The following is a 72,089-nucleotide window of genomic DNA, read 5'->3' as shown; positions in this document are numbered from 1 at the left end:
AAAATGAGACAACAGCTTGCTAAAGGAGACCCACAAAATACTGAAGAAAATAACAACTTAAAAATAGACTAACCCAAAGGGCAAAAGAGTTCCAAAAAGCCAATGAGGAGAAGAATGCCTTAAAAAACCAAACTGGCCAAAAGTGAAAAGGAGGTCCAAAGTCTTACTGAAGAAAATAATTCCTTGCAAATTAGAATGGAGCAAATGGAAGCTAATTAGACTTTATGAGAAATCAAGAAATCATAAAACAGAACCAAAAGAATGAAAAAATAGAAGACTGTGAAATACCTCATTGGAAAAAAAAAAAAAACATTGACCTGGAAAATAGTTCCAGAAGAGATAATTTAAAAATTATTGGACTACCTGAAAGCCGTGATGAAAAAAAAGAGCCTAGACATCATCTTCCAAGAAATTATCAAGGAAAACTGCCTTGATATTCTAGAACCAGAGGGTAAAGTAGAAATGGAAAGAATCCACAGATTGCTTCTTGAAAAAGATCCCCAAAGGAAAACTCCTGGGAATATTATAGCCAAATTTCAGATTTCCCAGGTCAAGGAGAAAATATTGCAAGCAACGAGAAAGAAACAATTCGAGTATTGTGGAAACACAATTAGGATAACACAAGATCTAGCAGCTTTTACATTAAGGGTTCAGAGGGCTTAGAATATGATATTCCAGAGGCCAAGGGAGCTGAGATTAAAACCAAGAATCACCTACTCAGAAAACTGAGTATAATACTTCAGGGCAAAAAAAAAAAAGGGTTTTCAATGAAATAAAGGACTTTCAAGTATTCTTGATGAAAAGACCAGAGCTAAATAGAAAATTTGACTTTCAAATACAATATTCAAGAAAAGGAAGAAAAGGTAAACAGATAAAAGAAATCATAAGAGACTTACTAAAGTTGAACTGTTTACATTTCCACATGGAAAGATGATACTTGTAACTCATAGGACCTTTCTCAGTATCAAGGTAGTTGAAGGGAATATATATATATATATATATATATATATGTATGTATGTATATGTATATATATATGCATACATACATATGTGTATACATATATACATATATATATACACATACACATATATATACAGACAGAGGGCACAGAGTGAGTTGAATGTGAAGTGATGATATCTAAAAAATAAAATTAAGGGGAGAGGAATATATTGGGAGGAGAAAGGGAGAGAGAGAATGGGGTAAATTTTCTCACATAAAAGAAACAAGAAAAAGCTGTTATAATGGAATGGAATGGGGCAAAGTGAAAGGGATAGAGTCAACCTTACTCTCACTGGATTTGGGTTGAGCAAAGAATAACATGCATTCATTAGGTATCTTACCCTACAGGTAAGTTGGGGGGAGAAGGGGATAGAGGGGGAAATGATAGAAGGGAAGACAGATTGGGTGAGGGGTTAGTCAGAAGTAAATACTTTTGAAAAGGGACAGGGTCAAAGGAGAAAATTGAATAAGTGGGGGATGGGATATGATGGAGGGAAATAGTCAGTCTTTCATAACATCACTATTGTGGAATTGTTTTGAATAATGATACATGTATAACCTATATTGAATTGCTTGCATTCTCAAGGAGGGAAGGTGGGGAGGGAAGAAGGGAGAAATTTGGAAGTCCAAGTTCTAAAAACAAATGTTAAAAACTCTTTTTACATGCAACTGGGAAATAAGATATATAGGCAATGGGCTATAGAAATCTATCTTGCCCTACAAGAAAGTAAGGGGAAAGGGGATGGGGGCAGTGGGGTGATAGAAGAGAGGAAATACTGGGGAAAGAGGAATCAGAATACATGGCATGTTGGGGTAGGAAGGAGGGTAGAGATGGGGAGAAAATTTGTAACTCAAAATCTTGTGGAAATGAATGTTGTAAACTAAAAATTTTCTTTGAGATATTTGGCTTTTTGTTCCTCCAGATGAATTTTTATTACTTTATTTAGTTTTATAAAATAACCCCTTAGTAATTTGATTGCTATAACACTATCAACTTGACAATTTTTCCCTTTTATTGCTATAGATTTTTTGTAGATTTATTTACGTACCTCTTGAGTATAATTAGGTAGGTGGCATCCATGATATTTTATATATTTTTAGTTAATTTTATAACAGCCATATAATTGTCTAAAAGATGTAAAACATACAAGATCTTTTTGAGTTTAATTTTTGTGGATTATGGAAACAAAAACATTTTGACTTGGAGGAAAGACTCTACTCCAACAACATTACTCATACATATGAATATATATATGTATATAATTTCTCAATGAATGCAAGCACAAACATAACTATGTTTCAAGATCCTATGTTTAAGGTATAAAACAAGGAGACTGTCATCAAAGATATTTTTTCTGTATTTTATAAAGGGTCTTTCACAGAGTCCGAACAGAATAGGGGTTCTTAGCAGATGGAATGATAGTCCAGATGTTCTAGTTTGCAGATGACCTAGTCCTGATTTCCCTAAATACTGAGTTCAGCCTAGACATTTACACAAGAAATAGCAAGTGGATGAATATTGTAAACTGCACAAAGTGTAACATGCATTTGGATGGACAGCACATTGAGTTAGTTTCTCATTTCATACCTCTAGAAGACACTTTACTAATGGACAGTAAGCTGGACCTAGAATTACATAAAGGGAAGAGAGTATACAAGATTACAACTGGAAAGCTACGTCTCATTTTTTAATAATCACAAGATGTTGCTTGACGCACGAACACACACACATGTATACACATGTACATACAAAAGCCTTTCAACATCAATATTAGAATCTGAGCTCATAGTGAATGTAGAAAGAATCTAATGTTTAACTTCTGAAACCACATATTGAAAACGCCCAGGAAGGACATAGCCAAATTTAAAAGATTCCAAGTGTTGCAGGGTTTGGACTGGAATATAATTCCCAGAATGATGAGCTTGTATCCTGGCCACTTCTAGGGAAATAATTCAGTGCTGATGGAATTGGGCTCTTTGGAATAATGAAGGATTCACTTTATTGATAGTTTAGCAAGAAGGAGCACTGAGTCATTGGATTTTTACAAGGAGGTGATCTGATTTTATTTACCATGCATAGTAGGAGTTTTGAGCTTTCTAAATGGTTTGGAGTAGGACTGATTCCCTTCTTTCATACCCTGGGAAGAATGGCAACTTTAGGCACATCCAGCTACAGCACAAATATAGGCCTACGGAAGTATGAGTCTGAGTCTTGGGCCCTGCCTGCTACTTCTGTTTTATTTCTCTCTTAAGTATAAATGACTAAATATGGATCTCAAGACCTATTAGTCTGAGAGGTATGGATTCTGAGTCCCTCAGTTGGAACTTACTGATGGCCAGAGGACTTTCTGTGTCAGCGACAATGACTACTAGTGAGAGACATCCCGATTTTTAAAAAGACATGGACCGGGAGGGAATTATTTGGACTTTACCAAGCGAAAGTGAAGTATCAAGTGCCTTCAAACTGCATCACAGTTTAATATCTGAGATATCAAAGTCCAGAACAGTATGTATCTTGTTCCTTCTCTAAATGTCTGTCACTGTATACTTGTTAATAGGTTTCATTTTTAGAATTTCGTTTATATGCAGAAAATAAATAGCTCTGCTAAACTAAATTTAAAGTATCCATGGAGTCTCTTTAGACTCCCTTCTTTAGGAATATTCTAGAGATGAGCCAAACCTAAGTTTTAAGTAACATTTCACTTTGAGGCTTTGGACTGGGAATGACAAAAACCAAAGAGTGTGAGGAAATGATCCTAGCTCCTCTCATTACAGTGTTGGAGGTTCCTCCAGTACTGAACTCAATATACAACTGTTTAGGTTCATAGCAGAAAGTCTGATTAATGAAGTGGGAGAGGGCACAGCATCCCAGCTCCCTTGAGCTCAGCAGTAGTTCAAATTGTTAGACAAGTCAAAGAAGAAATATACTTAGTAGCCTGAAAGAAATGGTTTATGTACTAAAGACTCACAATGGTTATGATACAAAATTAGCAATCAGGAGAAAAAATCTTGGAATATAATGGTCTAAAAGGCAAGAGGTACAGACTTACAATCAGCATTAATTTATGCAAAAATGAGTATAATCCTACACTGGAAAAAATACAATTTTAATAGAATAGAGGGTTTTCAAGCATTCCTCATGAAAAAAAACAAAGTTGGGTGCTAACTTTGAAATACAAACATGGAAGTCTCTTTACTAAAGATATCTAGAAAGGTAAATACACAAGCAATTGGAAGGGACTAAATAATGATAAAGTGCTTATATACTAATAGGAAGAGAAATGTCCATTCAAGTTATTTAAGGATCACAGAGAAAGTTAAGTACAGTAACATACAGAAACAGGGCCTGGATGTCATTTCATTTGGTTTTATTGACTTTAACAGAGAGAGAGAGACAGAGAGGCAGAGGCAGAATAGGGAAGAAATGTGGGGCGTGGACAACTTGTGATGGTTTCTCTTAGCAGAACTGGAAAAAAGAGGTTTGAACACATGTATAAAGTTGGACATAGAATTACATTAAACTTAAAAAAAAGAAAAGAAAAAGAAGAAGAAAAGTAGTATCAGGGAAAGGTAAGAGGAGGGGTATGAGAGATTAACATCAAGAGACTGTAGCATCATAAAGATGGAGTTAACAAGGTTCAAAATTGAACTTTTTAAAATAAAGAGGGAAGGCTTTTTGGATGTAAAGGAAACATTTTACATCTTAGGAAGTTTCATGAAGTTATTCAAAGCTCAAGGATGTATGAAGAGTCCAGTGAGATAACAATTTAGGCCCAAGGCATGGACTGCTTTCTTCTCATTTATTCTTTTGCATAAGAAACAAAAGGGGTTGAAGAACTATAATTGGCCTTTGTACCATAAGCAAAGCTAGAGTTTCCTCACTGAGAGAAGCAAACTTTGAACCAGGAAATATTTATAAATAAGAAGGTAGAAAATTTCAGAACTAAGACAGTCAAAGATGTGGGGCTTCTGTCATTCCTAAATTAAGGTCATTGCCTTTACTAAAAGAGCACTATAACACTTTATCTGAAAAGACCTTACTAATACCTAGATGAGTAAGAGGCTGAAGGTGGTAAAGACTGTAGTTGTTCAATAAAAAGTGAGCTCAGGGAATCTAATGGATTGCCCTTTCCCAGTACTGATGTCATGTCCTGTGAAGAGACCAGAAGCTTAGGCATGTTTGACCCAGAACAAATAGCTGCATCCTAATAGCAGAGCAAATATCCTAGCTTTGTTTGGCAATGGCTGCCCTAGAGCAGAGTAATCTGTTTGGATTAGCCTAGTACCAGTCAAGTCCATGAGGGTGCAGCTTGCTAGCCAAGTGACCTGTCTGACCCACACTGGTAAAGAATTGATTCATACAGATCAGCTATACCCTTTAAAGAGTTAGCCCAACTGAGCAATGAGATGACTTATTCACAACCAATGCTAGTCAGTCAGATTTCTTGAGGTCCCTTCAGAGAAAGAAAGTTCACTGAGAACTTAAAGTTCTGAAATTGTGAATTGTCTTGGCCATATATGTTTCCTACCTCACTGTACTTGAAACTCATGCCTATTCTCTACCCCCTCCATGTGTTTATTTTGGAAAGTGTGCCCTAGGATTTTAGGGAAATGCTTTGTAACTAGTGCTACAAACGATTGTTATAAACTATTGGTAACTTTGCGACTATGGCACATGAAGATACTCCTTTGTTAATGAAATGAATCTACTGACCATGAAGGAGAAGGAAGTATGAGGGGTATTAAGAGAGTAGCCACCCACAGAGTGGACCCTAGAACCTTGAGAACATTAGCTATGATTCCTCTGGGGATCCAACTTGCTCATGCCAGCACAGGTTGGGAGAGTGAACTCAGATGGAATTTTACAAGTAGAAATTATAAAAATCAGAGAAGAAATATACAATATTGAAAAACAAAATGCAATAAAATTATTGCATTGATAAATTAAAAGTAGGAGTTTTAAAAAATCTAATAAAACTGTATAAACATTTAAATAGTCTAATAAAAAGGAAAGGAAAACTAAATTGCCAATATAAAAAAAATTGAAAAGAGGAGAATTCCCAACAAATAAAGAGAAAATGAAAAAAAAAACATATATTAGAACAATTTTTTCCCAATTCAAGGCCAACAAAACTGAGGATAATTTATATCAAATAAATAAATACAAATAAAATAAAATGCCCATGTTAACAGATCAAGAAAAAAAAATGTGAATAGCAATCTCAGGAAAAGACACTGAACAAGTTATAAAGTAATTTCCACAGTGGCAAATGGATTTATAAGTAAATCCTATCAAACTCTCAAAAAAGAATTATTATTTTTACATTTTTACATAAAATGTTTGCAAAAAACATGGAATCTTATCAAACTTCTTTTATGAGACAAACACTATCTTGATACCTAAACCAGGGAGAGGCAAGACTAGGAAAGAAATGTGTACTTAATATCTCTTATTAATATTAATGCAAAATATTTTTAAAATAATAGAAAAAAAAAACCTATATACTTAAAAAAAGATTACACACTGTGACCAGCTTGGATGTATGCCTGCAATGTTGTGTTAGTTCAATAATAGGATGACTTTCAACAGAGGAAACCATATTAAAAGCAAAAATACAAAATCACATTGTTATATCAACAAATGAAAAATAAATTAGAGGCCTTTCCAATAAGATCTGAATATCTGAAAGAATGAAAAAGTCTTAAATGCTTACTAGATACAAAAAACTGTGCTAAGCACTTAAGATACCAATAGACAGTCCCTGTTCTCAAGTATCTCACATTCTAATGGGGAGAGACAAAACAGAGAAGAGGTTTCTGCTGCAGGTCAATTTGAAAGATCTAGTCGCCTTTAAGATACCCTGACATTGCAGATATTAATGCCTCTTCTTTAATGCCACTTCCATTGATAAAATCCTATCTGTTCCTGATGTTGAGCTGTTTGCCAGTAGCAAAGACCTTCCTTGGTGATGAGAAATATCATTTTTGGTTCTTTCATAGCTGTGACTGCAAAGGAGATGGCGGCCTGCAAAGCTGCAAAAATATTGGTTGTCTGGTCACATTTCCACAAGTAAAACCTCCCACTCATCTGGTATCAATGTAATAAAAACAATACAGCACTTTAAGGTTTGCAATGTGGCAAATCACATTTGATCCTAACTACAACCCCAGGAGGTAGGTACAAATGTGTATAAATTCCTAAAGGCCAGTCTAGAAGCGGTTAGAGTTGGTAGTATGGGAAATATAAGGGCCTAATGAAGATCTAAGAAACTCTGATATCCAAAGAGAAGGCAAGGGGACTAATAACTTGTTTTATTTCTAAATAAGGACCTGTGTTTTCATTGGTATAGGGAACATTCAGTGTGAGAGCTCCCCACCCTAAAGCAGATTGTCAGATTTATGACTTAAGGTCTTCGAGAAGAAGTCTGAGTCATGTGACTTGTCCATGTTCACACAACTATTTGTGTCAGGGGGTAGGACTCACACTCGGGTTTTCTCTCTATCCACTACTACATTGTGTCCTACCCATTGATTAGGATCCAGGATAAGGGATGGACCTGTGATTTCACTGGTATAAGGGAATTTCTGTATGAGGAAAGTCCCTCTACTAATTCAGGTCAGTATCTTTTTTGCAACTGATAGTCTAAGAAAAGTTGCTTAGAACACTAAGTGACCAGGGACACTCAGCTCACATCTGTCGAAGGCAAGACTTGAACCAAGATTCCGCTGGCATTAAGACTCTCTCTATTCATTGTGCAACATTTTCTCTCATCTACTAATTACTAATTATTTAAACGGCAAGTGGCAAAAATGATTATACAGAAAACCTCAGCACACTTGTAAAATCCACTACAGGACAGCTTGTAGGATTCCCTCCATGTCCTCCTAGTTAATGGCTCTTTCTGAGCACTCCTTCTTTGGGCACATTGATCAGTCCAAAAGCTTCTACCCTGGTGCCCAAGCTCACACCTATAACTGTCCTGCACTGGGCAAGGAAACACCCTTGATAATACGTGGGATGGAAAATGGTGGCTTTGATCCTTTGACATTTCAAGGAGTCTGTCTGGTGGGTGATCCCCACCCCCCACCGTCCTCACTCTGGATGTAGAGGTAAAGTGGAAATTAGTCTTCATGAAAAGGATTTCTGAATCCGAGACAAATCAGGGGAGTTAAAAAACCCTCAGGGAGTGGGCAGAGAAATCACTAGCAGGATGTAGCAAAATGTTTATCTTTCAAGCCACCAAGTGTACAAATCAGCCAGTCCTAGTAGGGGCTGGCGCTATGCATTTCCCCCCTTGTGCTTCTGCCAAGCCACCTTAATCCTGACCTGCAGCATGCTTACTCCTTTTGAATGGGGCCCCTCTGGGGCTTGGGTTGTTAGTCAGTTATGCTTTCTTTCCAAGCCAGGCTGTTCAGGCAATGTCCATCTGGGCCCCTGTCAAGTCTGTCAGGCTCCTTCCCACTCTAAGTCAACAGGGTTCGGAGTAACATATGAAAATACATCAGTAGCTGCTTGGTTTTCCTGCAAATAGGAGTTTAGGGGAGGGGGTAAAGGAGAGTGGAGGAAGAAGGCCTTAGGCTAAATTATTTTTAGCTTGAGAAGCAATGTGGCCTAATGGAAAGAACACAGTGCTAGGGATCAGAAGATTTAGTTTCTATTTCTAGCTCTCTTGAATCTGGGGTCTTGGATAAGTAGGTGAAACTAATAATATAATGAAATGTTTTAAAAATTAAATATTGTGTGCCTTTCATATTTATATTACAGTCATTTATGGACCTCCACCCCTACCATGAATGCTACTTTGTATCAAAGAAATAAATTAAGCACATTCAATAAAGTAAGGGTATCTCTAATGCATTCTGCTCTTGCAGTTACCCCCATTATGTTTCATTATTTGTTCTCCATTGCTTCATTCTTCATTGCTCCTTCTGAACACAGAATTCGACTTCCTTTTAATGATATTTTCATTAACATTGTTGTCATTTTACATGTTATTCTTGTGGTTCTTTATATTTCACTCTATCAGTTCATAAAAACCTTCCCATGTTTCTCTGGATTCCTCATTATCCATAATTTCTTATCTTAAAATCATATTCCATTGTATTCATACTGTAGTCTTATTCTCCAACCATACCGTAATCCATGAGTGTACTCTTTGTTTCCACTTCTTTAATACTACAAAGAGTGTCACTATTAATGTTTCAATGTCAGGAACACTGGCTCAAAGAGTATGGACAATTTATTCAGTTTTCTTGTATAATTCAAAGTTGATAGGCAGAAACATTGGATTGCTCCATGGCTTTATCAATTGTGTGTTAGTGTAGCTGTCTTCTCACAACTTCTCCAGTATTGACTGTTCCCATTTTGTGTCTCTGAAAATTTTCAAGTTGTGATTTACAACTTGAGTTGTTGAACTCAGATCATTTATATATGTATATATCTTCCTTTTTTGTCTTTTTTCTATTTTGTTAATGATCTGACTTTTCAGTTTTGGATTTCTTTCCCCTCTTGAGTGTGGGGAGGATAGGGAGCTGATAGACTCTGGCTAATTTATGTTTCTGTATTTCTTAGTAGCCCCTTGGGAATCCTTGTCATTTTAGGAATTTTCTGTGAGGATAAAATAAAGGCTGTCACATATCCAATACTTTTCCTGATGAGATTTGGGAACCCTAAGCCATATATGCAGAAACCTCACTCTGAACTTTATTTTGAAGATTTTATTTTCTAGAGTAACTCCAGAACCAAAGAACAAAAGAGAGAAACTCTTTTAATTGAAAATTTGTCCCTCAGCATTGGGCTTAGTCTATGAGATCTCCAAGACTTAGAAGGTTCTGAGTCATGGTTTATATATGGAGAAGATAGTGTGGTATAGCTGCTAGAAATTACACTTGGAGGTTGAGTGTGTGTGGGTGTGGGTGTGTGTGCGCGCGCGCGCGCGCGCATGTGTGTGTATCTTGCAACCTTTTGGCAGTCTGGTAAAACATACAGACCCCTTCTAAGAACAATGTTTTTTAAATGAGTAAAACAAAATATATGAAAGGCATACAATTATTTTGAAATGTAGTTTTAAAAATATTCTCTAAGTTCTTGGACCCTAGGTTAAGAATCCCTGGTTTAAAGTAAAATAATCTTAAGCCAATTCATTGATACTTTTCAGACTATTTCCTTTAAGAGTCAAGATCTTCTATTTCTTAAAAAAAATGTTATTGCTTTATCTAGGTCTATAAAATATTCCCTTGGTGAGTTGTTTAGTATAGCACTAAATCTGTACATTACTTTATTAATACCATTTTTATTATGCTCTTAATACCATTCCATGAGCAGTCAAACAATCTTCATAGTGGCATGTTTTGCTATAGCCCTTCCAATTCATAAATCATCAAAAAAGGCAAGGAAGTTAAAAATAAAGAGCTAGCCAGTGTATGAATCCAGGCACCTCACATTCAGATAACGGAGTTTTCTTCATTATTTTTTCCACATTTTTTATTTAATATATTTAGTTTTCAGCATTGATTTTCACAAGAGTTTGAATTACAAATTTTCTCCCCATTTCTACCCTCCCCTCCCACTCCAAGATGGCATATATTCTGGTTGCGTTGTTCCCCAGTCAGCCCTCCCTTCTGTCACCCCACTCCCCTCCCACCCCCTTTTCCCTTTCTTGTAGGGCAAGATAAATTTCTATGCCCCACTGCCTGCGTATCTTATTTTCTAGTTGCATGCAAAAACTTTTTTGTTTGCTTTTGAACATCTGTTTTTAAAACTTTGAGTTCCAAATTCTCTCCCCTCTTCTGTTCCCACCCACCCTCCCTAAGAAGTCAAGTGATTCAACATAGGCCACATGTGTATCATTATGTATAACCCTTCCACAATACTCATGTTGTGAAAGACTCACTATATTTTGACCCTTCCTAACCTATCCCCCTTTATTGAATTTTCTCCCTTGACCCTGTCCCCTTTTGAAAGTGTTTGTTTTTGATTACCTCCACCCCCATCTGCCCTACCTTCTATCATCCCCCCTTTTTGTTATCTTCTTCTTCCTCCTTTTTTTCCTGTGGGGTAAGTTACCCAATTGAGTATGTATGGTATTCCCTCCTCAGGTCAAATCTGATGAGAGTAAGATACCCCTCACCTGACTTCTCTTCCCTTCCTACAGAACTGCTTTTTCTTACCACTTTTGTGCAAGATAATTTACCCCATTCTATCTCTCCCTTTCTCCCTCTCTCAATATATTCCTCTCTCATCCTTTAAATTTATTTTATTTCTTTTAGATATCTTCCCTTCATCTTCAACTCACCCTGTGCCTGCTCTCTTTCTCTCTCTCCATATATATATATATATATATATATATATATATATATATATATACACACACATACACACATATATATACCTACATATACACTTACATATACATATATACACATATATATACACAAACATATATATATATATATATATATATGAATATTCCCTTCAGCTGCCCTAATACTGAGGTCTCACAAATCATACACATCATCTTGCCATGTAGGAATGTAAACAAAACAGTTCAACTTTAGTAAGTCCCTTGCAATTTCTTTGTCTTGATTACCTTTTCATGCTTCTCTTGATTCTTGTGTTTGAAAGTCAAATTTTCTATTCAGCTCTGGTCTTTTCACTGAGAAAGCTTGAAAGTCCTCTATTTTATTGAAAACCCATATTTTGCCTTGGAGCATGATACTCAGTTTTGCTGGGTAGGTGATTCTTGGTTTTAATCCTAGCTCCATTGACCTCCGGAATATCGTATTCCAAGCCCTTCGATCTCTTAATGTAGAAGCTGCTAGATCTTTGATTATTCTGATTGTGTTTCCACAATATTCAAATTGTTTCTTTCTGGCTGCTTGCAGTATTTTCTCCTTGATCTGGGAGCTCTGGAATTTGGCGACAATATTCCTAGGAGTTTTCCTTTGGGGATCTATTTGAGGAGGTGACCAGTGGATTCTTTCAATTTCTATTTTGCCCTGTGGCTCTAGAATATCAGGGCAGTTCTCCTTGATAATTTCTTGAAAGATGATATCCAGGCTCCTTTTTTGATCATGGCTTTCAGGTAGTCCGATAATTTTTAAATTCTCTCTCCTGGATCTATTTTCCAGGTCAGTGGTTTTTCCAAGGAGATATTTCACATTGTCTTCCATTTTTTCATTCCTTTGGTTCTGTTTTCTAATATCTTGATTTCTCATCAAGTCACTAGCTTCCACTTGCTCCAGTCTAATTTTTAAAGTAGTATTTTCTTGAGTGGTCTTTTGGACCTCCTTTTCCATTTGGCTAATTCTGCCTTTCAAGGCATTCTTCTCCTCATTGGCTTTTTGGAGCTCTTTTGCCATTTGAGTTAGTCTCTTTTTTAAGGTGTTGTTTTCTTCAGTATATTTTTCAGTATTTTTCAGGGTCTCCTTTAGCAAGTCATTGACTTGTTTTTCATGGTTTTCTCACATCCTTCTCATTTCTCTTCCCAATTTTTCCTCTATTTCTCTAACTTGCTTTTCCAAATCTTTTTTGAGCTCTTCCATGGCCTGGGACCAGTTCATGTTTTTCTTGGAGGCTTTTGTTGTAGGCTCTTTGACTTTGTTGATTTCTTCTGTCTGTATGTTTTGGTCTTCTTTGTCACAAGAAAGATTCCAGAGTCTGAGACTGAATCTGGATGCATTTTCACTGCCTGGCCATATTCCCAACCAACTAACTTGACCCTTGAGTTTTTCAGGGGGGTATGACTACTTGTAGACTAAAGAGTTCTATGTTCCATGCTTGGGGGGGGGGGATGCGCCAGCTCTTCATTATTTCTTTTAGTCATTCCTTTTTTACTTTTGACTTGTCTTAGATCATGACTTTGAGTTTGCCTGAAGTATAAGAAGTTCTGATTTAGCTGTTAGTTTTAACTATGTTAACCTTTGCATTTCGAGTGTGTTCCTTGCAAGTACCATATTGTTAGATTTGGAGCTTCTTATTCATTCTGTTTATCCTAGTAAAAATTACAATTATGATACTTAAATATGTATTTCTTTCCATCTTATAGCTTTTCTTCACTTTGGCCTTACCCCCTTTTATGAAGAAAAAACGATGAGAGGAATATGACCAACAGCAGCGATTTACTGTTGATCTATTCTGCTACACATCGCTCTTCATCTTACTCAGTGCCTTCTCACTGGTTCTTTCTCACTTTTTTTCTTTTAATAGATACTCTATGACCCAATCTTCAAAGTTGAAGATTGTTTTGCTTCTGACTATTCCTCTCCCAACTCTTTGCTTTCTCTTAAAATTTTTCCTTGCCTCCTCCTATTTCAGTTAAGTTTAATGTATTTCCATTAAAAAAGAAAACCACCCATTTTTTCTGTGTGTTTTTATATGTTCAACATTCCTTTGTCTAGTTCTGATAAAAATGAGTCATGTTATTCCATCTTCCACCTCTTCTTGGATATTTGTTCACTCCTCTTGAACACCTCAATGATGAGGACACTCATTCTCTTCATTTCTTCCCAGTGCATTCTTTTTTTTTCTTTCCACTCATAAAACTACAAAGCAAAACAATTTTTAAAATTAAATTCTTCTGTAATTCTTGACATCATTCTGCAGTTCACAGCATTTATCTCCTTAAATTGCTCAAATATATTTACCTTTCTAGGTTTCTTTTGACTACTGTGTTTACATTTCAAAATGCCTACTCAGTTTTGCTCTTATTATCATGAGTACATGAAAGTCCGCTATTACATTAAAAGCTTATTTTTAACCCTGTATTATTACATATAACATATGGCAGGTAGGTGGGCAGGGGTTAAAGTTTTCGGTCTGATGTCAGGAAGATTCAGCTTCCTGATTTCAAATGTGGTCTCAGACTCTTGACCCTGGGCAAGTCACTTAACTGTGTTTGCCTCAGTTTTCTCATCTGTAAAAATGAGCTGGAGAAGGAAATGGCAAACCACTCAAATATCTTTGCCAAGAAAACCCCAAAGGGATCAAAAAGAGTCAGGAACAACTGAAAAAAACTAAATAATTATTATATTCAGTTTCATAAGCTGTTATTCTGTGAGCCTTTATTCTTTGTTGTTTTGAATATAATATTCCAAGTTTTTTTTCTCCTTCAAAGATTTAGCTGTTAAATCATGTATCAATATGATTGTTTCCTTCATACATGAAGTCTTTCATTCAGACTACTGGTTGTATTTTTTCTTTAACTTGGAAGCTCTCAATTTTGTCTACTTTGTTCCTAGGAATTTTCATTATGGAGTTTTGGAGTTGGTAACTGGCAGATTCTTGCTATTTTCATCTTGCCTTTTGGTTTGAGCAGTTTTCATACATGATTTCATGGTATATTATATTCAGGATCTTTCTTGGTCATGGTTTCTAAAAAACCTGATGATTCTAAAAATATTTCTCCATGGTCTGTTTTCCAGGTAAGTTCTTTTTGATAGCAGATACATTATATTTTCTTCTCTTTTTTAATTTTTAATATTGTTCAAATATTTCTTGTTGTCCTGGGCAGTCATTGAAATAAATGTCTAAGTTGGTTTCTTAATGGATTTATGGGTTATATTTTTATTTTCAGGCAATCTGTTACTGGAGTAAGTTTACTACCTTCTAAATTTCTTCATTCAATTTTTTATCCTCCAGAACACTTATTCCACTCATAATTTCATTTTAAAAAATCTAGCTAATTTCCTCCAAGTAGTCTTATAGACCCCATGCCCATGGCTAACACTTTTTTCCCATTGAAAATATATTTAGAGCTGTGGAGTTTCTCTCTTCTTCTAGGTTTATATTTGTTTGACTTGATTCATACTATTTATTTGTAATACTCAGAATCTTCTATTTACTCACATATCAATCCTCAGCTTATGATTTTGGACTTTGTTCCAGGTTCAGGTTCAGGTTCAACCACTTCCCACGTTCTTGAATGATATTGTTGGGTCATGTTTAGTCTTAACAAGGTTAGCATCTTCATTTTCTCAGCTTTAGACTGTGGCTGCCCATTAGTGTGCTATATCTGCACTTAGAGCTCTCAGAGGTTTTAGCAGGTCCCTGCCCCCACGCATCATCTGGATTTAGAGAACTGTGGTCTCCAGGATATTCTGGATAAGGTCTGGTAAGATTGCTATAGTGGGGGCAGGGAGGAAGGCAGGGAACAACACAGCATCCTGATCAGTGGGCTTCTGGTTCCCAGTTCTATGTCTATTGTCAGATTAGTAAGTGTACTGAGGTTTTTTGACTTTTGTGGAAATTCCCATTTTGAGCATCCCAGGCTTCCAGTCCCTTGGTTATAGAACACAAGATTCCTTGCCTTTTAGAACACCTCAGGTCAGAGTGATGAGGACTTTCAGCTTCTCTGGGACATTGCTGTCACAGTCCTGCTGGCTCCATCCCTACATATATGGACAGAGGGGTCGTAGGACTGTAGATTTTTAAGATCCCTGGAGCACCATGAACTCTGGGCTTCCTGACCTCTGTACCTCAGATACAGAGCTTTGAAGCTGATGGGCACCCCAGGGTATCTCTTGTCCAACAGCAGTTGGCTTCAGCTTATTTATCTGTGTTTGCTCTTACTTTCTTAGTGGGACTCCCCTTCCTGTGACTGATAGTTTCTGTTTTTGTGCAGCTCTGGGGTGGATGAAGGGTCTAATTGTAGCTGTTCTTTGAATTTTTTGAACATTATTTGGACAGGAATCATTTTTAGTTGTTTGTTAGGGTCCGTGTGGTAAACATAGCTTCTCTGTGTCCTTTTACCTCACCATGTTAATCAACAGTCTGAGACAGTTAACCTTGACATCAGCACAAGAAAACGTGCTGATATCATCCTGACTGTTTCAATTTGGTTTACCATTTCTCTTTGTCCTTAACACAAGCCTAACTAGCTACCAGGTGAGGGCTATGGAAATGAATGAAAGTGCTATAACGTTCATCCTGTATCCTGAAGTCTTTGTTGAATAAACTATAAATGTCATCATATAAGATAATTCTTTGCTTACCAAGAGTTAGCATATAGTCTGGGCCCTCCCCCATGTACCTCAGTTTTCATATAAGTCACATGGCCATGATAGCCTAGCAACATGCTACATCACTTGTCTTTGAACACACTGAAAGTATGACAACCTTAAAAACATGGTTATGACTTCTAGTCAGCCAACCAAGCCTTCCCCCAGCTTCCAAAGAAGATTTTGTATTTATAAATGTTTTCATGTTTAAAATTTACATTTGGAAGAAAAAGAAAGAAATGGATAACTTTTTGTCCCAAATGCCTACAGCATGTAAGTGAATGTCAACTTATAGGGTCACTTGAATGATGTTTTATAACTGCAGACAAATGATTCAGTTTGTTGCAGACTGAATGAGCACATGTCAGTCCCATTATTCTTTGCTCTTGGACATATGGCATTATGTCATTAACCAGGAGATCGACAGGGGTACAAAAGTGGAACCATATGTGTCGTAACAAGAGCAAATATATATATATATATATATATATATATATATATATATATATATATATATATTTAATCCTATCATATGGCAAATGTGGAGATGTTTGCTCTCTGCCAATGGCTATTTTATGTGTTGCACATTGCACTCCTCTGTTATCAAGTATATCCTTTGAATGCAGGAGTATTCAATGGTGTGCTCCTTGGATAGATGCCCAAAGATGAAACTTTTGGAGTAAAGGACAAAAAAGTCCTACATGAATCTTTATTTCATCATCATGTTAGATGAATACATAGTTGTGAAGGAAACGTACTTGGTTTTTCATTGTAGAGGTCATATGTACTAGAACCTTGACACAATTTGGAGTCAAATACTAATGAGTATGGACTGTTTCCTTGGCAGTATTTAGAGGTGCCAGTCATATTCAGAAGCTTCTTCTCTCTCTTCCTCCTAACCTAAATGAATTCACTTTTCCTGGTACTGGTGATATGGCAAAGATGACCTGAATGAAACTAAGAAAGTACTTTATAGACTTTAATGAAAAAGACATACTATTTAGGAAAATGCAGTGAGACCTCTTGAAAAGGCTGGCAATATATTACACTGAATGTCTAGCCTCCTTGTCCATAGAAATTATCCATGTTTTCTCCTTCTGATTTTCTAAGATTATATCAATTGAATCATTATAGCATAAAAAGAGAGATGTGAAGACACAAGTTATTTTTAACTATATTAGGAGACAAGAAGTTGTGCTTTATTACTATCAGATTTGGAGTCCCTGACAACATAAGTTTTCATGGGAAATTGTTTTCATGAACTCTTGAATATTGGGTTCAAATATCACCTGTGACACAAATTGAGTGATCTTAGGTAAGTTACCGAACATCTCTTAATCCTAGTTTTACTATCTTTAAGATGATAGATAGATGATAGATGCATAATATAAAGACAGTAGAGAAATATTTATTAAGTGAGAATAATAAATATTACTTATGCAATGTATGTATGTTTTTATTCAGTTTGCCCTACTGGTATTATGTGCCTCTTATTTGTTCCTGATGCCTCAAGAGAACCAAAAATTACAATGGGATTTGAAGAAGTCATGGTAAGGAAAAGAGTGAATAAATGTCATTTTATTCTACTCTGCTTATGTCACCTTCTGTAGGCCACTTGCCTCCCATCATAAAGCAATCATGGAGCTGGGCCTCCATCTCAATATTATTTGATTTGTTTGATTTATTTTTTAGTTGCATATCAAGTACCACCCAGTACAACAAATGCTGGGACCGAATCACATCTTTTTAACCATTTTTATTTACTTAGATAGTTCATTGTTTTGTAAATAGGCCAGGAGAAGACAAAATTGTTATTGGTCCAATGACCTTTAAAAGACATATCATCTCTCTTCTTTGAAGAAAGAAAAAACCATCTGCTTTATCCTTATGACCTTGCATTTCCTAGACTTAGAATTCATTGCAGTCTATGAAATCTCTGAAGACAAGTTTTAAAAATTTATTGATATATTTTGGTTTTATATGTCTTTTCCAAACATATCCTCCCAACACACACATCTCCTCAGTCTCAGTTTGAAATCAAACCCTGCTTTGTAACAAAGAAAAAGTTAAGGAAGATCATAAAAGCAATCGTGTCTGATAATATGCCTCTTTCTGTAGTAGTCCCCTCCCTCTCTACTGAAAGGAGAGATGTATGGATTCATTTTCTGTTCTGTAGGCCCATTGTTGTTATTGTTGCTGTTTTCTAGTTACTCATTGGCTATCTCCTTTTTAGTCACATTTTTTTTCTAGTTACACCAAGAGGTGTCAAATTTGTGGCCTATAGCCTTCCAGCTGTCAATAAAAGTCCCAAGTCTCACTCAAACCAGATTAAAATATTATTTTAGTTAATTATTAATTGAAATTAAATAATCAACTACTAATTAATTATCAATAATTAATGATGATTAATGTTAATTAATAATGTGTCATAGACAAGTTTAATTTGTGGTCTTCTAAGTCAACATGCAGCCCACACGGATCCATTTCTTTTTGAGGTCTATACAACAGATTTAACCTGCTGTAGTCATCTTGTATATTCTTTTCTTTCTGCTCATTTCACTTTGCATCAGTTCATATTATTCTTCCCATGTGTCTCTTTGACAAGCTCTCTTTGAAAGGCTTGGTTAGTAATAGTGGATATATCATGCCAATTATTTCCTTTCTATTCCTAATGCTATCATTTCAGTACAGGTCCTTACTCTTATACTGGACTTCTCCATAACCTCTTTATACTTTCCTGCCTATGTACTTTCACACCTCTAATCCATCCTTCATACAACCATCTAACCAACCTCCAGTGTCATTAATCTTCAAATCAGTGTCTGGGGTAGTTGGTAGAGGACTGAACTTGGAATGAGCAACAGCTGGCTAAAGATTCTACCTCTGGCATTTGCAAGTTGCATGATCTTGGCCAAATCAATTGACTTCTCTCATTCTCAGTTTGTCCAAATGCATGGCTATACTATTTATAGAACTACGATGAGGTTCAAATGAGACTAAGCACTTTATAAACCTTAAATTTTCATATACATGTAAGTTAGGAACATTATTCCTTATGTATAGTCCTAGTCATGTCACTACCATGCTCAAAGTCTTCAGAAGTTTCTTGATTTAGAAAGCTTAAACTCCTTTGTCTGTTACTCAATACTCTCTCCAACTTTATGCTACACTATCTTTTCAGCTTTATCTCATACATACATGCTACATTTGAGTCAAAGTGCTAATCCTGTTCACAATTCACTCGTCATGACTTTTCTAATTCTGATCCTGATTCCTATAATGTCAGTCCTCATCCTTCATTAACCATCAAATTCCTGCCCATCCTTTGAAGATCAACAACTTCCAAAGCCATGTTTTTAGTAGGCTATTGCACATTGGTAGGGACCAAATTGCTTTCCTCTGTTCTAATACTTTTTTTCCTGTGTCACATCAGATCATCTTATGTACATCTTATGACATCTCAGCCCCACTTTGAATACCACTTATTTAGATAAAGAAAAGAACCAGTCTAATCCAGAATAACAAAAGAAGGAAATGAGTTTCTATGCTTGTCATATATACTTCTTGATTTTTGGTGAGGGAAGTGATTTCATCTTTTCAGTGTTGTTGATGCCTTGCAGGTAAGGGTTTTATTTAATGAAATCTTTCCCCCACTTCTTTCTTTCCTTGGACCTTGATTAGAACTATATATCTCTTTCACAAACTTATTTTCTGGTTTATATTATAATTATTTGGATACAAGACATCATGGTATAATGGCTAAAAGGGTACATAGTTTCATATAGGTGTGCCAAGAATTGCATGAAGTTCCACTTGGCACTGTGTGTTCATATGTGAGCCACTGGGGAACCCCACAGTATACCTGATTCTTCATGGAAAAGAATAATACTGTGCTATGAGCAGAATTTTTTTTAACTTAGAATTGCAGGGTTCTTAAGAGCCACCCTTGGAGTAAGGAAATATTAGGATCAATTCCTATCTCTGACACACAGGACAATGTGTATGTCTCTAAAGCTCTTGGTGACTCCAGAAAACTCTCTAAATTTATGCATCACAGACAAGTGCCTAGTCTGCAGTAGTGGAGGGGTTTCCCATGCCGGGAGTTTCTAGCACTGATGAAATCACAGTTTGGTCTTAAAAACTGAAACAAAAGTTGTTTGGGGATATAACTTACCCAGGGCTATACTAGAGTCAGCTCATGTTGGCTGAAGCTAGTTGAATTTTCATTGTGAGAATTTAAAATTTGAAAATAGGTAAATGTTACATATCAAGGCTAGATTAATTATTTTATTGATTGTATAGACTTAATAAAGTGATAGAGAAAATGTCAATAATTCTGATTAAACTTAAACATGTTGTGCATGTATTTTGTTTGTTTATAGAGTGCTAAATATTTTAGAGTGTTAACAGAGTTTACAATGTTTACAGAGGGTTAAATATTTACCAGGACACTTTTGATCATATCCGTCCTTTAGATTATGAGTTCTATAGATAACATTATATGCAGTTTATTTATTCATCTTTAATCACTAGCAGGATCTAACTCATTGACCTACCTGCACCTAGTAGGAGCAAAATAAAATTTAGCTCACTGGATAGAACACAGGAAGACCTGAGTTCAAATCTTGCTTCAGTTACTTACTAGATGTATGACTTTGGATAAGTCACTTAATCTATTTGCCTTAGTTTCCTCATCTCTAAAAATGAGCTGGAGGAGGAAATTGCAAACCACTCCAGTATTTTTCCCAAGAAAACCCCCAAAAGGGTCACAAAAGTCAGATACAATGAAAATAACTAAATAACAGCAAAATGAAGATAATGATTCACCCCTTTCCCAGAGTTGTTGTAAAAGTCACATGATAGAATATTTGTAATGTGCTTTACAAATCATAAAATGCTATATACACACCATGATGATGATGATGATGGTAATGATGGTGATGATGATGGTAGTAAAAACAGTGGAATGAGAAAGATCATTTCTCTCCTGAGAGGCTATTATTTCCTGCTTATTCATACTCTGTTTAGTGACCAGGGTTTATTGGTTCTTTGTATATCTTTGTGTGGTTTTTTTAGGATACCAGAATTTTTAGTCCAAGTGTTATTGATGGTCCATTGCATGTTGGTGGAACTAGTGTAGAAATAAGGTACGAGGAAAGGTTGCATATAGATGGTTTGTTATTTTCCACATCTGTTTCATCCTTTATCCTCTGTCATCTGTTTTTTTATTGTTGTTGCTTTATTTGTTTCTTGTTTGTTTTGTTTTCCCCCATTCATATACAAGCTGGAGATGTATAGGGATAGTGAGATTTAGGCAACCGGTTTGTGAAGCAAATTATTAGTGACATGGATGAAATCACTGTCCTGGAATCTTAACTTGATTCAAATTACATGCTCCTGGCGACCCAGCAGTTGCTATGGAAGCTGATCTGCTACTCAATACATAACTTAGTTGAGACCACAATGGAAAAAAAGAAAAGAAAATAAAGAAGTAATTGCAACATTTTCAATGTTTCTCTGACAATATGCTGCAACTGATTTGTAAGTCAATATGTCTATCTGTAAATGAGCTACTTAGTCTTGCCCAAATGAGGAAAATAAATTCAAAGCCATATAAAATAAATAACATTATTGATTTTACTGTATGTTAGCAAGATAAACAAAATCCTTTCCAAGTGAAACCTAGATTTTGTATCTTTATCTGCTATTCTAGTTATAGTATCATAGATTTAGATGTAGAAAGGGCCCTCAGAGACCATCTAGTCCAATATCTTGTTTCATGGATGAGAAACCTCAAACCCGTTTTATGGATAATGGAGTTTAAGTGACTTGCCCAAGGTCACAGAAGTAGTATGTATCAGAGGCAATCAATCAATCAACAAACACATATTAAGTGTCAGCCATACATCAAGCACTATGAAAAAGCCCTGGGGATACCATGAAAAAGGAAAAATAGTCCATGTCCCTGAGGAGGCTACACTGAATGGAGAGACCACATGAATATAAATCCAACAGGTACACAAAAGTCACATAAAGAGAAGGAAAGAAACTTTAAAGGGAAAGGAATTGATTTCTAGGGCTACCAGAAAGGCCTGTTGCAGAAGGTAACATTCGCACTTAGATTTGAAGGAAGCCAAGGATTCTAGGAGATGGAAATCAGGAGGCTGGGCCTTCCAGAAATGTTAGCCTAGGCACTGAGATAGGAGATGCAACATTGTGTGTGAGGAGCAGGAATTAGACCTATATTGTTGGATTATTGGGTGTGTGTGTAGAGGAAGGTAGTGTGTGAGAAGGCTGGAAAGGTTGGAAAGAGTAGGTTGTGAAGATTTTTAAATGCCAAGGGAAAAAGTGGAATGTATATTTGAACTAGAGGTGATAAAGAGTCACTGGAGTTTACTGAGTAAGGGACTTAGATATTTTGGTCTGTGCTTTGGGGAAATCAATACTGTCAATCTCTGGAGAATAGATTGAAGTGGAAAAAGATGAGGCAGAGAGACAAATTAAAATGCTAATGAAATAGTCCAGATGAGAGGAGATAAAGGTCGGAACTAGGATAGTGTCTGCCTGAGTGGAAAGGAAATACATACAAGAAATATGTGGAGGTGAAAGCATAAAGATTTAGCAAATGATTGAATGTGTGAAGTGAGTGAGCAAATGCAAATGATACCACATTGTGAACTTGAGTATCTGGAAGGATGGTAGGATCCCTAATAATAATTGGGTAAAATCAGAGGCTAAGATATTGGGTTCTGTTTTGGACATGCTGAGTTAGAGATGCCTACAGGACCTCCATTGTGAAATATCTAATAAGCAGACTTGAGTTAGAACTCTAGCTCCAAAAATGATCAATTGTATATTACTGGGCAAGCCCTTATCTGTAAGTGGAAAATGGGGATAATGATTATGGTAACTACATCATACAGTTTTTGTAGAAAAAGTGCTTTGTAAAACATAAAACACTACATGAATTCGATTATTATTACTGAAATTATTATTATTAGTTACAACAATTACGCTGACTAAGACAGCATGGAAAGGTTACAACTTATATTAAGGTAATGATTAGAGTGCCATTAAGATCATGAATCAATCAAAGCCTCAAAATATTAGTGTGGTGAGTACTGAGACATTTTCCCTTAGCTACTCCTCTTATTTGGTTAAATGGTATCTGAATGTCAAGGAATGATGTTGATAACTTGTGGAAATCCAGGGAAAGGGGACCTCTGGCAACCTGGGAGAGAAGGAAGATTCTGCCTCTGACCAGTGGAAAGTATCAGGGAAAGACAGGGCTTTTGTGGGGAAAGGAGTGACTTCCATCAAAGTCATTCTGATATTTGGGTTTATAAGTCATTCTGGAGCCTTTGGGACTAATGGCTATTCATTCAGGAATCTCCATTTTGCTTTTCTTCTTTAAATAAAATATTTGGAATTGCCTGCTTGCAAGCAAAAGTGTGTCCTCAGGGTGCTGGGGGAGGGGGTAAGAAAAAATAAAAAAAAAAAGAAGTGACAGAACCTTGCACTATGACAGATTAAATATCCATCTATGAGGAATCTGTGATGATATGAGTTTAAATACGATTCTGAAGGAATTATTACTATAATGACAAAAGCTAATTGTAGTGGGATTTCTTTATCAGATATTAGTAGATGAGATGGCCTCTGAGGTCTTTTACAGATCTAAAATTATCAGATTTTGTTATTCTTTTCATAAGGGAAATAGTCTGAAGACTGTAGGCAAGAGGAAGGAGAAGGGAACAAGTGTTCATTAAGCATCTACTTGGTGCCAGGCACTGTGCTAAGCACTTGTAAATATCTCATTTGATTCTCCTAACAACCCTGTGAGGTAGATGTTATTATTAGCCTTATTTTAAAATTGAGAGAAGGGAGGTGATCAGAGATTAAAGTGATTTCCCCTTAGTGTCACATAGTAAGAGTCTGCTCTAAATCACTACTGATTAGGGAAATGCAAATCAAAACAATTCTTAGATACCACATCTCTCCTATAAGATTGGCTAAAATAACAAAACAGGAAAATGATAAATGCTAGAGAGGATGTGGAAGAATCAGAACATTGTTACATTGCTGGTGGAGTTGTGAATTGATCCAGTCATTTTGGAGAGTAATTTGGAACTACACCCAAAGGGCCACAGGAATGGTCATACCCTTTGACCCAGCAATACCACTCCTAGGGTTGTATCCCAAAGAAATCACACAAGCGGGAAAAAGGACCCATATGTACAAAAATATTTATAGCAGCTCTTTTTGTGGTAGCCAAGAATTGGAAATCAAAGGGATGCCCATCAACTGGGGAATGGCTGAACAAGTTGTGGTATATGAAGATAATGGAATACTATTGTGCCATAAGAAATGGGGATGATACAGACTTCATAACAACCTGGAAAAACCTACACGACATAATGCTGAGTGAGTGGAGCAGAGCCAGGAGAACATTATACACAACCACAGATATATGGATTCTGCGAAGACCAACCCTGACAGGCTTCACTCTTCTCAGCAACACAAGGTGCAAGGACAACTCCAAAGGACTCACGATGGAGAATGCTATCTACATCCAGAGAAAGAACTATGAAGTATGAATGCAGATTGAGGCACACTTCATGCTCACCTTTTTCTCTTCTCTTTTGTTTTTGTTTTTGGGTTATTTTTTTTTTGGTTTTGTTTCTTCTTTCTCATGATTCATTGCATTGGTCATAATTCTTCTCCGCAACTTGACTAGTGTATAAATTAATTTAATATGAAGTTATACGTGGTAGTTATATGAGATTCCATGCCATCTTGGGGAGCAAGGGGGGAGGGAAGGGAGAAAATCTGGAACTCAAAATAATGTAGAACCATCTGTTGTAAACTACAAATAAAAATAAAAATAAAGAGTCTGAGAACAGACTTGAACTCAGGTCTTCTTGACTCCAGGGCCAGTGCTCTACAGATGTGCCACCTAGCTTCTTAGCTTCTATGTTCCCTGCCTTCCAATTATAGTTGAAAGAGCAAAGGGCTAGAGAGCCCTATATAATGAACTAACAGACAGAGCTGGAGACACCATTCCCATGAGGCACTATTCCCATAAAATACCCCATGCCTGTTAACTTGCATTGGGAATTAAATTCAGGAGGTAAGATTGATTGAGATGATTGGTAAAGGTAAAATGGAGCATTTTTATTGAATTCTTGACCAGCAGGGGAATGGGAAAAAGAATCATAGCAACATTGCATTTCAAAGACAAACTTAGAGATGTAAAGATATGGAACAGGCACAGAACCAAATCAAATATTTGACATTTCTGAAATTTTCCCTATGCTGTATGCTACTGAAAATGTTATTTGCCTGCATCAACTTTTAATAGGGGGCAGTTCTATGCATAAATCTCATGCTCCCATGACAGATTCCCTTTCCTCCACCTCTTCTGGCATCAGCTTCTTCTAATGTGAATGTTGTTGGCCATACACACTGTACCCTAATAGTCCCCAGATGCCAAGTCTGCAGTGCTTGTATTCAGGTAGGAGAGGCATAAATGAACAAACAGTTCCTCCACTGCTGAGTGACCAGAGAAATAGGAAGTATCAGTGAATCAATCAACCAATCAACCATTTGCCAAGCCCACATACTGGGTGCTTGGATATAGAATAGGCACAATCCTTACCTTTAAAATTACATTTTATGCATGGAAACAACACATACATACAGAAGAATATACAAAATCCATATGAAATAAATAAATATTGATTTTTTCTGGGAGGAGTAACTAGAAATTAGGGGAATAAGAAAAGACTTCTTGTAAGAGACGGCATTTGAACTGAAATTAAAGAAAACTAGGGAGTCAATGAGATGGCAGTGAGGAAGAAGTGCTAGCCAGATGTCTAGAACAGCCTCTTAAAAGGTACAGAGATGGAAGATGGAATATTCTGGGTGAGGAACAGCAAGAAATCCAGTTTGGCTTGGCCATAGAACAAATAAAAGCAATGTTTATACATGATAAGCCCATATTGACAAACTAAAACCAGGTCGTAACGTGTTTTAAATGCTATACAGAAGATTTTGTGTTTGATCCTTGATGTAATAGGGAGTCATTGGAGTTTACTGAACAGAGAATTGACTTGATCAGACATGCTTTAGGAATATCATTTTGTCAGCTATGCAGAATGGACTGGAGAAAGGAGAAACTTTATGGAGTCCAATAAACACTTCCTTCCACAGAGGAGCTATTTCACAATTATTCAATCAAGGAAAACATTTGGAAGCTTGGAATCAGGGATCCAGAAGCTTTAATTGGATTCCCCTAATTAAATCTTGGGGAGCTAGGTGGTTCAGTGGATAGAGTGCCAGGTCTGGAGACAGGAAGACCTGAGTTAAAATTCAGCCTTAGGAATTTACTAGCTGTGTGACCCTGGGTAACTCAATTAACCTTGCTTGACTCAGTTCCTTCATTTATAAGATGAGTTGGAAAAGGAAATGGCAAACTACTCCAGTATCTTTGCCAAGAAAACCCCAAATCAGGTCATGAAGAAGTTGTACAGGACTAATAACAACTAAGCAACAACAAATAAAATCTTTCCCCTTATGATCTCCATGAATTGCTCTATATCTATATCTATACCATATACCTTTGACCTACAAAAATGATTTTCTGATGCCAATTCAGCCAACAGAGATCAACAAGATAAAATGAAGTTCTTCCCACCCCTCTACTACCCACCCCTATCCCTAGCTGCTCTGACTTCCATTTCTGGTCAAAAAGACAAGTCCAGGGCTTTGAGACTAGGTTCCACAAGTAGGGTCACCCTAAGAGAAATTCTTGATCTTTGATTTTAGTAGTTCCCTTCTTTTATGGTCCCTTCTTCCCCTTGGCTCCATAAACATCTACAATCTTCCTTCTTAGCCCTTGGAACATTTTGCTACCTACACATGGATGCCCAGAGATTCAATAAGTTTTAATTAAGATTGTTGTATGTCCAACATCATAGGATGAGGGTTCCTAGAAGGAATCCCATGCTCAAAAAGGATTTGGAAAATCAAGTAAGAGAAGTAGAGGAAAAATTGGGAAAATAAATATGATAGAGATGCAAGAAAATCATGAAAAACAAGTCAACAGCTTGCTAAAGGAGACTCAGAAAATACAGAAGTGCAACAAAGATTAGGAGGGATGCAGAAAATTGGAAGAAAATCTTTGCAACCAGTGTCTCTGATAAAGGCCTCATATCTAAAACATACACAGAACTGAGCCAAATTTATAGGAATAAAAGTCATTCCCCCACTGAGAAATGGTCAAAGGATATGAACAGGAAGTTTTGAGAAGAAATTAAAGATATCTATACGTATATGAAAAAAGGCTCTAAATTACTATTGATCAGAGAAATGCAAATCCAAACAACTCTTAGGTACCACATATCTCCTGTCAGATTGGCTAACATGACAAAACAGGAAAATGATAGATGCTGGAGAGGATGTGGGAAAATTGGAACATTAATACATTGTTGTTGGAGTTGTGAAGAGATCCAGCCATTTTGGAGAGCAATTTGGAACTATGCACAAAGGGCTATAAAAATGTGCATACCCTTTGACCCAGCAATACCACTCCTAGGGCTTTATCCCAAAGAGATCACACAAGTGGGAAATGGACCTGTATGTACAAAAATATTTATAGCCACTCTTTTTGTGGTGGCAAAGAATTGAAAATCAAGGGGACACCGATCAATTGGGGAATGGCTGAACAAGTTGTGGTATATGAATGTAAAGAAATACTATTGTGCTATAAGAAATGAGGAAAATACTGACTTCATAATACCCTGGAAAGACCTACATGATCTGATGCTGAGTGAGAGGAGCAGAACCAGGAGAACATTATACACAACCACAGACATATTGATTCTGTGATGACTAACTTTGATAGACTTGACTCTCCTCAGCAAAACAAGGCTCAAAGACAGCTCCAAAGGACTCATGATGGAAAAAGCTATCCAGAGAGAGAACCGTGGAGTCTGAATGCAGATTGAGGCAAACTAATTGCTCTCTTTTTTCCTCTTTTTTTTTGGTTTTGTTTCTTCTAACTCATGATTCATTCCACTGGTCATAATTCTTCTTTGCAACTTGACTATTGTGTAAATAAGTTTAATGTGAAGGTTTATGTAGAATCCATATTGGACTGCATGGCATCTTATGGGGGGGAGGGGTTAGGGGAAGGAAGGGAAGAAAATTTGAAACTCAAGAATATGTAAAACTAAATGTTGTAAACTAAAAATAAAAAAATATAATTAAAAAATACAGAAGAAAATAATACCTTAAAAAATAAACTAACCCAAAAGGCCAAAGAGGTCCAAAAAACCAACAAGGAGACGAAAACCTTAAAAAACAGAATTGACAAAATGGAAAAGGAGGTCCACAGCTAACTGAAGAAAACAATTACTTAAAAATTAGAATAGAGAAAATGGAAGCTAATGACTTCATGAGAAATCAAAAAATTATAAAACAAAACCAAAAGAAAGAAAACAGAAGATAATTTGAAATATCTCACTTGAAAAATGACTGACCTGGAAAATAGATCCAGGAGAGATAATTTAAAAATTATTGGACTGCCTGAAAGCCATGATCAAAAAATAAAGAGCCTAGACATCATATTTCAAGAAATCATCAAAGAAAACTGCAATGATATTATAGAGCCAAAGGGTAAAATAAAAATTGAAAGAATCCACCAATCACCTCCTGAAAGAAATCCCAAAAGGAAAATGCCTAGGAATATTGTAGCCAAATTTCAAATTTCCCAGGTCAAGGAGAATATATCACAAGCAGCCCGAAAGAAACAATTCGAGTATTGTGGAAACGCAATCAGGATAACATAAGATTTAGCAGCTTCTACATTAGGGGATCAAAGGGCTTGGAATATGATATTCCAGAGGTCAAAAGAGCTAGGATTAAAACCAAGAATCACCTACCCAGCAAAACTGAGCCATAATGCTTCAGGGGAAAAAAATGGATATTCAACGAAATAGAGAACTCTCAGGCATTCTTGATGAAAAGACCAGAGCTGAATAGAAAATCTCACTTTCAAATACAAGACTCAAGAGAAGTATGAAAAGGTAAACAGGAAAAATAAATTATAAGGGATGATATTTGTAACTCATAGGACCTTTCTCAGTATTAGGGTAGTTGGACAGAGGGCACAGGGTGAGTTGAATATGAAGGGATGATACCTAAAATATGAAATTAAGGGGTGAGAGAGGAGTGTACTGGGAGAAGGAAAAGGGGGCTATAGAATGGGGTAAATTATCTAAAAATTATTATCAAAAAAGGAGGCCAGAAAAAGCTCTTACATTGGAAGGTAAGAGGGGTGAGGTGAGAGGGAATTAATGAATCTTACTCTCATTGGATTTGGCTTAAGGAGAGAATAACATAGACACTCAATTGGGTATGAAAAATAGAAGGGAAGGGGATAAAAGAAGGAAAAGTGTGATAGAAGGGAGGGCAGATTAGGGGAAGGGGTAATCAAAGCACATGCTGTCTTGGGATGTGGGGAGGGGAGAAATGGGGAGAAAATTTGAAACTCAAAATCTTGTGGAAGTGAATGTTGAAAACTAAAAATTAAAACATAAATAAATAAGTAAAATAAAGTATGAAAGAGATGATTTCAGAGAAATCTGAGAAGACTTGTTTGAACTGGTGTAGAGTGAAGTGAACAAAACCAGGAAAACAATTATATAATAACAATATTGTTAAAAATGGGTGGAAAGGCTTTTAGACCTCTAATAAATGGAGTGGTCAAACAGGATGCAATCCCTCTCCTGAGACAGGGATGATAGACATAAGGTACATAATGGGACATATATTTTTGTAAAGAGCAAATATATAGAAGTAGCAATTAGACAAGTACAAGAATAACCAGGAAAGAATAAGTGAGTAGCAGGTAATCAAAACTTTAAATGCCAAAATGCTAAAAAGTTCAAGGAGGATGAGAACTGAGAAAGTGCTATTTGATTTAGTAATTAAAAGGTTATTAATAATATTAGGAAGAGAATAATTTCTGGAAAGAGTGGGAACCAAAGCCAGATTGCATAGGGTTGATGACTAAGTATGAGGAAGCAGAGTAGAGGCAACAAAGGTCAACTTTTCTTACAAATAAAATTATTAGTTAAGTGGTGGAGAAAGATAGGGAAATAGTTTGAGGGGGAAATAGAATCAAAGTTACCCTTCTTGCCTTGAAACTGTGGGTTAATCTCAAACTTTTGTCTTCAGTCCTCTTTCTTATCTCTCAATTTTTTTTCTGGAAATCTCATCTATTCACCATAGCTTTAATTCTACCTCTATGGCTATGAATCCCAGATCTATAGACTGAGATCTAGATTTGTTATTACAAAAGCTTGCTTGAAATTGTCTCTTGGATATCACATCAACACCAAAAATTTAATATATTCAAAACTGAAATCATTATCTCCCCTAAGACTTCCCCTGTCCCATCTTACCAATTTCTATTGACAACAGCACTATCATGCCAGCTAACCAGTCTCGAGACCTCTGGCCTATTTTCCTTTGGCTTTTCTCTTTTTCTTATCCCTTGTATCTGATTAATTCCTAAGTCTTCTTAATTTTAACTACACAGTATCAACTTCTTCCTCTCCATTGACACTGTCATCATTTTAATTCAGACAATTATCACTTCTAATATAGGCTTTCATAATAGCCTTCTCACTGGTTTCTTAGCCTCTAGCCAGTCTTTTTGCAATCCGTCTTCCACACAGTTGCCAAATAAATTTTCCTAAAGTATATATTTTGCCAAGTCCCTATCCTGTTCAAAAATCATCAATGTTTTGCCATTGCCTATAAGATAAAATAAAAATTCATTATCATGGCACCTAAAGTCCTTCACAAAGTGGCTCCAACCTACCTTTCCCACTTTATGTCACAGTATTTCCCTTCTCATACTCTAAGGTGCATCTAAACTGGACTACGGCTTGTTCCCCAATTTCATTCTGCACTCTTCTGCCTCCCATACAGATTACTCATGCTTGAAACAAGCTCTCTACTCATCTCTGCTATTGAAACCCTTCTTTGACTTCAAAGATTAGATGACATATTCCCTCCTTCATTAAGACAGAAAGAAAGAAGGAATAAAGAAAGAAACAAGGAAGGAAGGAAAAAAAGAAAGAAGGAAAGAAAGGAAGAAAGAATGAAAGAAAGAAAGAAAGAAAGAGAAAGAAAGAAAGAAATGAGAAGGAAAGGAAAAGAAGAAGGAAGGGGAATAAGGAAGTGAAAGAAGAAGAAGGAAGAGGAAAAGGAAGAAGGAAATGGAAAGGAAAGAAGGAAGGTGAAAGGGAAGAAGGAAGGAGAAGAAGAAGAAGGAAGAGGAAGGGGAAGGGAAAAAACTTTATGATTATTCCCTTTTTTTCTCTTGAGGAATTCCTTTACAATCTGGAAGAATGCGGTTCTTTTTTTTGTTGTTGTTGTTGTTGTTGTTGTTGCATGTGCTACTTAGTTGTAGCTATGGAAAATTTTCAGTCATCCTCAATATTTTTCCTGAGAAAATATATTTCCACCCTTTGGATGTTAATTTGTTTTCCCTAAATACAAAGACATGCCATTGAGTTTAAACTGCAACAAAAACACTTCTTACAAAATATAACCTTTGTAATTGTAGAAATAGAGACAAGGGGTGGACCCAAGAGAGCGGCAGAAAGCAGGGACTTGCCTAAACTCTACCCCAAGGACCCTCCAAAAAGCTATAAAAAATGGCTCTGAACAAATTCTAGAACTGCAGAACCCAAGAAATAGCAGAGGGAAGCAGGGCTCCAACCCAGGACAGCCTGGATGGTCTCTGAGTAAGATCACACAGAGCTGGGAGCAGAGTGGAGCAGAGCGCAGCATGGGCTGCGCCTGGACCAACCAGATTGGGAGCCAGGCAGAACAGGCCCTAGTGCCCTGAATCAGTGAGCTGTGGCAGTTACCAGACTTCTCAACCCACAAACACCAAAGACAACAGAGAAGGTTAGTGGGAAAAGCTGCTGGGACAGAGTGAAAGGAGTTCCGGGTCAGCCACCATCCCAGGGATAGCGGAAGTAGTGCAGCTCTGAGGCTGCTTACAGAGCTACAGCTGCAGTTGCTTCCGGCCCCAGGCACACCTGGTGGGAGGAATTAAGTGGCAGATCAGAGCAGGAGTGTAGAGCCTGCTTAGATCTGAGTTGCGGTAAGGGTTGTCGGTTCTTGGGGGAGGAGGAGTGTTGGTGTGGCAGAGCTTGCTGTGTAGAAATAGCTCTGAAAACAACAGCACAGCCCCTCAAGCTTGAGACAAAGTACTCTTTACTCTACATGCAGTCATGCCCTGACAAAAAGTTCAAGGGTCAAGTAAGTTGGCTGGGAACATGGCCAGGCAGCAAAAAAGACTCAGATTCAGATTCGGAGTTTGGAAACTTTCTTTGGGGACAAAGAAGACCAAAACATACAGCCAGAAGAAGTCAACAAAGTCAAAGAGTCTACACCAAAAGCTTCCAAAAAAACATGAACTGGTCTTAGCCCATGGAAGAGCTCAAAAAGGATTTGGAAAAGCAAGTTAGAGAAATAGAGGAAAAATTGGGAAGAGAAATGAGAGTGATGCGAGAAAACCATGAAAAACAAGTCAGTGACTGGCTAAAGGAGACCCCAAAATACTGAAGAAAATAACAACTTAAAAAATAGACTAACTAAAATGGTAAAAGAGCTCCAAAAAGCCAATGAGGAGAAGAATGCTTTGAAAGGCAGAATTAGCCAAATGGAAAAGGAGGTCCAAAAGACCACTCAAGAAAATACTACCTTAAAAATTAGATTGGAGCAAATGGAAGCTAGTGACTTTATGAGAAATCAAGATATTATAAAACATAAACAAAGGAATGAAAAAATGGAAGACAATGCGAAATACCTCATTGGAAATACCACTGACCTGGAAAATAGATCCAGGAGAGATAATTTAAAAATTATTGGACTACCTGACAGCCATGATCAAAAAAAGAGCCTAGATATCATCTTTCAAGAAATTATCAAGCAGAACTGCCTTGATATTCTAGAGCCAGAGGTTAAAATAGAAATTGAAGGAATCCACTGATCACCTCTTGAAAAAGATCCCAAAAGCAAAACTTCTAGGAATATTGTCACCAAATTCCAGAGCTCCCAGATCAAGGAGAAAATACTGAAAGCAGCCAGAAAGAAACAATTTGAATATTGTAGAAACCCAATCAGGTTAACACAAGATCTAGCAGCTTCTACATTAAGGGATCCAAGGGCTTGGGATATGATATTCTGGAGGTCAATGGAGCTAGGATTAAAACCAACCTACCCGGCAAAAGTGAGTATCATGCTCCAAGGAAAAATATGGATTTTCAATAAAATAGAGAACTTTCAAGCTTTCTCAGAGAAAAGAGCAGAACTGAATAGAAAATTTAACTTTCAAACACCAGAATCAAGAGAAGCATGAAAAGGTAAACAAGAAAGAGAAATCATAAGGGACTTACTAAAGTTGAACTGTTTTGTTTACATTCCTACATGGAAAGATGATGCATATTATTCATGAGACCTCAGTGTTAGGGTAGCTGAAGGGAATATATACATACATATATATATATATATATATATATATATATATATATATATATATATATATATGTATACTCACCCTGTGCCTGCCCTCCATCTATATGTATATAGATGGAGGGCACAGGGTGAGTTGAATATGAAGGGAGGATATCTAAAAAAATAAAATCAAATTAAGGGATGAGAGAGGAATATATTGAGAGAGGGAGAAAGGGAGAGATAGAATGGGGTAAATTATCTCACATAAAAGTGGCAAAAAAAGCAGTTCTGCAGGAAGGAAAGAGGGGGCAGGTGAGTGGGAATGAGTGAATCTTGCTCTCATCAGATTTGACTTGAGGAGGGAATAACATACACACTCAATTGGTATCTTAACCCACAGGAAAGAAGGTAGAAGGAGATAAAAAAGGGGGGCAAGAGAAGGGAGGACAGATACGGGGAGGAGGTAATCAAAAGGAAATACTTCCAGAAAGGGACAGGGTCAAGGGAGAAAATTGAATAAAGGGGGATAGGATAGAAAGGAGCAAAATATAGTTAGTCTTTCACAACATGAGTATTGTGGAAGCGTTTGGCATAATGATATACATGTGGCCTATGTTGAGTTGCTTGCCATTTTAGGGAGGGTGGGTGGGGAGGGAAGAAGGGAGAGAATTTGGAACCCAAAGTTTTAAAAGCAGATGTTCAAAATCTAAAGTTTTTACTTGCAACTAGGAAATAAGATATACAAGCAACGGGGCACAGAAATCTATCTTGTCCTACAAAGTAAGGGAAAAGGGGATGGGGGGAAGTGGGGTGACAGAAGGGAGGACTGACTGCAGAACGGGACAATCAGAATGTATACCATCTTCGAGTGGGGGAGGCTAGAAATGGGGAGAAAATTTGTAATTCAAATTCTTGTGGAAATCAATGCCAAAAACTAAAAATATTAAATAAATAAATAATTTTTAAAAAATAAAAATAGAAAATAGAAAAAAAGAAGTAGAGACAAAATACGTCATGTAAAATATCTTGACATTTTATCCCAGTATATAAATAATAGTCTGCACTCACTAGATACTGAATAAAAGTTTGTTGTTATTTTTGTGTTTTTGTTTCGTGGGACAGGAATCATGGTGTTAAAGATTCTGGCTTATTCTAGACCTATGAGAAGTGAAACAAGTCAAAAAGTGGGGTAACAATGTCAAAGGACTCAAGTGCCAGCCTCTTCAAGGCAACTTTCTGTTGAGACAATAACAGAAGTTGGAGCTGCGTGGCTGTGCACTCTTCTGGAATGTCACTGGTCCCACACATGATTACAAGAAGCAATTGGTGTGACCCTTTGCATTTTGCTCTATGGCCATGAAAGTTTTTCATGACAACTTTGTAGTACATATGAGGCAATGACATGTGAGTCAGAAAGGGACCTTAGAACCAGCAAGAAATATTTTAATGGGCTAATATGGCTACAGATATCTCCAAGACAAGTAAGATTTGTGTTCATTGTATACAAAGAAAAGCACCACAACTCATGCTGTTTATTTGGATAAAATAAATACCAACACACTTTTGAAACACTTAAGCGTTACCTTTTTATTGCTGGAAGGAAATATTAAGAACATAAGCTGTATGTCGATGGTGACTGACCACTTCACAAGGTATGCACAGGGATACCTAACCAAGAATAAAATCTTTCCAGGTGTCTTCTCTATATAGTAACTTCTCCATGGAATAAGAATTAAACTCTGTTTTCTCAAAATGTCTCTCCAGATTTTCTCAAAACTCCCTTAGAAATAATTTGTTAGTTCTTTTTCAGTGCCTCCTGGCATATAGCAAGTGCTTAATAAATGCTTATTGACTGATAGACTTAATCACAAGATGACAATTAACTCTGTCACCCCTCAAAATTCCATTCCCTCTCTTAAAGGATCAATAAATGTATCCAGGCTTTCTGAGAGGGAGTATTTAAACTGGAGTTATACTACATGTTCTGTAAACACCAAACTTTTTTACAAATTACAGGCATGTGTCACACAGTCCCTATCATTTCCTTGTATAATCTACATTCATCACTAATTCCAGGTCGCTTAAGAATAAACTTTGAATAATTTCTACTGGCAATGACCTGGTCCTGAATTGCCATCATAAACCCTTATTTTTCCACAAATTTCTGTGACTCACCCAGGTGCTTTTTGTCAATATTATTTTCGCTGAGTTCACATGGATATCACCCAAAGAGGTTTTCTGGATCCCACTCTTGGACCTTAGCTATTCAGTCCCAGGTAAATAAACGGATATTGAGTTGGGCCTATGAAGATGAGTTTTCTGAAGTTAGATGTAAAGGGTAGTTGGATTGGTAGGGCATAAAAGGGAATGAATTAGTGGCAATTGTGCCATTAACATTTTGTCAGGTAAGAGTCTTAGAATTCTGTGTGGAATATTGTGGAAATATTGATCAATTTTTTTAAACCAGCTTTTCATCTCCCTACTAAGAAAAACCTAAGCAGGGAGAGGAACCACACAGTACATTTTGCTTTTGCTTGTTGATTCTCTTTTATCTAACACTTAGCACAGAGCCTGATAAACAGTAGGTGCTTAATAAGTGCTTATTGATTTGACACAAAAACTTGACCACATTGTTCACACATAGACATAAATCCTGGAATCTCCATGTGGAAGACTAAGCACACTGAAGGTCAAAGCTAACCATCTATTTCTTTGTTTAAAAAAATGAATAATTTTATCCAAAAAAAAAATGTCCCTGTAGGCCTATGCAATGTGTGGGTAATTTACACAATGTCTTTTTTTCTGAAGAAAAGATTGGATTCAGGGCAAGAAATTCATGTCTCTAAGAAATGCTCTAGCCTCCTAAACATGCATTAGCATTTACATCATTAAATTAACTTGCAGCCAGAGGTGAACATGATATCTTGGGGCATCCAAACTGTGAGATGTCAGTAGTGTATTACATGGTGTGTTGTCTCTGGAGACTGTTGTAGTAAAAGAAAAAACACTGAGCAATCTTTTCTCTTAGAAAAAAAATTGATGAATAATAAGACAATTGCTTATTAAAGGCCTTGGTAACTATAGAGTCTATGGATTAATTTCAAGTTATGTTGGTCCACATTCTTGGTAAAGCACACTTAAGTGTTTTCATCACTGATGCCTATTAAAGACAAGGGTTTCAGAAGAGAAAGGCAGGTTTGAGAAGTGTCTCTTAGAATTCTGTGTGGAATATTGTGGAAATATTTAACTTTTTTTTTTTTAAACCGGCTCTTCATCTCCCTACTAAAAAAAAAAACAAAAAATCAGTCTAAGCAGAGAGAGGAACTGCACAGTACATTTTGCTTTTGTTTGCTGATTCTTGTTTATTCAGATATGCAGATAGGTTAAAAAATAATGAAATAGAGATAATTCTCTGTATTTTAATAATTTAGACCCAAAAATGACTACCTTTGCATATTATATGTATATATATGTGTGTGTGTGTGTGTGTGTGTGTGTGTGTGTGTGTGTGCGTGTATGTACGTATATATGTATATGTGTGTACATATATGTATGTGTATGTGTATATATGTATAATATTATATGTTATATGTACACATAATATTGTGTAGTATATGTATATGTAAATTTTTTTCCTGTATTATACCTAATTAGCATCCCTGCCTTCATCTCTCCCTACTTATATCATTAAGGCAAGATTCATGACCTCCAGGATAATCATGCCTGAATGGTTCAGAATCTTAAAGTATGAAAGTATGAAAAAACTCTCTATGTAGAAGGCAGAGGAAGTATAATATTTATTTAGAATCCAGAGGATCAAATCCGAGAACCAGTGCCCCCAGTTCGATACAGTAGCAATTATATTCCAAAACCAGTAAGTCCACCTTAATGTAGTAACAAGGAAATTATAACACTGTATTATAGAAAGGAATCAAGTCATCCTGCAACCTCCCCTCCCACCTCACCCCCCCAGCGCCTTCTTGCAAACAATGATTCACGAATTCTAACTCTCCACACAGTGCTCTCTTCTGCAGCTCTGCTGGTGCTGGCTCTCTCGATGTCTGCTCTTCAGCACCCCCTTGATATCTGCTGCCTCAATTTCTTCCCCTCAGTTCTGCTGCTGTCAGTTCTGCTGTTCTTCAATTCTCTTCTCTTCAATTCTGCTCTTTCCATATATATATATATATATATATATATATATAGAGAGAGAGAGAGAGAGAGAGAGAGAGAGAGAGAGAGAGAGAGAGAGAGAGAGAGAGATAGTCCTAGCCGGCACCTGATTGGCTGGAACTCAGGTCTCTGATTGGCTGAATTCATGATTGACTAGAACTCAGTGCACATACCATTGGCTCTGGTCTTAGCAACTCCCCTTAGGGTCCTGAGGGCTTCATGCCCACATGGGCTTAGCACCTAGTAAGCAGGGGCTTTAGGCCTACTTACAAACAAAGATATAATCAAGCTTTCCCACCTAGGCTCACCTGAGGCCTTTTGAATGGGTGAGGAAGATCTTGGATCACATTAATGCTACACTACTCCAATTGATCTTCCACACAGATGCTATAGTGAAGTAGATATCTATTCCCCTATTCAGTAAACTCCAGAGTCCCCCTGACTGTAAATTGAACATTATTTAATCTTTATGCCATCATCTTTAATCATATTTTTGTTTAAGATGCATAATATAATTATTAGTATAGTTGTCCATGTATAAAATTATATAATAATTAAATTACATTTATTGGAATGGTACTGAAAATATTTAGAGATAGGAATGTAATTTTTTAAAAAATATGACACTAGTGGTATGGAACATTGCTTCTCAAAGCTGGCACTGGTATTAGGTATAGTTACTCCTGGGCCTATATTTTTCACTCTGATAGCCATATCATTCTGTGGTCACATTAGTAGTGTGACTATGGGGTGGCAGGACAGCAGGGACTTGCCTGAGCTCCTCGCCAAGTCCCTCCAAAAACCTATAAAAAATGGCTCTGCACAAATTCTAGAGCTGCAGAACCCACAAAATAGCAGAGGGAAGCAGGGCTCCAGCCAAGGACAGCCTGGATGGTCACTGGGTGAGGTCTATCACACATGGAGCTGGGAGCAGAGCGGAGCTGAGCACAGCCCAGCATGGGCAGCAGCAGGACCAACCAGACCAGGAGCCGAGCAGAGCGGGCCCTAGTGCCCTGAATCAGTGAGCTGTGACAGTTACCAGACTTCTCAACCCACAAACACAAAAGACAACAGAGAAGGTTGGTGGGGAAAAGCTGTGGGGAGTGGAAGGAGTTCGGGTTAGGCCACCCGCCCCAGGGCAGTGGAGGTGGTGCAGCTACAGAACTACAGCTGCAGTTGCTTCTGGCCCCAGGCCCCCCTGGTGGGAGGAATTAAGTGGCGGATCAGAGCAGGAGCGCAGAGCCTGCATAAGATCTAAGTCCAGTCCTGGTTGGGTGTTCTGGGGGGAGGAGGAGTGCTGATGTGGCAAAGCTGGCTGTAATAGCTCTGAAAACAACAGTGCATCCCCTCAAGCTTGGAACAAAGTACTCTTTACTCTACAAGCAGTCATAACCAAAGAAAAACTCAAGGGTCAAGTAAGTTGGCTGGGAACATGGCCAGGCAGCGAAAACATACTCAGATTCAGACTCAGAGTTTGGAAACTTTCTTTGGTGACAAAGAAGACCACAACATACAGCCAGAAGAAGTCAACAAAGTCAAAGGGCCTACATCAAAAGCCTCCAAGAAAAATATGAACTGGTCTCAGGCCATGGAAGAGCTCAAAAAGGATTTAGAAAAGCAACTTAGAGAACTGTAGAGGAAAAATTGGGAAGAGAAATGAGAGTGATGTGAGAAAACCATGAAAAACAAGTCAATGACTTGCTAAAGGAGACCCAAAAAATACTGAAAAAAATATTGAAGAAAACAACACCTTAAAAAATACACTAAGTCAAATGGCAAAAGAGCTCCAAAAAGCCAATGAGGAGAAGAATCCCTTGAAAGGCAGAATTAGCCAAATGGAAAAGGAGGTCCAAAAGACCACTGAAGAAAATACTACCTTAAAAATTAGACTGGAGCAAGTAGAAGCTAGTGACTTGATGAGAAATCAAGATATTAGAAAACAGAACCAAAGGAATGAAAAAATGGAAGACAATGTGAAATATCTCATTGGAAAAACCACTGACCTGGAAAATAGATCCAGGAGAGATAATTTAAAAATTATTGGACTACCTGAAAGCCATGATCAAAAAAAGAGCCTGGATATCATCTTTCAAGAAATGATCAAGGAGAACTGCCCTGATATTCTAGAAGTAGAGGGTAAAACAGAAATTAAAATAATCCACTGATTGTCTCCTCAAATAGATCCCAAAAATAAAACTCCTAGGAATATTGTCACCAAATTCCAGAGCTCCCAGATCAAGGAGAAAATACTGAAAGCAGCCAGAAAGAAACAATTTGAGTATTGTGGAAACACAATGAAAATAACACAAGATCTAGCAGTTTCTACATTAAGACAGGGAAGTGCTTGGAATATGATATTCCAGAGGTCAGTGGAGCTAGGATTAAAACCAAGAATCATCTTCCCAGCAAAACTGAGTATCATGCTCCAAGGCAAAATATGGATTTGCAATAAAATAGAGGACTTTCAAGCTTTCTCAGTAAAAAGACCAGAGCTGAATAAAAAAATTTGACTTTCAAACACAAGGTTCCAGAGAATCATGAAAAGGTAATCAAGAAAAAGAACAAGAAAAAGAAATTGCAAGGGACTTAGTAAAGTTGAACTGTTTTGTTTACATTCCTACATGGAAAGATGATGTGTATGATTCATGGGACCTCAGTATTAGGGTAGCTGAAGGGAATATGAATATATATATGTATGTGTGTAAGTATATGTATGTATACATATATATATATATATATATATATATATATATATATATATATATATATATATAGACAGAGGGCACAGGGTGAGTTGAATATGAAGGGTTGATATCTAAAAAAAATTAAATTAGGGGAGGAGAGAGGAATATATTGAGAGAGGGGGAAAGGGAGAGAGAGAATGGGGTAAATTATCTCACATAAAAGTGGCAAGAAAAAGCAGTTCTGTAGGAAGGGAAGAGGAGGCTGGTGAGGGGGAATGAGTGAAATCTTGCTCTCATCAGATTTGACCTGAGGAGGGAATACCATACACACTCAACTGGGTATCTTACACCACAGGAAAGAAGGAAGAAGAAGATAGAAAAGGGGGGATGATAGAAGGTAGGGCAGATGGGGGAGGAGGTAACCAAGAACAAACACTTTGGAAAAGGGACAGGGTCAAGGGAGAAAATTCAGTAAAGGGGGATAGGTTAGGAAGAAGCAAAATATAGTTAGTCTTTCATAATGTGAGTATTGTGGAAGGGTTTTACATAATGATATATGCATGTGGCCTATGTTGAATTGCTTGACTTCTTAGGGAGGGTGGGTGGGAAGGGAAGAGGGGAGAGAATTTGGAACTCAAAGTTTTTAAAAACATGTTCAAAAACAAAAAAAAGAAGTTTTTATATGCAACTAGGAAAGAAGATACACAGACAATGGGGTGTAGAAATTTATGTTTCCCTACAAGAAAGGAAGGGAAAAGGGGATGGGAGGGGAGTGGGATGACAGTAGGGAGGGATGATTGGGAAATGAGGCATCCAGAATATACGTCATCTTGGAGTGGGGGGGAGGGTAGAAATGGGGAGAAAATTTGTAATTCAAACTCATGTGAAAATCAATGCTGAAAACTAAATATATTAAATAAATTTTTTAAAAAACAGCAAAAAAAAAAAAGTAGTGTGACTATGGTCAAGTCATTTCCCATCTTTGTACCAGTTCTTTCTCTGTAAAGGCTAGCGAAATATTCTACATGGTCTTTCCAACTCTAAAATTCTGGAAGTCTTATCAATTATTAACACCTAAGCTTGAATTATTTTATCATTTTGTATAAGATAATACGACTAGTAAATAATAAATAATATTAATAATAGCTCACATTTGTATTACACCTTAAAATATGTAAATTCTTTGTGGACATCAACTTATTTGATCCACAAAACAAATCAAAAATTATGTACTATTGTAATCTCCATGTTCTATATAAGAAAACTGAGGCTCATTGAGGTTAAATTACCTGCCCTAGGGTTACACAGCTACTAATGGTCCAAGAAGGTATTTGAACAAGAGTCTTCCTAACTATAAGTATAGGGCTCTATTCATTATGACTCTAGCTCAAGTCCCAAGAAGGATGGGATCCACTGAGGGCAGCCTATGCCAAAAAGGAAGGAGGTAAATACAAGGGGAGAGAAAAGCAATTAATATTAACTTTACACACTTCACAATTTTTCCTAGCTCTGGTCTTGGAATGTGACTATGTGCTGGTATGCACAGATATTTGCATATGTATATTTTTTACTGCCTTCCTGATTAATTTTTCTGGAATACTTGAGTTCTATATCCAGCAAAGGACTCAGTCCTAATAATTCTGAGGCTGCAGAAAGGTTGCCTTCCAGAATGGATCACCCAAATGAAAGAGAAGCCACTCTCCTATACATACGTTCAGATACCTACAGGTAGCTTCTGTTCCTAGCACCAAGCAAGAAGCCTGGAACATAGGTGTTTAATAAATACCTGTTGATTCATATGTTGGTTTCTATTACCCAGTGCCTACCAAATTGTAGGATGAAGTCGATATAGTCAAATTATAGAGGTCTGCCTTTAATTACTAGTATTATAGTTCTTATTACTAAGTATTATTATTATTATTATTAATCTGAACAGATTAATGGTGGAACGAATGTTCTTCAGGGAGTAATCTAAGTGTTATATTTACATTTAACTTGGAATTATTTGCATGGAGGAATTTCAAATACAAATATTTTAATAGCCTAACATGTAGGGAGAGTGAAAGACTCTGTGGGCACTTCTGTTTTCCTTTCAAAAAATAGTTTTCTTTACTTTTTATTAGAATCTTAATGAGACCATAATTACGACAGCAAAAGGTGAAAAAATGTAGATGTTGAAGACTTGCTGTCACTGTGTGTATGCTGGGTCCTGGATACACACACACACACACACACACACACACACACACACACAGGTGTATAGGTATATATATTTATGTGTACATATATATTTGTATGTATATATGTATATAGATATGCATGTATATGTTGTATCGGTATATATATATGTATATGTATGCAAACACATGTATCTATACATGCACACATACATGCACGTGCACATGCACATGGATGTATATTATTTTCACACATGTACATATGTGTGCACACACGTGCACAAGTGGATACATGTACATATTGTGTTGTGTGCACACAAGTGTAGACTGCAGTGTGTTTGCACATACATACATGCAAATATGCCCATACATATTATGTATTACATGTAACAATATGTATGCATGTGTGCAATGCACATTTGTACATGGTATGTATTACATACCCGTGTGTGTATATATGGACATATATGGGCACACACGTGTGCGTAGGGGTGTGTGTGTGGGGGGGTGTTTCCCATAAGTGCTGTGAGAATGGGAAGGAACAGAGAATTCATTTGATTTAGTCAAACTGGGAGGAGATGAGCCTATCATAGGCTCTGAGCTCGTGGCATATTTCAGCCATGCGGGCAGTTTCTGAACTAGGCAGAGGAGAAGGAACTTAGTCATGGAGGAAAGAGTAATTGGCAGCAGCAGCAATCCTAGTAACTTAGTGGCAGATAGGAGAGGGAAAGAGAACATTGCAGGTGTTTTAGGATACAAGTCCTGAGGCTAGAGTCTGAATATATAGCTGATCATAAGGAAACAACTCTGTAGGGGCAGCTGAATGGACTGACCCTCCTGAGTACAACTCATACCTTTGAGGGCTACTAAAGGGTTAATTCCCATTTCCCTCTTATCTGATGCTGATAGTAGACAGGGGCTTTTGATATGATTCTCTCTATGCAAACAAATTATCCTTATTTCCTGTTTCTGTCTTCTATAGATGATAAATTATCATAAATACTTTGTTATGGGAATCCAATAATTATTTGTATGTAGAGGAAGTGGTAGGGAGAGTGCTAGTGACTAGCTAGGCGTAACAGCAATGTTACTAGGAGCTGCTGTGGAGGTGTAAAGCCAACAACACCAGAACACAGGAGGGCTGCTAGCACAGGTTCTTTGATCTGCTTTTCTAAAGGAAAGCAACTTTAAGGGATTTACAATCACACTTTAGTTACACATACACATATCATTCACTTTGTTCAGGGAAAAAAGTCAGCACCCTGAACTTCAGAGGAAACACAAACAGAAATTACAAGCAGAAATTATATAAATGGAGCAAATAACACAAATCAGCAAACGGGGCTTCTAATTGTCTGTCCATAGCAATATATACACAGTTACCAGAGAGAGAAGCACCAACATCTGGGTTTTCAAAGCTGGAGTGGGGACAGGGCGGGGCACTCCGTAACAGCTACCCAGAGTCTCCTCTGGCCAAATTGCATGAACATTCTTCCAATGAGTAAGCCCCCAAAACAAAATGCTAACCTTAGAGTATATCTATACACTTATTCAGGGTCAGAGGGCATCACAATCATGTGACTCAAACTCATGTGTCTTAGGCTTCTTGTGACTTAAGCAGGTCATCAAAGACTCTTGTTTCTACCAAAGACAAGACTCAATCAAAGGCACTTGACTGCTTTAGTGCTGAGAAGAATTAGAACAAGCATCCAAGTAAAGTCCTCTTTCATCTTGATTTGAGGTTGACTTCCAACTCCCATGGCTCTTCCTCTGTAAGCTGACTGCTCCTGATTCTCACCTGGATCCACACATAGGCAGCTTTCTGCTCCTGCACCAGGTCTCAGCTCAAAGGAATTGCTCCACTCCAAGCTCTTGCTGACAGCAGGCTCCAGGGGTTCTTGCCCACAATTTCTGTTTCTGGGAAAACAAAGCTTAACAGGGCAGCAACACACACTACCAACACCACCATCTCAATTTACCTCCAGTGTCCAGATGCTCTGTGTTAACAGCTCAGTTCATTTTAACAGCTCTCAAAAGGGGCTTAAACTAAGCCTCTTTCCCATGGGCAGGTTTCTGTCCTACAGCTCCACTCACCTTCAAAGTTGGGAGGCTCCTTCAGCAAGTCTCTGCCATCAAAGGTCTCCTCTGCACTCTCGGAGGTCTCCTCTCTGCTCTAGAGGTCTCCTCCCAGCTCTTTTAGGCCTCTTGCCAGCTCTTTTAGGTTTCCTCTCAGCTCAATGCTCACAGCTCATTCTTCTTCATCTCTTCTCTTCATTCTTCTGTTCTCAATGCTGGCAGTGACATATAAGCCAAGATAAGATCACACCTCCTGGGATGCCCAATGAGACCAGAGAGATAGAGTTTATAAAGAATCCATCTTGTCAGCACTTCTATGTTGAAAGGAAGCCAGAAGGGCATGTACATCTTCCTTTTCTTCTCTCTAAAACTCCAAACCTTCCAGAGAGTAATATTTGTTGATTACATAGGTAGATAAAGATATAGACACAGTAAGTAGTGTCTTCTCTCTCATCAGAGATCTCTTAGTGGAGGCTTTCATGACTACTTCTTGGCTATGTCATAATCTGTATTCCTTTCCAGTTAAGGGTTGCACTAGATGGTCACCCAAGTCCCTTCCATATCTAAAGCCTATGATTCTAGTAGACCTTTTAAGATTCTGTCTCTATCATCCAAGATTTTATTTATCCCTCCATCATCCTAATTATTTACAGACGTGCTAAAGAGTGTAGGGTTGCTAGTTGGTGCAGTGAATACAGTGCCAGTACTGGAGTCAGGAAAACTAATCTTTCTGACTTCAAATCTGGTCTCAAACACTTATTAGCTGTGTGATCCTGGGCAAGTCACTTAATCCTGTTTGCCTCAGTTTCCTCATCTTTAAATGAGCTGGAGAAGGAAATGGCAAAGCACTCCAGTATCTCTGCCAAGAAAACCCCAAATGGAATCACATAGTCAAACATGACTGAAAATGACTAAACAACAAAAGCTGAAGAATGCAACACCTAAGATAGAGCCTTAGATTCACAGAATTGACTTGCAGATTATCTAATTCATTTTCCTTTCTTTGATTGAATTAGACCATGTCAGAGGTATCTTTACTTTTCTGGATTTTACGAACATGAATAAAATAAATTTTAAGTCCCAGAATGCTACTGCTAGTTGTCACACAGGGAAATAATTCTGAGAAGGAGTAAGAGGATGATTATCATGCAGAATTTTGCACCTTAAAGAATAATGGATTTAGCCAGAGTCAGGAGCCCTAGGTCTAAGAATGTACTCTGCCTTTACTAGTCACATGACCTTGTATCAAATTGCTTCATTTCTCTGAGCCTCAGAACCCTTAACAATATAATATTATCCCATGGGATTATTATTAGAAAAGTGGCTAAATTAAAAGCAGAAACAGAAGAATAATTTATGCAGTGACTGCAATGATGTAGAGGAAAACAACATTGAAAGGAATTAAGATGAATATAGTAACCAATTCAGACTTTAGATTTTTGATGATGAAGCATGTCTCAATGTCCCTCAGAAGAATGGTGAGAGATTGCAGGTGTGAATAAGGTATGCACATTCACTGTCAGGTTTGGTCTATCTGTTTGTTTTGTTTAATTATGCTAATTTCTTAGAAGAAAGAGTAAGTACCTTGGTGGGACTAGTCATTGGGAAGTGAAAGCAAAAGAAAGCATTAATAAAAAATGTATTATTTTTCACTCATTAAATAAGTGAACCATTAGTAAATGGTTGATTAATTGAATGCTATTCAAAGCTATCCCAAATCAAAAGGAAAAAAAATTAATAACTAATCCCTACTAACCTCTTAGTTGGTTTATACAGTGCCCCTTCCAGATAAGAGGTCCTGAAACAAAACAAGAAAAAAAAAAAAACATTATGCAGGGTATTTCAGGCACAGCTGCAGATCAGTGAGGAGAAGGGATAGGGAGATTATTTGGGAGAAAGAGGTTTTCAGCACCCTTCACATCACACCTCAAACACAGTTGCTTGCTCTGCCTGCTGCTGATGGTCCAAATGATAATCAGTACTGATTCCTGGACTTTTGATTCCCCCCTCCCACCGAGTGTTCACAGCCTTTGCTTTTTATATGAAATTTATGCATTGAGTGGTTTGATTTATAGGGCTACATTATGTGTAAAACACATGTGAGAAGGGGCCTTGTCCAGGTTGGTGTTACCAAACTTCACTTAAGAATTTATCTGGGTGTCTCTCCCTTGGTGTCAGATTTCATGAACACAGATATTCATATACAAAAAGGTATATTGTCAACACTTTTTAAAAAAAATTATACTTTTCATCTTTCCACTAAATCCACATTCTTGGCTACAAGGCCAGAGGTAGGGTAGGAAACAGAAAGTACTTGAGTGAGTAGAAAGTGCAATGGATTTTTCCAATGGCCTTTCCTCAGTCCTCACCCTTTTTGACATATGACACTTTATCTCCGGACTCCAGGCATTTTCTCTGGCTATTCCTCATGCCATCTGGTTTCTCTAGCTTCCTTGAAGTCTCAGTTAATCTCTCCCCTTTTGCAAAAAGCTTTTCATTTCCTTTTGCCTACTTAATATTAGTGCCTTCACTCTGATAATTATCTTTAACTTATTTTGCATATTTCTTGTTTGAACATAGTTGTTTGCATGTTGTTTCCCCCATTAGATTGTGAGCTCCGTGAGATCAGAGACTTGTTTTCTTCTTTGAATTTCCAGCACTTAGCACAGTTCCTGGCATATATTAGACCCTTAATAAGTACTTATTGACCTGACTTGAGCTCTCTGAAGCATTTGTCAATGGATTCTGGGTTCTCTCTCTGCACATCTGACTGCTCATTAATCAAGTTTATTTTACTGAATTATTGTTTATATCTTGCCCCATACTGGGTGTCCCCCAAGGTCTTTTCTGAGTCCTCTCTTCTGTCTCTGCACTCTCAGTAACCTCATCAACACTCAAGAGTTCAATTATCATCTCTGTGTAAATGATCCCACGATATATAGATATATAGAGATAGAGATATAGACATAGATATAGATATAGATGTAGACATAGCTATAAATAGACATAGATAGATATAGATATAGATCCAATTTCATGTCACCAACTGCCTCTTGGATATGTTAAACTGAATGTCCTCTAAGCATCTCAAAACCAACAGGTCCAAAATATAGCTCAATATCTTTTAATCCCAAACTCATTCCTCATTTGAACTTCCGTATTTTGGTCAAGAATTTTGCCATACTTCCAGTTGCCCAGGTCCATGACACAGAGTCAACCTTACCCCTTCACATGTCCTCACTCTTCATATGCATCAGTTGACAAGTCTTGTTGACTCTACCTCCACAACATTTTAATCTACGTGCATGTTGTTTTGCTGGGTCTGCCTATAGGGTGTAAACTTTTAATACCAAAAAGGAAGCTGATCATGATGATGATGATGATGATGATGATGATAAAATTTAATAAAAATATCAGGTTCTATTCAGATTGTTGAGGTGGTTTGAATTGATTCCTATGTAATTTGAACTAACTCGGTTCATTATATAAATATTCAAAGATTGAGAAGCGATTCCCCTGAACATTTCTAGAGAACTTTCATCCTATTTGGTAGGCTTTGCTCTTAAGCCACCGTATTCTCCAGTATTTTAAAATTCTCCTGTGCTTCTTTATTTGAAGCCTTTAGGAAATCATAAAAGACAAAAATCCTAATCCTCTCCTTCTATGAGGGAGAGGGAATACCTATTGTCTCTAATATGAGACACATGTGCTCCAATCTCTTTGCTGTCATATCCTTCCCCCACAATACAACTGAACAATCCTCTCCTCCCTCATTGGAACATTAGCTGAAATCACAGAGATAGACAGCTCCTGAGGAGTTAAGAATTACCTTTTTCCCCAAAATTTAAAAAATCTTGTAAAACGATAGGTGCCTTTGGTATGGTGTCTATTTCAGCCTCAATTCAGGATTGGAAAGATGTGTAAAATGATATACATGCACAGAGTTAGTTATGGTGTCACAATTAATATAAAAGAAATATCTTATCAATTAAGTGATGTTGTGACAACTAGGGGAAAAGGTGGCAGAACATTCAGGATGAGGCTGTTTCCTTTTCATATGTTACTAAATGCAGACTTTTTTACCTGCACTCCTTTTCCAATCCTTTCAAGTCATTTAGTGTGTTTTGTAGTTGTTGTTATCATTATTATTATTAGCATTATTATTTTAATAGATAAGGATGCTTTGCCCCTTCTTTGCCTATTTCTAATATGTAATTTGAGTGGGTTCATAAGATCATATGTGTCTTTTCCTCAGTAAGGAAGCCTGCTTCTTATGGGAGAGAATAAAATTACAGTAAAGAATTACTGGGCATCACTGACAAAACTAAATCAAACAGGCTTTTCCTTAGTTCTTGTTCATTTGCTTATGACTTGGTCAAAATAAATGACAGAATGAGGGAAGGGGGTGATGGGCACCATATTCTACCCACCCTTGACAAACCTGACCTTGCAAATATGAGAAAAAATAACTTGTGACATTTTCAGAAAGTTGCCAAAAGTAACTTTTCTATTACCTGTAATATCACCAGTCTACCACTGCCAATGAGCAACTCTTCTGTGTTTTACAGTCTTAGAGAGCTGGCTGAGCCATTTATAGACTGAAAGTCACAGTCATGTAGCTAACTGAGTTAGAGACAGGACTTGAACCCTGATCTCCCTCTAAGAAACTACACTGCCTATCATCAAAGAGAAATGAAACATCCAACTTAGATGCTCCATCTTGAAATCTCATCACAAATCCTACTGCCTCCAACACATTCCAGCAATGTAATTGTGGGCCGAACATTTCCCCTCACCTAGACAACACACATATACATGTTTATGAATATATACTTATATGTGCATGTGCACGTATTCATTGTTATAATTCCACCTTACTTATAATTCTCTTTTTCCCTACCCTTCACCATCCTCATTCACCCAACATTCCAGAATAGCAGTAACATATGAAAGTCTAGACGACAAAATGAAAATTCTTTTTTGTTTCTTTTGTTTTGTTGTCCTCATTCAAGAGAAGATATAAAAAATATGATCACAATTCCGGATGTTTATTCCGGATTAAGCACAAAATATCTTATTGAGAAATCTCCAAACTTGCCCTCAAACACACATCTATACATACATACTAAACCCTTAACTCTTGACTTTCAAGAAAAGTAAAAAAAAAAAAAAAACAGATATTCCATTTCCCTTTCCCATTCATAATATACAGAGACGAAAAATAATTCTGTAGTTGATAACCAATGCTAAATCAGACACCTACTCCTAACCATTGTTTAATGCACATGAGATCATATCTTGGTCCTTCTGTCTTATATGTAGGCATTATACTGGCTGTACAGAGCAACCTAAGTTAGTATGTGGAAGAAAGGGTGTCAATTGCCTCCATTTATCACCCACTAATTTTCAGAAACCATATACATTACTCTGCACACATAGATAGTGTATACCCAGTGGACACAAAAACTATCTGATAGGGGTGATGAAATTACTATTTTGGAATTATACTCTCTTTGGTACAGGATTTTATATTGGTATTTATTGCTAGCTAACTCTTAGTACCTACACCCCTTCTGTACTCCCAATCATTTACAGAATTTATTTGTAACCCACTGACCTCTTTCTATGTATAGTTAACATGTGCAGGCCCTGGAATTGTCCTCACCTGGCAGCTAGTATAAAACAAAGAGAACAAATGGCCTCTGTCTGCTTCCTCTAAACTCCACCTTAACATCAGAATTGAACATATTCTTTAGTACTGTTCTCATGTTTGTTATCTTGTCTTTCTGTCTGTATCTATGACAACTTCCTTCCCTTTTATCCCTTAGCTGACTTCCATGGAGTGGAACTATTACTGGCTTAGATATTCATTAATGTTCCTGCTTGCTATAATCCCACTTTTCACCTCTTTTAGCCCTAATTCATCTGTCTCCAGTGCCCTGATATTGTGCCTTACCTGGAATCAGATAATTTCTTCTTGCACTTCAGTCATCTTTTTGTTCTTTCTTTTAAAATGCAGGACCTCCCAAGCTCACACAAATGCAAAATGGTGGCATTGCATTGGATGAAGTATGTGTGTATGTGTGTGTATAGACATATATATACACACACATATATACATATGTATACATACACACACACATACATATATACTTATACACACATATACACATACACACACACATCCCAAAACTACTACACTTAGCAACACCATTTACTTTGTGCCAATTTTTAGTTTTTCAAGACTCCTTTCTCTAAATTCCATTTCCTGCCTTGCAAATGTCATCATTTCAGATACGACTTCTTATTACAGAGACTGCTGCCAACTTCCAAATCACCAAATAGCAGCAAATTTTAACTAATAAATTTTTTACAGACATAAACACTTAGTAATAAAAAAAAATCAGCACTTTAAATCAAGTTCTCATTTCTGGTAGCTTCATGAATATTTATAAAATGCTTACGGCCTATAGGCTCATTATTTAACTACTTATCGGGTCATATAACAAAAAGCCAATGATGATAAATTCCTAACAATTATTGATATTGAAGGCTATAATTTCACAGGCCTCTGACCTAGTCTAAAATGTGTATGAATTTTCAGAGAATCATCTGAGCTCTGTGTCTGCTCTGTAATACAGTGGGGAAAATACAGGATTTAGAGTCATAAGTTCTGCATTTTAATGATAAGTTTTCTACTTAGTACCTGTATGATATTGGGAGAGTCAGTTAATCAGTTTTTCCCAATATAAAATGAGGAGATTGGACTATAAGACTTCAAAAGGACCTCCCAGAATAAAGTCCCTATTCTGACAGTCTTTTCTCCTTCATACTTCCCCATTTTTAAGGTATGCCACATCAAAGAACTTCCAGTTATCTGGGGGAAACAACTGGTCCACCATTAAGTAGATGCAAAACATAGTGAAGGTGTTTTGGTGGTGGGAGGGTGAAAGAGTTGCAATTGGGGGTAATAAGGGATATTTTTTGGCAAATGGTCAAGAAGAATGGCTGAAGGTCAGCCACAAAAGACAACTGGTAGTACTGCTATTTTTTTTCTTCCATAGGTCCCTAAACCAAGTGATTAACCATGTCCCACCCACAGTTGCCCCCATTAGACCACCACAGTAGCCTATTATAAGCCACGATGGAGAATATAACATCTCAGTGGCATTTCTGTAGGCAAAAAACGTATGTGCTTATATAATGAATGTGAGAATTGATTTACATTTCTATAAAGTAGTCTCTGACGTACAGCAATCTATTAGAAATATTCATTAGCCCAGAAGGATACCATAAACAATAAAGTTGAACTAACCCTGCCAGGTGGTAAAAAAGCTGAGCAGAGATGAGACAATACATTTGGTCAAGTCCACATCCATTTTCATTTTGAGAGCATTGAGGTTCAAGTTCCATTTATGCTTGGCCAAATGTTATTTCCTGATTTGGGGATAGGGGATGGGGGAGAAAAAGGCATATGGGACATATTCATAGGGTACTCTGAATATAAAATAGCTACTCATAAAGCCAGATTTTGGCAAGCTAAATAAAAATTCATCAGAAATACAGATTGTATTTGCTGCCTAATACAAAGTTTTATGATTTGAGGAGAAGCATGTTTTTAAAATTGGTATTTTTGCAAGTCTGAAACTATAATCAAACAGTTCACAACTGCTACATGTGATAATTATTGTTATTATCATCACCAGAATTTTTTTTAAGCTTCCACATGTGAAATTTTGAGATATGGCCCAATTAACACATAAGCAGTTTCAGAATTATCTATGGAGAATGATTTGAGTGGACCTATCTGACCAAAAAGATCACTCTTATTGGTATACTGGAATGTGTGATATTACACAATTGGAATTAATTCTTGATCTTAAAAGTTGAGAGAGTTTGCAACCTAGACATGAGATCAAGTCTAACCAGGAAATATAAGAAGAAAGTGAATTACGGGGAATTATGAGAGGGAAAGGCTCAAATACTAAATACAAGAGAAAAAATGGAATAAAAGCTCAGAGAACATAAAAACAAAACAACAGAGAGGATCTCAAAACTAAAAAGAAGGATGAGTACAATTATCCTTTCCATATCATGACTTTTCCCATTGGGGTTTCAATGTATCTCAGATTTGGCACAAGAAATTAAATGGAAGTTTGGGCAGAGTTTTGTGGAAGCTACAGATGACATGTTAAAGACAGTAGATAACACAGAAAAATTTACAAACTCAGAAATGCATAAAATATATGTTTAGCATTGTACAATATCAACATATTTTATCTTTTAATATCATAATGATTCAGGCTTCTTTTCTGGTATGAATGGAAAGCCAAAAAATTTTATACAGATTTTCCAGAGCAAGGGGTGCTGTGCCCCTAATCCCTGTGATATGGAAGGGATAACTGTACTAAGTCCTCAAAGAATTTACAACTCAATCTTAATCAATATTACAAGGCAAAGGGAAATGAACCAATGCCTAATAAAACAGAATCTTGTGGAATACCAAGAGTGCATGCAACAACAATAAGACTTCCAAAGTGATTCAAAAGATAAATGAAATGAATAAGAGAAAAAAATAAACTTAGGGATGCATGTACATCAGAAATTATGCCACTCAATGCAGTAAAAAAATACGGAATGGAAAAATAAATCTGTAATTTTTTTTTTCAAAGAAGAAAAAGGAAGATTAACAAATTTGAAAAAAGCAACCATTTAAAAAAAAAGAACACATGATCTGTATACAAGCCAAAGCCATAAATTTCAAAAAGCAATGCAAGGAACAAATTAAATATTATAGGTCTCAGAGAAGAACAGGAAAAGTTAAAAATATGACCACTATAATTTATGAAATAATGCAAGAAAGTTGGTCAGAATACCTGAATGTGGCAAACCATGACCTAATTAAAACAATTTTTGGATTGCCTCTAGGAACCCTATGTTTAAGACACAGGGTGGTTAAATTTAACAATTCCGATGACAAAAATTAGGAAGAGAAGATAAGCACAATAATGCATATTGTTGTGGAAAGTATGATTGATTTGGTCTAACCATTCTGGAAAACAATTTGAATATATACATACACATACATGTACATATATCCAGACATATGTGCATATATATACGTAAGTATTTATGTATGTTTGTATTCAATAATAGCGAACATTTATATAGAGCTTAGTGTGTTCTAGGCACTGAGCTTAAGCACTTTACAATGATGTCATTTGATCCATACAAGAATGCTTGGAAGTAATTACTATCATTATAATCTACATTTTACAGATGAACAAAGTAGGGCTAACAGGTTAATTTACTTGCCCAGCATCACACAGCTAATAAGTGTCTGAGGTCATATTTGAACTCAGATCTTCCTGACTCCTTCTATCTACCTACCTATCTATCTATCTATCTATCTATCTATCTATCTATCTATCTATCTATCCTCCTGTCTATCTATCTATCTATCTATCTATCTATCTATCTATTTATCTATCTATTCTAATCTATTTATCTGCCACAATAATGTAAAAGAAAACTATATTGAAGAACTTCAAATCTCAGGTTGTTCCAGTAACTAATCATAGTTTCAGAGTTTTTATATCGAAGCCTTCCTCTCCCTCTTGGCAGAGAGATGCAGAATTTTTTTTTAAAGTGCCTATTTTGTATTACCATCCTCATTTGTTGTAATGGAAGACTCTTTTAGTGTGGAGGGAGGAGTCATTGGGAAGTAACAATGATGGGGGAAAGGACATCAGTAAAATATTCGAAAAGTAAAAATCATTTTAAAAGTACTCAAATGGGTCTGTGATTTCATTGATCTGGGACTTCCCTCCAACAATTCATATAATAACCCATTTATACCTGTCAATCTTATGTGACTGGTTGATGCTCTACAAAAACTCCACTATGGGGATGCACCCAATGTGCTGGCTTTCTCAGTTTCTCCTGACAACTTAAGGGTACGAGTGATGCATTCTTGCTGTCTGCTTGTCAGCTCCTGCCCTCTTCATCTGAGCAGCAACTTTTTTCTTCCTGCCATGTAAGTCCTTGATAAAAAATTTTTGGTCCTATTCTTCTTTGGAGTTCCTTCTTGTTTATATCTTGCAGGTTTGGCATACTATGTACCTGTTCATTGTATTCTATGTCACGCTCATCTTTAATTTTTTTAGTGGCATTAATGACCTACATTCCATATGTAGCAGTACTAGTAAAATGTTAGCATTGAAAAATTGGCCCTTGCTTTCATTGAAAGCTTGTAAAGAATTAAAAAAAATACCTTTGAATTTTCTTATGAGCAATCCTGCCAGTTTTCCTCCGGTCCACCTCTGACTGAACTAGTTATAAACATTGTAGATAGATAGCTAAATAGCTAAATAGCTACATACATGCATACATATATACACAGAGCATATATTAAGTGGTAATTATATTTTAAGAACATTGTTAAAATGAACAAGTACTACAGGATATCCACCTAAATACATGTTGAAATCTGGACAATAGATACTCTTTATCCACTTTGTCTTTCCTACGTGAATAGACAGGTAAAAATCCTTTGTAATTTACATATATTTTCCAACAGGTTCTTCAAGATTTGAGGACTTGTTGCAATCAATTTAAGGTCATCAACAAATAGGATGGACTTCACCATAAAGGAAGGACCTCACCATCCTCAGAGAATCCTTTCTGACCCGGACTCTGTTAAATGTCATCCCTAACTGTGGTAAATGTATTTGGGAAGTATAGATCTCCATTTATTATGCCCTACCTTATGCTTAAAATTGGAAGGATGCTTCATAGGGTTGTTTTTGTTTTGATATCTTATGATAAGCACCTTATGGCAAACATGCCTCTTTTATTTTTTTAAAAGCAGCATTTCAATCTGATATTTCACCATAAAAATAAAGTGCAAAAGTATCTTATTACCTTTATATTTTATTTTAATTATGAGATCAAAAGATGTAATTTATTTTTAAACACTGGTTGAGAAACCCTACTTGTTACCTGCTAAAGGCCCCTTTGAAAATACTATGAATTGGTTTCACCTCACAGCTGGCAAATGGACAAAAAAGAAAGAAGATGAGAAGAGTCAATATTGAAGGGGTTGTGAGTAGATAGGCATATTAGTGCACTGTTAGTGAAACTGTAAATCAATTTAGTCATCTTGGAAAGCCATTCGGAGTGATGTAAATAAATGTGAGACTAAAATGTCCATACACTTTGAATCAGTGATTCCATCACTAGGTTTATACCTCAAGGAGGCTAGTGATAATAATATTTATAGAAACCTTTTTTGTGATGGCAAAGAATTGAAAAGAACGTAGATGTTCATAAATTTGGCAATGGCTAGAAATTGTGGTACATTAATTTAAATGAATATTACTTTGTTGTAAGAGAAGTGGGTAATGGAATAACATAAAGAAAAATGGAAAGATCTTATGAATCAATTGCAGAATGAAGAAGAGGCAAGAAAATAGTATACACAGTCATTACAGACATGTAAATGGGGAAAAATGATCACACATAATTAAAGTGAATATTGCAAAATTATAAAGAACTGATCACACATACTTAAAGTGAATATTGCAAAATTATAAAGAACAAGCATGTTTGAAAGAAGACATATGAGAAGACACTTTTACCCTACCACTTCATGGAGGTGAGACATCAGAAGAGTCACACACATAATCAGAACTTTTCAAGGCATTGATGACATAATGCTTTTCTCTCTCTCTCTCTCTCTCTCTCTCTCTCTCTCTCTCTCTCTCTCTCTCTCTCTCTCTCTCTCTCTCCCTCTCTCTCTCTCTCTCTCATACTATTTTGTTTATGGAATGGCTTTCTGGGAGGAGGGAGGATAGTGCAAGAAACTATGGTAATATTAAAATATGTCAATGAAAACCTATTTTGTAAAAAAGAGAGAGAAAAAAAGAAAGAGAAAGAAAAGAAGAGAAAGGAAAGGAAAGGAAAGGAAAGAAAAGAAAAGGAAAGGAAAGGAAAGGAAAGGAAAGGAAAGGAAAGGAAAGGAAAGGAAAGGAAAGGAAAGGAAAGGAAAGGAAAGGAAAGGAAAGGAAAGGAAAGGAAAGGAAAGGAAAGGAAAGGAAAGGAAAGGAAAGGAAAGGAAAGGAAAGGAAAGGAAAGGAAAGGAAAGGAAAGGAAAGGAAAGGAAAGGAAAGGAAAGGAAAGGAAAGGAAAGGAAAGGAAAGGGGAAAGGAAAGGAAAGGAAAGGAAAAGAAAAGAATCACAATTTCTATATAGATGACTCTTATAAAGTTTTTATATAGATGGAAGAGTAGACATTTAAGTGGATAGTTTTTTTTGTTTTGTTTTTAGTATTTGTTGCCTTCAGGGTATACAACACCTGTAAAACTGTAAAAAAAAAAAAAAACTCTACCTGGCAGATGCAACACATTAACCCATTTTCACAAAACCCTAGTAATGTATTTATTTGTGCCAAGAATAGCAGCAGAGGATAGGTAAATTCTGATAATGTGAATGGGATAGTGCCCAAGAAAGCAGACCCAAATATGGGAATCTTGAGTAACCAGAATAAATTCTTGTAGAGAAGCATGAAGTATCTGGGGATAAGTTTTTTTGTTTTGTTTTGTTTTGTTTTGTTTTGTTTGTTTTTTAATAAAGATAGAGGACCTTGAGAAGAATGGTAGAGAAGTACCAAAGGAAAACTACTTTCTTTTTTTTAGTTTATTTTTAATTTTTAATTTACAGTACTCAGTTACACAAGTTTTTGAGTTCCAAGTTTTCTCCCCTTCCCTCTCTTCCCTCTCCCCCCTCAAGATGACATGCAATCTGACATAATTTCTACATATACCTTCACATTAAACTTATTTTCACAATAGTCAAGTTGTAAAGAAGAAGTATAACCCATGGAATGAACCATGAGAAAGAAGAAACAAAACCAAAAAAGAGAAAAAAAAAGGAGAGAGAGAGAGCAAATAGTTTGCCTCAATCTGCATCTAGACTCCATAGTTCTTTCTCTGGATGTGGACAGCTCTTTCCAGCATTAGTTCTTTGGAGTTGTCTTAGAGCCTCGCATTGCTAAGAGGAGCCAAGTCTATCAAAGTTAGTCATTACAGATACCACATGTCTGAAATCTGGTATAACGTTCCCCCAGTTCTGCTCCCCTCGCTCAGCATCAGATAATGTAAGTCTTTCCAGATTGTTATGGTCTGTCTGTTCCTCATTTCTTATAGCACAACAGTATTCCATTACATTCATATACCACAATTTGTTTAGTTATTCCCCAATTGATGGGCATCCCCTTGATTTCCAATTCTTTGCCAACACAAAAAGAGCTGCTATAAATATTTTGGTACATACAGGTCCTTTTCCCTCTTCTATGATCTCCTTAGGTTATAGCCCTAGAAGTGGTATTGCTGGGTCAAAGAGTATGCACATTTTATAGCCCTTTGGGCATAATTCCAAATTGCTCTTCAGAATGGCTGGATCAGTTCACAACTCCACTAACAATGTAACAGTGTTCCTGTTTTGTCATGTTAGCCAATCTGACAGGAGAGATATGGTACCTAAGAGTTGTTTGGATTTGCAAACTTTCACTCTAAATAGAAACTTAGGACCAGCTTGTACCATACATAGCTTCTGGCTCAATAGTTCTGGTGTTTGCCCTCTAGATTTTAATCTAAAACAGACAACATTGGTGTACCCAGAGACAATTTGTTTATTAATTTGTCTATGTCCATAGCTTTTAATTAAGTTCAATCAATGGTATAATAATAATGTAATAATAGTTAGCATTTTTATTGCATTTTAAGATTTGCAAAGTGATTCACTTATATTAATTCATCTGATCATCTCAATAACCCTAGCAAGTGTTTAGGCAGGCCCCAGACTCAGGTCTTCCTGACTCCAGATCTCACATTCTGTCCATTGTGCCACCTACCCATCCCCCTGGTGTAGTGCATACAGTGGGGTAAATGCATGTGATGAGAATTATACCTGGAAAACTAGTCTTAATGTTTTTCTCTCAAACCGAAATTCCAAATTTGATAGGCTTGTAAAACTTCAAATTGTGGAATTTTCTCCACATCTTATCCTTATTTCCATATAGAGACCATTTCCTGCCAGCCTGAGTTGGACCCTAGAGAAAGTCTGTTCCATTCAATCAACAAAATGAATGACCTTAAAAATAACTTAGAAAGACTAGGCCTGAAGTATTGGCCAATTAGAATTCTTCAAGGAAGTTCAGGCCATGCATTGGGGAGGAATTATCATTCCACTCCACAGCACTGTGACTTTCTCTTGATGGGTACTTACTGTGATGCTTCCTTTTCTTTGCACCATCAAAACCTCTGCATAGAAAGAAAAAAGGGGAGACAGCATAGGAATTTTCCATCCCCCCCCAAAAAAATTTCTCAGTGGTTTCTTAGAACATTTTAAATGTTACTGCATCAATCAATGCTAGCCATTATTACCGAACACATTTTGATTACTGACTCATCACAGTATGTGCTCTGTATTTGGAATGGTAACAGCTTAGCACTTTCAGTCAGCAGTAAGTTTAACAAATTTCTGCCTCCATTACCTTACAATAGCAGTGTAAGGCCCAGCAAAAGCAGGAGTAAATAGTCTTCAGTGCCTGATCTCTAAAAATGAATTGCTTCATAGAATTACTAGACCCAGTTTAAAAGGCTGCTGACCAACCAGAGTTTATTTTGTCAAGATGCCTGGGATTTTTACATTGTCAGCTGACTTTGTCAGCCTTCATGGGCTCTGTGACAGGCACATTACACCATAGGTAGCAAAGAATGAAAGCTAAAGCAAACTATTAGAGCTGCTAGCAAAGCTATCAGACTGGAATGTTCCCTACTAGGCTGTGAACTGCATGAGGGCAGGAATTGTGTCTTACCAAAATTTTGAACCACTTTGAAGCATTATGAGCTGACCAAGGCTGAACAAAGGTGGAAGGGGGGTGTCAAGGGATTAATTCACCGATAGAGTTGTTCTGATTAATTGGAGCTATAAAGACTTTTGACTGTTTTGATGATCTTAAAACTAGAAGACATCTCCCAATGGAGAATAGAACAAATGTGTTTATTGGCTTTGTATATCAGATTCAGAGAATTCCTGTTCAGTTTTATTGTGGTCAGTTTTTGTTTCTTGTTTTTTTTTCCTTCTTCTTCCTGAAATCTTTGGTAATTTCAGTCTTTTTCTTATTCTCTTACCACACCTTTTCTAACTCCTTCCCCTATGATGGCGGTTCCCTTGAAGACTAAACCTTCAGCCTTCTCCTATGTTGGAAAGTTCACTTTTTCATTGACTTCAGTCCCCACCCAAAGTGAAATCTGGGGAGACAGAACTGGATGTAAGTATGCAGTAGTCCGTTTTCTTCAGACATGGTATAACACTTCCTTACTCCCATCACACACTGACATTCTGCCCCACTTCTCTCTGTTCTTTAATTCTGTGGCTAAATGTTGCTAAAGTATAGAGTACATTCATGCTTTCCTATACCTCCATACCTCTATAAGGGGGTTGGGAATCCAACTGAAGTCTACCACTTGTTGCTTTCTTTGATGCAGGCAGGCCAGACTTGACACCCCTGTGCCTGTGTCTCTCATGGAATATGTGCACACCTATGGACAACAAGAAATCTCGAAATATGAGATATGCAAATTTAGAGAAATCTCTACTCTAAATGTTCATGTGAACTATTTATGCCTAACATGTGGTAGAGCTTTCCAAGTCCATATTGGTCTGATCAGCCAGAGTCAGACCACAACATAGTGATGTCATTTTGGTCCACCAACCACTGATTGTTGCGACAAAATTGAGGGGAAAGACAGAGATATGGTGTGCTGACAGCCACTGAAGCAGAAGAAAGGAAATTGATGAGTGGATCCCATAAAAGAAATCTATGGGTCCCCTTGTGCTGCTCTGCCAGAGGACAGGGATTGGTAGGGGAGAGTTGTGCTGAGTAAGCATATTAGAGATCGAGAATTAGCCTTCTCAGAGGGAGGGGGAGAAAATTTGAAACTCAGAATCTTATGGAAATGAATGTTGAAAATTAAAAATAAATGAACTAAATTTTAAAAAAGAAAAGAACCAGCCTTCTCTCCTGATAATTCATCAGGTTGCTAGCTCTTTTTTGACATATGGAGGTATCTGTAATTATTTTTATTTCACCTTCATAATTCTTGTGTTTGGGAGTTTTGACAGTTTATGATTACTAGAGATTAGGTAGCCAACCTGGAGTTGGAGGGGAGAGAGAGACCTACAGCTAGGTGGCTCCATAGTGCACAGAGCACTGGGCTTGGAGTAAGAAAGACTCACCTCCTTGAGTTCAAATCCAGCCTCAGACACTCAGTAACTGTGTGACCCTGGGCAAGTCACTTAACCCTATTTTCCTTGGTTTCCTCATCTTCAAAATTGAACTGGAGAAGGAAATGGCAAACTACTCCAGTATCTTTGCCAAGAAAATGCCAAATAGGGTCATGAAAAAATGAACATAACTGAAAAAATGACTCAGTGACAACAGCAAAAAGAAAATATCTAGTCCACTATCTTGTTGGTCTCATTCCTAATTGGTTATCAGTGATTATTCCTATCTTTAAGGTGATTAGCTGGCTGCATTTTAGGAGGAGAGACTCTTGTCAGAGTTGCTGATTGTCTCCCTAGGATCATAGAATTAAAACTGAAAGGGACCTTAGAGGTACATTGAGTTCAACCCCCTCATTTTAAAGATGAGGAAAGAGGAAACTTAGGTTCAAAAAGTTTAAGTCATTTGCCTAGGGTCACATAGATAATAGGTGTTTGAGATAGAATTCAAATCAAGGACTTCCTAACTCCGGGTCCCCCACTCTATCCACCATGCTATGTGATTCCCAAAATAAATATAACACTACTTGCAGCAATATGCAACATACTTTGGTGTCTGCTGAACAAATAATTGTCTTTTAGCCCAGTTCTGAATTATCCGAATAACTCATTGTATTAGCAGAGGGTGGCAAATTTCTTTTATTTTATTTTTTGTTTTCCTTAACCCCATCTTCCCCATCACTTGTCATGGTTTTGCTTTCTAAAGAAGAAAAATTCCAGAATGGTTTGCTTAATCTATTTCTCCAAGAAGCAGCACTACTCATGAAATACCCCTTTTTCTTTAGAATTTCTGAGGCCCAAACCTTAAATCTGGAAACCCTTGAACTTAGGATGACCCGCAAGGTAAATTTGAAAACTGATTCTGCTCAAGAATTTTCCCTTCTCTTTCTAGATCTTGGGATCACACTGTCCAGAGAGTTGAAATATCTCTTCCTTCCACATAAGCATTTGGAGTTCATGAATTACCCTCTCTGGTCATGTGGGCAGACACATGTCTGTCTCTGCTTTGTATACCTGCAGGAATCCAAACAATCCCAGAGTTGTCTCTTGAGCTTGGAAAGTCCACTCCGGAACTCTCATTTTTAACTTCCATTCAGAAAGAACCACTTCTAGAGACTGTGAGAGGACACATTGCAAATACATAGTATTCTCAATCCCTTTAACCCTTTTCCCCAACACAAGTAAGTCTGTCATCTGAGCTGGTCTGTTAATTCCCTTTCATAGAACATAGCAATATAGAGTAGTGAACAGGGCACTGGACTTGAAAACAAGAGGACTCATGTTCAAATCTTGCCTTAATTACTTTGTATATAAACTGGGCAAGAAATTTAACGTTTCTGAGCCTTAGTCCCCTCATCTGTAAAATAGGAGGGGTGGGGGAGGGCACTGGATTCATGAGTCTCTAAGGTCACTATCTCTAAATCTACCATCTTATGATCCTTAGGTAGCTCTTCTTATGGAGGGGGTTAAAATAGTCTAGCCTCATATCAGTTTCTGACAGTTGGAGACCGAAAGACTCTGGACTTGCATGGCTCAGGACCAACATGGGTCAGGGGGTTGACTACGTGAAGATCATTTTCTTGCTTTGGCTCAGAGTGTCCCCACCTGAGTATTTCTCTAGGGTAAACTCCAAAGTAAATCTTGGGTGTACTTGTATCAGAGATCCCATACTAGAACTCAAAGTATTAAATATGAGTGTTGAGGACAGGAAAGTACTAAAACCCAAATAAAATACAAAGGGAAAAATGTGAGGAACCAATGTAATTCTATAGACAGATGTCAGAAGAACATGATGCACTCCTAGAACTAAGAGGAGCTCATAAGCAGATAGAGTATAAAGTATTAAAATGGCTTATCAGATCCCTAGGAAGAAATGTGAACTTGGGGATTGTCTTTGGAGAAACGCTTTGACCTTTCGTTAAATAACGATTTTGTACAGGCACCTAAACAATCCCCTCAAGTACTCTTCATTCTAAGCTTTAGATATATACCTAGTTGCTAGTGCCCTCCCTCCCAAACTAACTTATATTTAACTACTTTCTATTTATTTGTATGGGCAATTAGGTGGTGCAGTGGATAGAGTGCCCATGCTGGAGTTGGGGAGACATCATCTTCCTGAGTTCAAATCCAGCCTCAAATACTTACTAGATGTATGAGTCTGGGCTAACCACTTAACCCTGTTTGTCTCAGTTTTCTCATCTGTAAAATGAGCTGGATAAGGAAATGGCAAACCAGTCTAATATTTTTGTTAATAAAACCCAAAATGAGGCTGTCTGAAAATGTCTGAACAACAATAAATTAAAACTACCTTGATGTACCACCTCAGACTCATCAGATTGGCTAAAATGACAAATGCTGGAGAAGATGCAGGAAAACAGGCACATTAATGCAAAACTGGTGGAGCTATGAAATACTGCATCCATTTTGAAAAGCAATTTGGAACTGTACCCAAAAGGCTATTAAACTCTTTGGCCCTTTTGACTCAGAAATACTCTTACTAGCACTATACCCCAAGGAGGTCAAAAAAGAAAAAGGACGCACATGTACAAAAATATTTATAGCAAGTTTTTCTGGTGGCAAGAAAAATGGAAATTGGGGGGATGTCCATCAATTGGGGAATGGCTGAACAAGTTGCAGTATATGAATGTGATGGAATAATATTGTGCTATAAGAAATGATGATGGTGCCTGATTGCAGAAAAACTTAGGAAAATATAAATGAACTTATATCAAGTGGAGTAAAACCAAGAGAACAACCTACATATTAACAGAAATATTATAAAGATAATAATCTTTCGAAGACAATACAGTTATCCCTTCCACATTGTGATTTTTCCCTATCATAGTATCAGTATATCATGGTTTGGCATAAGAAATTAAATGGGAATTTTGGGGGGAGTTTTGTGAAAGCTGCAGATGACACATGAAGGCTAGAAGATGACATAGAAAAGTTCAGAAACTCAGAAATGCATAAAATATATGTATATTATTATATAATATCAACACATTTTATTTTTTAATACCATAATAATTCAAACTTCTCTGGTACAAAGGAAAGATCAATGCGGGGGTGCTGTGCCCTTAACCCATGAGATGTGGCAGAGTTAACTATAACTCTAATCAAAATAATGACCTGCTACAATTCCAAAGAACTCATAATGAAACATACTACCCACCTCCAGAGAAAGAACTGATGCACTCACTGCAGATTAAAACATTTTTATTCTTTCTTTTTTTAAAATTGCCTTTTGTTTTGTTTGTTTTCTTTTTGGAACATGCTTAATGTAACATTTTTTTTTACATTCACATTTGTAATAGGTTTTGCTTTGATTGCTTTCTCATTGGGTGGGGAAGGGATAAAATTTGGAAGTGAAAAAAAAGAATTAAAAACACTCTTTGTACTTTAAATAAAGAAAAAAGAACATTAGTCACAGATATTTCCTTCAAGTTTCATAGAAGTAAAAGAGGTATAGACACAACTCTTAGCTATAGATGCATCCTCACTAAATAACATGTAGGAAGCATTCAAAACATGCCAAACAGGAAACAAGAAAATTTCAAATAGTGAGTTCTTAGGGCAATATTCTCTGGGTTTTTCAAAGTCTATAAGGGAGGATGAGAGTGACTTACTACTTACTTCACCATCTGGGCTCCCAGAAGTTTAAATAGATGACTTTCAAACATTCAGTCCATGGGCTGATAGCCCCAGGCGCAGCTGCTGCCACCACCACAGGCCCTGTGTAGGACTGTACCTCTCTCTCACTCAGTTCAACAGACTCCCATCCTAGGCTGAGAGGTCTGGGAATAGCCACTGCTACTGGGGATTCAGTCCCCCAGGGTCTGCTCCGGCCTTACTATGGTCCGGTCTCAAGAAAATTTCATTTGAAACAATTGACAGATCATTTCATGTTTAATCCTATAGTGGCTTCTCTGCTTTCCCATCCATATTCCCCAACTTGGCAAAAAGAAGTGGGGTTTGCTTAGGATATAGACTAATTTCTGTAGCAAGGTTTATTGGTCAGGTACAGAGTTGGCTTAAGTTTTAGGTCTCCAGGAATAGATGGAGTTGGACTAGGTTCTAGATTCTGTTTTTTTTACTGTCTTAGTCAATAAGAGCTACCCAAGCTCAAGACCACTTTTGGGAGAACATTGAAAATCCTCTTCCTAGACATCTCTTCACATTTTTATTCTGAAATTAATAGAAAGATACTCAGCATGTTATAAATGAAGCTTACAAAACACAGTTTATCTCCTAGACTTCTTGGTCAAAAAAAATAAAAAGAACTAAATATGAGAAAAAGAAAGAAAAAAGGAAAAATGCTCTAAAACTTTAGAAGAGATTGTTGTTTGAACAACTATCCTGAATGTGGTTCAAGTATTCTAGTAACATAGCAATATTGTCATATGTATTGATAGCATTTAAATGATACAATAAAAAAATTATCTGTGATTAGAAATGAGATATTGAAATGACTTTCGTTGGAGCCAGATTTGAGGGAGTTTATTATTTCAGTAGCTACAGTGAAAAACCCCTCTGGGTGCCTAGAAAACTGATCTCTATTTCCCCTCCCCCCAATAATATGGTAATGGGCTTTGTTACATTCAAAGACAGTTATGTCAGCAATTTGCAGCCTCTCTTGGGTTTTCCAGGTCTATAAAACACACAAATTATACCCAAATATTGGCATGAAAAATTAGTAAGCTCCAGGAGTTTGTGTTGTTTTAGCCATGCTTTACTGGAGAGAAGGAAAACTGCGGATGCTAAAGGACCCTCAAACTAGTCTCTCTAAGTCATTTTATTACCATCTTTCCTGGTGGGCCCATTCTGATACATTCAAAGTAGATTTTTAGAAGAATTTCTTAGCAGATGAGACTTAATCATTCTGTTGCCCATACAATTATCATTCTGGCTCCTTGTTTTTTTTTTTTTTACTAAGAATCAAGACAACTTTCACATAAAAACTTCAAAAAAACCCACTAGTTTTTTGTCCCCCTCATATTACTTCTTTAGAAGCTACAGGGAAGCAGAGCCTGTACTATCTTCTTGTAGGTTTTAAAATCCTTGAACTGAAAGCAGACTTAGACTGCTAAGGGTGTGCCTGTTTGCATGTAGGAGAAGGTGCACAGGGCTCCTGTAAGTATTCATAACCCAAGGCCAAATGTCTACGTTTCTATGTTTCTATAACTCCTTAAACCTACAGTTACCTACAATCCAACTTCCCCTTCTTCCTCACATTCCTTTTGAAACTTTGATCCCTGAGACAGTTTCCTTATCTGTTAAACTGGGCGAAGACTAACTAGGAAATAGACACATAAAGGATTTTATTACAATATACACGTATATCTTGCTTTTCTAAGATCTTTGCCCCTGGGTTGTCAAGGATCTCATCAATTCCTTCATTCTCAAGAATGAGGCTCAAAATTCTGAGCAAAAAATCAATCAATTAATAAGCTTTTCCTAATGTGTCAGGCATGTATTAGAAAAGAGAAAAGAGAGATGAAATACTACGTACCTTCAAAAAGCTTCCATTCATTTTATCAGGTGAGGCAGCATATACATAAATGCATATTTACAAAATACCAAGTTTCCCAAAGTCTTCTCACTAAGACTTTAGTGACAGTTTGTACATACAAAATGAGTACAAGGTTGATTCAGGGATGGGAGAGCACTGATAGCTGTGAGGATCCAGAGGTCTACAAACCTTTGTGTAGAAGGTATTGCTTGAGCAGAAATCTTAAGAAAACAAGAGACTCTAAAAGGGAGTGTTAGGGTGAATTCCGGGCATAGGTTGATGGGTTGCTTGGTTGGTTGTTGTCCATCATTCTAGGAAGAGGACCAAAATGACATCACTCTGCTAAAGTCAAGTTTCAGTGTATCTAACTGTGGCTGATCAGGCCAGTGCGAGCTTGGAATGCTCTACCACAGGTCAGGCACAAACAATCCATGTGAACATTTGAGGTAGATACTCTAATTTTGTGCATCCTGCATTTCCTTTGAGCTGTTTCAGTTCTGATTTGCTGATAATGAGATTGGACTAACTTTCTTGTTTAAGACACCACCCATGTGGAGTAGCCATTGTGTTCTGTTCAGTCTTGGGCAGGGCATAAATTCTTTGAATAGATAGCCCCAGGTGGGGGGTGTAGGGGTAGGGAGATAAGGGCGGGTGGTCTGGGTATAGAGATAGTCTCTCTTCCAAGGGTGACATGATGTCACTCTCAGCCCCTCATTGAACACTTACTCTTTGAAGGGTATATAAAACTGTAAGCATGCTGCCAAGATTATCTTTGGTCTAAGAAAAACACCCAAATGACCATCCTTTTATTAACAAATGTGCTGGCCTTATTAATAAAATGATTAAATTACTCAGAAACTATATCTCTCAAGCCTTTTTAATCACCACACTAAGCTTCTACTCTACAACTTTTCATGTTGCCATCTTAAATGGAAGTTTTCAACACTAAGAGTATTTGATATTCATATAGAAAATGATTCTCTATTTAAAACCTTCTTTCAACAAAATGATGGCAAGATTGATATAAAATGTGGCATCTTCCAGGGAGACAGATTTAGTCTGTTATGGTTTTGTCTAGCACTCAATCCACTATCCTAAGTCCTAAAGAGAAGTGAGTATGGCTTCTAAGTCAACAAGGGAATCATACCAAAACATTATATTAATCATTCGATGTACATGAATGATATCAAGTTATATGACTCCACTGAGAAGCACTTTAAACAGTTACATCATCTCACAGAACATTCTCCAATATCAAAAGGCCGTTAGGACCCAATAACTTTTAAATTCTTAATATCCATCAAGAAAGACTAAAGGCTTTGAGCTTGATTCCGGACATCAAATTGAACCAACAGATGAAGGCAATACTTATAAATACTTTGGTATTGTCTAGCAAAGAAACAAGCATGAAGATGGAGATTGTCCTGTTCTTGGGCCTCCTTAGGAGAAAGCTGAGACTAAACATTCTAAGGGCACTGACTTGATTCCTGAAGCCAATGCCTAGTAGAAAGAACAATTTTAGAGAAATTAACACCTACACAATATTGTTCTTTTTATGCTTCTGACATGGTAAAATATAATACAACACACTAGTAGGTTACCAACCAAAAACCTATTTAATGTTAGTAGAACACTGGGATCCTCCCTCTCCTCACTCTATGAAATCTATAGAAAAAGGAAGACTTTCTTATCAAGAAGGAGGGAGAGGTCTGATAAATATTCTCAAGGCATGTTTTCTCTCACTGTCATCATTGCAAAACTCCTTGATATCTTTTATTCTGTCCTACTTTTATCACATTGGTGGTCCTTCTCCTCACCAGAATCAACCCTTGTACATGTGAACTTGATCCGAACCATCTCCTCCCATCTTCTCTAGCAGATTGTATCCTTAATCATCTACCCCACTTGTCTCTTCTAGCAAATCCTCAAATTCTCAACTGGTTTCTTCTTACTTCCCTCAAATATGCCTAATTTTCCTGTAACATTAAAAAAAAACCTTGAGTACACCCAAACTTCCCTTCAAACTATCATCCACTATTTTTGCTCTCCTTTTCATCAAATTCCTTGAAAAAAGTTTTCTATACTTGCTGATTCCACATCCTTTACATGTCCTTTACACTCACCTACTCTTCAGTTTTCTAACCATCTTCACTTGTTGTCATGAGCTTCCAGGGTTTCAATTGTTATCTCTATGCTGATGATTTTCAAAACTCTTTATTCAACCCTACCTTCTCTGCTAACCTGCAGACTGAGTCTTGTAAACATCCTAAACTCAGCATGTAAAAAATTGAACTCATTATCTTCCCACCTAAGCCTTCCTGTCTTCGGAACTTTCTTATCCTTGTCAAGGGCACCACCATCCCACCAGTCCCCCAAGTTCCCAACCTAGGTGTTATCCCCAATTCTTCCCTCATCTCCAGTCTGTTACCCAAGTTGATTGACTTTACCTTCTTAATATCTGTTGTTTACACCCTCTTATCTCCTCTGATGTTACAACCACCATGGTTTAGGCCCTCATCGCTTCATGCCTGGACTATTGCAATAGCCTGCTGTTTGGTCTCCCTTCCTCAAGTCTTTCTCTACTACAATCCAACCTACACTCAGATATCAAATTAATCTTCCTGAAGTAAATATCTTACATAGGCTTCCTATCATTTTCAGCATCAAATATTAAATCCTCCATTTGGCATTCCAACCTGACTCCTTTGGGCCTTTTCAGACTTCTCTTATCTTACTCCATACCAAGTATTCTGTAATCCAAGGACACTGGCCTCCTTGCCATTCTGTGAACATGACACTGCATCTCAGACTCTGTTTTCCTGGAATACTCACCATCTTCATCTCCAATCTCTAACTTTTCTGTTTTCCTTCAAGCTTCGGCTAAAATCCAATCTTCTACTAGAAGACTTTTCTCCTAAAGTTAGTGCCTTCCCTCTATTAATTTATGTGTGTGTGTGCATACATATATATGTATATATATGTATACACACATGCATTTATACATATATCCTATTTGAACATAGTTGCTTGCATGTTGTCTACCCAATTAGACCATAAGCTCTTTGATAGTAGGTATGAGGACAATCTTTGATTTTTCTTTGTATTCCCAACATTAAGTGCAGAACTTAGTAAATACTTATTGAATGATTGACTGACTGAGCTTCTCTCCAAAGTTACCAATGATTGCCTAATTAACAAATCTTATAGCTTTTTCTCAGTTGTAATTCTTCTCGACCTTGAAACTGATCCCGTTGACTACCATCTTTTCTTGGTAATTCTACCCTCTCTGGGTTTTCAGGGTTCATTCCTACCTGCCTAACATCTACTTAGTCTTCCTTCCTGGCTTAGTCATGTCACTGTTTAACCACGGATATTCCCCCTAGTTCTGTCTTGAGTCCTCTTCTCCCTCCCTGCTATCTCTTTTGGTAATCTCATCAGCTCCCATGTGTTCTGTCTCTGTCTCTGTTTCTGTCTGTCTCTCTCTCTGTGTCTCTATGTATGTATATACACATATTTATGTATGTATATATATATATATATGTGTGTGTGTGTGTGTGTGTGTGTGTGTATATATGACTCCTATGTGTGTACATATATGACTCCTACATCTTTATGTCCAGCTCCAATATCTCCCTGAACTCTAGGTTCAGAAAACCAATTGCTTATCCTATATTCCAAAGTGGATATCTTAGAGCCATCTTAAACTCACAATGTATAAAACTGAATTGATTATGTTTCCTTTAAGCTTACTGTCTTCCAAACTTCAATATTTCTTTGGAAAGCATTATAAATCTTCTGTTGTCTCAGTTTCTTAAACTTTGCATTATCTTTGACCCCTAACTCTCCCTCCCTTCTGTGAACATCCATCTCTCCATGAAAAAAAATAGATACTTTTAAGTTAATCTGCATTATTAATATTCTCTCCATCAACTTTCTTATATCTAGACAATCAACAAAACAATAAATCAAACTCTAATTTGTAGTATTTGATGATTCCCGAGATACAAATTCTCACACTAAAAATTTAACAACCAGATCTAGTTCAGCACATTCTTGCTCATCCACATATCCAATCAATTGGGAATCTTTGCTGTTTCTACTTCAGTATCTCTCATATCCAACACCTCCTCTCCCCTTACACAACCACTGCCCTCATCAGTTCTCTCCTTGATTATTGCAACAGCCTCCTCATTGGGTTTGCTGTCTCAGGTGTCTCTCAACTCCAATCTAACCTAGCCACTTCTTCCAGGTTAATTTTCCTTAAGCAAATAACTGACCTTGTGACTCCTGTACTCAACCAACTCCACTGGCTTTCTATTACCTCTAGGATAAAATATTAACTGCTCTGTTTAGTTTTTAAAGCTTTACACAACTTGGCCTGATTTGTCTTTCCAGAATCATTCTTCATCACTCTTCCTCCTGAATTCTATGATCAAGACAAACTGCCCTTCTTTCTGTTTTTTGCAAACAACACTCTATCACTTCTTTCTACACTTTTTCATTCCCTGTTCCCCTTTCCTCAAATGCATTTCATTTTAACTCCATCTTATAGAGTCTCTCTGTTGCTTTAAGAGACACCATTTTCTGCATTAATCCCATCTTTATCCCCTCACTTCTAGTTCCCTCCCTCCCAAACTACCTTGCATTTGACCACATTGTTTGTATGTATACATATATGAGTGTACTTATTACATTTTATATTTATGGTATATGGAATTTTATACCTAATATAATTTTACACAATTATATTATGTCTTATGTATAATATAGTGTGTCTATATATACACAAGTGTTATACACAATTTTATATGTAGTATAATTTTATATGGGGAGAATTTAAGCTTCTTTTGGGTAGGGATTTAATTTTTGCTATTTGTATTTGTGTCCCCAAGAGATCTGATAAACTATCTGTTCCACTAGATTTGTCCAAAAAGAACCAAAAATGAGTTATCTCAAAATGGGGCCTCTGAAATGCCTGAGGTACAAGAGTTTAATCAAAGGTGCTCCAAAAGATTGAGCACATGAACTCAACTAACCATATTTTCAATAAATAAGTGTTGAGCAAATGACTGAGTCATGCAGATTTATTTATGGAAATGGACCGGTTGATGATAACAATTCAGCATCAGGTCATTGCCCTTAGAAAGTTAAGGTAGCTTGGTGGCGCAGTGGATAGAGTGCCAGACCTGGCATCAGGAGGAAGGACCTGAGTTTAAATCCAGCTTCAGACACTTACTAACTGTGTTACCCTGGGTAAGTCATTTAACTCTGACTGCCTCCATAAAGGAAATTACAGAAAGGTTATCTTTAGGAGATTTGGACTTATTGATAGAGGCAGATTATGCAAGTGGGTCATGAAAACTATGCAATATATCTCTGCAGGTTGCAAAAATGTATTAGCAATTATAAATGAAGCATATGATCAGATAGCTAGACTTACACACTAGAATCTTATAAACTAACAGATGACAAATTTTGTTATAAATGAAAGGACAGGGACTGTAAGTGATAGGGATCTATAAATTTTTATTGGTAAAGAGAATTCTCAGATGAGGAAATTCTATCTACCATTGCAGGCTGGCACT

Source organism: Trichosurus vulpecula, chromosome 4, assembly GCF_011100635.1.
Source record: "Trichosurus vulpecula isolate mTriVul1 chromosome 4, mTriVul1.pri, whole genome shotgun sequence".
Lineage (NCBI taxonomy): Eukaryota > Metazoa > Chordata > Mammalia > Diprotodontia > Phalangeridae > Trichosurus > Trichosurus vulpecula.
Note: the sequence above shows the minus strand (reverse complement) of the source record.